At 43.9% G+C, this 60,948-nt stretch overlaps 1 protein-coding gene across 1 annotated transcript; it reads right to left on the reverse strand.

The window, feature by feature from the left end:
* Positions 1 to 48,656: 48,656 nt before the first annotated feature.
* POLR2M (RNA polymerase II subunit M) lies at positions 48,657 to 59,022 on the reverse strand. The gene is made up of 4 exons (XM_030318094.1): positions 58,781 to 59,022; positions 56,438 to 57,073; positions 53,828 to 54,032; positions 48,657 to 51,624 (listed from the first exon to the last, which is right to left on the reverse strand). Exons 1-4 carry the CDS (start codon positions 58,891 to 58,893, stop codon positions 51,478 to 51,480), a joined length of 1,101 nt encoding a protein of 366 aa, XP_030173954.1. The 5' UTR covers positions 58,894 to 59,022; the 3' UTR covers positions 48,657 to 51,477.
* Between the last annotated feature and the right edge of the window lie 1,926 nt (positions 59,023 to 60,948).

Genomic DNA, 60,948 nt, shown 5'->3' on the forward strand with positions numbered 1-60,948 from the left:
TGTTGGTTGTTGACCTGTTTTGTTTTGTTTTTTTGACCCAAGATCTCATTAAGAAGCATGTGTCCTATATCTCATTCTCATGCCCTTTGATTTTCCTCTCGTCTAGAATGGCCTCCCCATCTGGCAGGCATTTTAAACAGGATTCGATTAATGAGTAGGAATCTGGCCCAACTGGGTAAATAGGGTTAAGAGATGACAAGTGACAAGGTGGCTCTTCAGATACCCCTGGGGAGACTGTCGGCATGTGTAAAGGGCTCTGGATTGCGAATTATCACCCACTTTACAGAATAGTCTTTAGAACCTATAGGAAAAAAGGAACTTAGAAACCATCTGACCTAACTCCTTAATTTTACAGAAGGGTTGCCTTAAATGTTTTTGGGAACAAGACGGGAAGCCAGTGAACCAATCAATCATTTTACAGATGATTGCATGGAGGAAACATGACTTGCATATTATCGCTTGCTTTAAAAAAAGGAAGGCAGAGCCTATACCAAAATCTGTGTCTGCTTGCTCAGAGGTGGGACTCCCGATCCCTGCCTAGCTAGGCTCCTTTTGCCTTCTAGAGCCTGTGATGGACTCGGCCACCTTGCAGGGGATGAAGGAGGCAAGACTCTTGCTGGCTTCATTTACCCCATGATCGGATGGCTGACACTGACTCAACTCGCTCCCTTCAGGGCGAGCCCGGGGGTGGGTAACAGCTGGGAAGCCTGCTGCAGCTGGCTGAAGTCTCCCGGAAGGACAGACGGAAGGGCCAGAAAAGCCGGCTAAGGCATCCCACATACCAGGCCGAGTACGAATGACCTGAAGTTTCCACTGGCAGACTAAACTCCAAATCTCAGATAATTGACTTGGGACAGAGATTTTCATGGATTTTTTTTTTCCTTACCCAGAAAGGCAGTCATGTCTGGGGAAAGAAAAGCCCCAGTCAGCTGCACCGTACAATCCCTTTCTGGCCTCAAAGGAAAGGACATTTCTCAGAAAAGTCCATCACTGGGGGCCAGGCGGCAGAAATATAATAAAGCAGCCTCCTGTGCTATCTCGAGTCCCTTCCTTTCTGTGGGGCTCCCCTCTTGTGAGGTGCCCACCCCAACCCTGGATCGCCAAGGCAGTGTCAAAGCTATGAAACTCTCTGTCATTTCTGCCATCAGGCTCCCACCTGCTCAATTTTCTGCTCTCTCTGAATTGTTTCAGAGAGGGGCATTTTGAACTAATTCAGATGAAATGACCAGTAGGGTGATGTGCACTCTTGATGTACAACTGGCAAGAAAGAAGTTTTCTTGAAAACCTTGAAAAGCAGTTGAGAGAGGATCTGGTTCATGGCCTTCCCAACTGTGTTCTGTGAAGCCCCAGGGCTCTGCAGAGGTCCTCTGGGGGCCCCCACCAGGCCGAGAGCACTCCCAGCAAGGCAGAAAGTTCTGCCCTGTATCCGCTGGATGACCTCAGCTTCTGTATATGGTATACACCAAGGTTCTACTCATGGTTTCTCTTCAAAGCATTTTGCTTTTCCAAAGAAAGTTTAGAAACCAGTGATCAGTGCTTGAAGGAACCTTGAAAACATTACACTAACTGAAAGAAGCCAGTTACAAGGAACCACATGTCACACAATTCCACTTCAATGAAATATCTGGAATGGGAAACTCAAAAGACACAGGAAGTAGATCAGTAGGTGCAAGGGGCCGGAAGGAGTGGGGAATTGAGAAGGACCGCTAATGGCTACGGGTTTCTTAGGGGTGATTCTAGTAGGTTCTAGAATTGGATAGGTGGTGGTGATGGTTCCACAACCTTGTGAAGATACTAAAAAAGCACTGCACTGTATACTTCACAAAGAGCGAATTTTATAGTATGTGAATTAAATATCAGTTAAAAAAATTTTTTTTAACGTTTATTTTTTAGAGACAGAGACAGAGCACAAGTAGGGGAGGGACAGAAAGAGAAGGAGACACAGAATCCAAAGCAGGCTTCAGGCTCTGAGCTGTCAGTACAAAGCCCAACTCGGGGCTCAAACTCACAAACCATAAGATCATGACCTGAGCCATAGTCGGACGCTTAACAACTGAGCTGTACAGGTGCCCTTTAAATCTCAGTTTTAAAAAGTCAGTGACATAATGCAATTCCTTCATTTTTCAGTTGAGAAAACTCAGGTCTAGAATGATGAAGAGACTTGCTGAAGACCTGCAGACATGTAAGGAGCAAAGTCCAAAGTGGCTCCCTAGTCAGATGCTAGACATCATGGTGGAGTTGCACGCAGGTCCAGGTTTCCCGTGTCTCTCAAGCCACATGAAAGAACTGACAGCCTCTGTTGCCTACACAGGAGCCTGGTCGTAAACAGAAAGAACAGTGGCTCTCTCCCCATGTCTCTCTCTCCTATAACTTTACCAGAGTAGTAAAAAGGCACTGCCGTGGTGAGCAGGAGTTAGACAGAAAGCCAGGATGAGAACACACTGGCCCCATGGGACTGTGTAGGCTCATGCCAGCTAGAGGAGCAAGTGGGGGTCTGTGTTCCACCGACAAGCCTCGGCCTGGATGCAAAATGGTGTCTACACTGACGCTCACCCTCCCTGGCCCCAGCGCCTGTGCACTGTGCAACCATGTGCAAACCACTTCCCCCCCAAACTACGCTCCTTCCCTACAAAATGTGCTTGATGATAATAATAATGTCTTCAGGTAACTAATAAGGTAACAGATGTAAAGTTCCAATACAGGCATTATTATTTTTATTACCATGTGAAGATGTCTTAAAGGGTCTCATTGCCCAAGGGCTATGTTCTACCTATCAGGTAGAGAATTGCATGTTAGAAATGACCTGTGGCTCAGGTCATGATCTCATGGTTTGTGAGTCTGAGCCCCACATCCGGCTCTGTGCTGACACCCACCCCCTCTCGTGATCTGTCTCTCTCTCTGAAAAATAAATAAACATATAAAAAATAAATGACCTAGATCTAAGTCTAAAAGAGAGAGGATTGAGGCAGAGAGAGCTCTCATAGAAGAGCATAGTTTGCTTTAGGATATAAAAGAGTTACATTTTCCAACACAGAATCTCTCTTTCTCATCTTTCTGCCTTCATTTTTTAGACCTGTGGCCAAAGGAATGAGGAGAAGGAAAAAGTCTGACAGGCCAGATTCTATAAGTGAATCTGAGGGTCTGTGGATGATGTGGTGTTGGGGTCAGAGCAGAGCCTTCAAGAAGGTGGTGACGCTTGATCTTGCTTTGGAAAGACACAAAGAAAATTGTAGAAGAAAAGCCCACAGGTGGCAAACTTGGTGGGTGGGCAACCAGGGGGTGCTGCCTGGTTGGGCAGGGAGAAAAGGGGCCAAGTTCTCGAGTTGGCTGATGATGATGGGAAGAACCAGCACAGAGACAAATTTTACATTCCTCAGGCCACCCCCAGGATCAGTGTTCCTAACTGTCCTCCCAGATATAACAGAGCCTGACAGAAATGCCAGAGCCTCTACTACATTCTGACCTGCAGTCCTCAGCAACTTGCCCTGAGGAGAAGGACAATGACTTCCGTCCACATCCACATGGTATTCACCCACAATTCTAGAAATCAGTTGAATGGAAGCATTTCTATTATACTGAGGGATCTAGTAAGAACCCACTAAGTTTAAGAAATTTTCCTTGAGGAAATGTGGGCTATAGCTTCGAACTTCACAACTTCAATCAAAGGAGGCACCAAGAAATCCACGCTCGGGAATGACCCCCATGTTCAACCTCCCAACAATCTGGTGTTCTTGTGAATGTGAACAGTGGGATGAGGAGAGGTCTAGGGGCATTTCCAGGCATCATGTCTATGTTTTTTGAATAAACAAAGGAACGAAATCAGGCTCAGACTCAACTGGCGCCTTAGTACCATAGATTATTAGACGTCTCAGTAGGAACCATACGTATCATGACATAGAATATGCCACTTGGGTCCTCATTAGCAGCAGACAGAAGACTTTTGTGAAATAAAATCCAGACCTCCTATTTGGGGAGTTGGATAATGTGGAGAAAATCTGCCCTGGCCACCCTGGCTATCTTTTAGGGAGCTTCAGTTTTTAGTTTTTATGGCAATTTACACTCATAATTATGAAAGCAAACCCCTAAGTTCCCACAGGGGTGGACAATCAAGAGAAAGGAATTATCCCGTAGCTTAGGAGAAAAGGGCTGCAGAGGGTTGCCCAGCCTGAAGAGGGTGAGTATCCTCTTTCCATGTCAGCCTGATGTCAAGTTCACTGACAGGGAGGGTGTACAAGCTGTAGTTCAAGGCCCCTAAGGATAGGAATTGTGTATGTCTCATTGTGGATGGACACCCAGTGCCTAGCGTGTGCTTGACCTATAAGAGGAGCTCAAAAAATCATATTTGGATTCATGAATAAACACATGGTTGTGGCTCAGTATTAATTTCAGGTGCGTACACACAACCATGTGAAACAGAATCACTATGCTGGATCATGTCTAGATAAATAAAATGTATTTGGTTCCTTGAAAGGGTTGAATACATAACTTACTTGGACATGTAAGTGATAGCCACACATATTCCTCTGCCTGGGGAGAATGTAAATCAATCTCCTTCATTTTCCAAATGTCAGTTCAACTGCTTGAACATAGAGCTAAAACATTTGGAGCCACAGAAATGTGGGACTTCAGGCATTCGTCTGAGAAATTGGCTGAGAACTGACAGAAATCTGTAACTTGCCAAAGATTCATTTGAGACCCTGTCTCTCAGACTGAGACAACCCAAGGACATGGAAAGAGGGCTTTGTTGGGACCCTCTGTAATAAGTTAGATCTGGGTGCCTAATAGAGTATCCCATGGCCACACATGGCCACTGAGCCCTTGAAATGTGGCTAGTCCAAATGGAGATATGCTATTAATGTAAAATGCACATCAGATATCAAAGATTTCATACTGATATTTACTGACATTTACTAACAAATGTTTTCAATTGATTATATGTTGAAATGATAAAATTTTGGAGATATATATATATATATAATGTTTTAAAAATTAATTTCACCTATTTGTTTTTACTTTTTTTAATGTGGCTACTAGAAAATTTAAAATTTTAAATGTGATTGATAATAGCCAAAAGGTGGAAGCAACCCAAAAGTTCAATGATCAATGAATATATAAGCAAAATGTGGTGTGTGTGTGTGTGTATGTGTGTGTGTGTGTGTACACACTATTCTGCCTTTAAAAAGACAGAAATTCTGGGGCGCCTGGGTGGCTCAGTCGGTTAAGCATCTGACTTCGGCTCAGGTCATGATCTCACGGTCCATGAGTTCGAGCCCCACGTCGGGCTCTGGGCTGATGGCTCAGAGCCTGGAGCCTGCTTCCGATTCTGTGTCTCCCTCTCTCTCTGCCCCTCCCCCGTTCATGCTCTGTCTCTCTCTGTCTCAAAAATAAATAAACGTTAAAAAAATTAAAAAAAAAAAAAGACAGAAATTCTGACACATGATATAACATGGATGAATCTTGAGGACTTAGGAAAGGTGACATAGGCCAGTCACATAAGGACTTGTATTTTACGATTTCGCTTATATAAAGTGCCCAGAGTGGTCAAGTTCATAGAGACAGAGCAGAATGGTGGTTCCCGCTTCTGGGGGAAAGAGGGAAGTGGGGAGTATTGTTTAATGAGTACATTGTTTCCATTTGGGAAGAGGAAAAAGTTCTAGAGAAAGATAGACCATGCTGATGGTCACACAACATTGTGAATGTACTTAATGCCACAGAAATGTACACTTACAAAAGATTAACGTGGAAAAGTCAATGTTGTATATATTTAACCACAATTTTAAAGAAAGGAAAATAGAGGCACCTGGATGGCTCAGTCAGTTAAGCGTCCGACCTCGGCTGAGGTCATGATCTTGTGGTTCCTGGGTTCACGCTCCACATCAGGCTCTGTGCTGAGACAGCTCAGAGCTGGGAGCCTGCTTTGGATTTTGTATCTCTCTCTCTGATCCTCCCCTACTCATACTCTGTCTCCCTCTGTCTCAAAAAATAAATAAATGTTAAAATTTTTTAAATTAAAAAGGAAAATAAAAATAAAACAATTAACTGAAAGGACTTCTAGTGAGTTCCATAATTAAAGAAAATCTTCATTTTATTAGATCTTTGGCCTCCAAGTCAATAAATATGTTACTTCACTACTTCACAAACGTCAGCCCAAGAATCTCTCTACAATTAAGGGAATCTGTCACTGATTATGCACTAGAGTTTTCTAGGTCACTCAAAAGGCAATTCTCAGGTTTGCCCTTTGAGGATCTGATGAGCAGGCATCCCTGGATGTGAGTGGAGACTTCTGGTTTGTGACTGGGAAAGAGGAGAATCTTGTTGACTGTGGGGTATGCTAAGAGAAAGGGGAAAGATGAGAATGAGGAAGGCTGTCATGTGGGGGCCCATTCTGTGCCAGGCCTTTTGGGACTCCAGGAAGTGAGAGAAGTTAGGGCAGAAGGAAAAAGCAGCTTTTGCGAAAAGGAACTGTGTCACAAAGGCAGGGCCACTTTGGGGCCCAGGTAACAAAAGTAGCACAGAGCAGAGGAATGGTGTCTTCTCCCGTGGCTTGGGTGTGCAAACCCCTCTGAGGTGGCTACGGGAGCAGAGTCAGCTCTGGGCAGAGGCTGGCGTTGCCGCCCCATCAGAGACTGAGTAAAGAACAGCAGAGGGAGGACCAGGACAGGAGGAAGATGGTGACTACAGACAGGCGGCTAGTTTGTGGCCCCGTGGGGATGTTCTCTTTGTAAAGTCACAGAACTATTTGGAGAGGCTTTGCAGGATGCTGGAGGACTCTTGTGAGCCTGCGTGGGAGCAAGAACAGGAACTCGAGAGTTATTGACATTAGTGTGACTTAATTTGTACTCAGACTGGTAAAGCCTGGGAGAGGGATTATATTACAGGGGCATCCAAGGGTGCCCCAGTTTTGCTCAAGAGGGAAAAATACTCCATAAATGCCAGATAATGGTTTGGTAAAATAAATTTAAGTTCCTTAAACAAACACAAATCCAAAGGCAGAATGACTTAATTCCGTTTGAAAGGACTACAAGGAGTAACAAGGAGGAAATTCATTATACAGAAGGGATTCTCCTAAGAAAGAGCTCCAAAGCCAGAAGCTGGGAGCATTTTTCCCAGGAAGAGAGCCATTGAGAAAGAAGACAGTGAACTCAAACATTCTCTGATAGAGCTCACATGACCCTGTGCTCCTGGCCACAGCCAATAGGACCAAAGATATTCATCCCATCTAGCGCTCGGGCAGCTGACCCAGGGCCAACCAAACCCATGAGCTGTGGCCCACTTGAAAAATTACCAGAAGCAACCATATTGTAAATAATGTAAGTAAAGAAAAAGCCATGTAGCTGGGCCATTAAAACAAAAGTATATATTGGGAGCTCCAAGATTGTGAAAGAAAGGGAACATCCTCTGTCCCTCTCCCCACATTCTCCTCTCTTGTCCAAGAGAAGGAGATACAAATCCAGACTCCTGGACACAGACTGGGCCACATTTCCCAGGGACCTCATCCCCATGTATCAGGCAGACATGTTCTTGACTCAGTCATCCTTCTCTCACTCCCAGGTGATGGTAACCAGGGGCTTTTTCCAACATGGGAAGAGATCTCATGTTTAATATTTTTCCTATTCTCCTTGGAGCATTCCTACCCTTGTGATCTCCAATCTATACCTCTAATAATGTATAGAAACTAATATATGCAAATTCTTCTGAATTATAAAAAGCAGTAAGTAAATACAAGGTTTGATGGCTACTGCTGTTTTTAGTCATTATCATCCCATTTATGGTTACCATTATGGTCCTTAACAGAAGTACCCTAAAAGTCCCCAAATGGAATGTGTGCTGGATGAGATATTTCCACATGAAAGAGAATAGCAAGATGATCAGAGGAAATTCTCTGTTCTTTCTAGAGAAGGATGAGAACCAAGACTTCTGCATCTCATCAATGCCCACTGATGCTATTATGTTGATCCTGCAAAATCTTGAAGGCCTTCTGAATCATTAAAGAAAGCTTAGATTGTGTCTAGTTTATTTGTTTAGTGTTAAGTGTATTTCCTTGTATTTGAATTCTTTGTAAATTCATAATCTGCCTGTGGTGACTGAGTTATTTAATTATGGAATGTTCACTCCATTACCCAACCAAGCCAGATCCACTTTGGTTTTGACCCAGACCACCTGAGCTTTCATGTCTGGCTCTGAAATCCTTCCTGTGCCCGCACTCCCCCGCACCACGCGATCTAGGGGTGGGTCCTCCTGACAGTCTTCCTCAACATATAAATTAGAGCAAAACCAGTTCCACAAATAATTTTGCTGTACATCGAAGTCCTTTAGGAAAATCAGGGCAAAAGCACAGTACATAGGGTCCTCCCAGCGGAGCTCACAGTCTGCCTATAGCAGAACCTCTCAGGGACCTACTACCTGTGCAGAGCTGGGACCCACCCTTTACTCAGGAGGAGTGCATGGGTCCAATCACCCCTCATAGCAGTCTATACATTTACATTCTTTTTTTTTCTTTGCTAGCTTCTCAATTTAAAATAATTTCAGACTTACGGAAAGATTGCAAACATAGTACAAAGAATTCCCATATACCCCTCATCAGATTCCCCAAATGTTAACATCTTACATAACCATACGGTCAGAATATGAACATTGCTGCAATACTTCCTGTACATACTATGGACCCTATTCATAGCTCATCGATTGTTCCACTAATTGTCCTTTTCTGATCCAGGGTCTAATCCTGGGTCCCGTGTTGTTTTTAGTGGTCATGTTTCCTTACTCTGGAGGAGTCCGTGCTCACCTCCCTAGTTTCTTGCTCTGTGGCCGCAAATAAAGTGGACATTCCACCTGCTTCAGGGCACGGGCAGTGGGAGGAGCCCAGGCAGGCCAAGTGCTGAAGGAAAAGAGACCTCATAGCCAGTGGGTGTTCAGGACGCTCTCCCCCTAGGAACCAAAGAGAAGGTTGATTTCACCTCCCCACCACACCACGCAGCCATGAAGCAGCATCAGGGGCTTCCTAGAGTGTATCAGACGTGGAGAAATTCTTCTGGGCTTTCATTCACCCTCATTTCAGAGTCTTTGCAGACTACCTTATTACTTCTTCTTTTTTTTTTTTTTTTGGCCTATTAGTTGGATTTTCCACAGAGAAATTTCTCATCTTTTAGCAATGCTATTTAACCAATAAAGACACCTTTTTCTCTATGTTTTCCCCAACCAAAACCAGAATGTAATTATATGTCAAAAGCTATTCTCTCTTTCTCTCACTCTCTCTCTGTCACACACACACATCTTCTGAATGCATATTATCTTTTAATTGTTGTTAAAAAGCAAGATGGCAGAGTGGTTAAATGCTACATTCTGGAGCAAGACTGAGTTCAAAACCCAGCTCTGTCCCTTACTAGCTTTGTGACCTTGTGCCTCAGGTCTCACCTATCAAATGGGAATAGTAATAGTATAGATCAGACATGCCCATTAGAGTAAATATTTGTAAAGCATTTACAGTAGTTTCTAGGATGGTTAACACTATATGGGTATTTGCTAAATACACGTTTAAAAATAAAGAGGCCATGGGGCGCCTGAGTGGCTCAGTCAATTGAGCGTCCGACTTTGGCTCAGGTCATGATCTCACAGTTGGTGGGTTCGAGCCCCACATCAGGCTCTGTGCTGACCGCTTGCTCGGAGCCTGGAGCCTGCTTCAGATTCTGTGTCTCCTTCTCTCTCTGCCCCTCCCCCGCTCACGCTTTGTCTCACTCTGTTTCTCAAAAATAAATAAATGTAAAAAAAACAAATACATAAAGAGGCCACTGAGACTGCTGTAACCAATTAGCATCCTTTGTATTAACATGCTATTGGACACAAATCTTTCTAAAATGTAAATTAGTCACATCCCTGACACCGTTAAAACTCTTTGGCTGCTGGCAGTTCCCAGATGGAATCTAGTCTACAAATGTGTGCTAAGTACATATGTGCATGTACATTTTTTCCTTTGTTATCAGGCAAACATTTAAAATGAGAGATTTCACAGGAAGCAAATTTTTCCAAAATTCTCCAAAATTCAGACTTCTCCACGTGGAGCTTATGTTCCCTCAGAACAACAACTCGAATGGAGCTAAACAGAAGCAGATTCCCTTAGGCAGGGACTGGATGGTGTGGGTGAGCCATGGTTCCCACCCTTCCCTATAGTCTCCCTGACAATGAAAGGAAGGTGAACTGCCATATATGATCCCGTACATACTGTTGTTTTTCTTATAGTAGAGAAATAGTTCTCTTTACCTCTACCAGGAGTAGAACAGGTAGAGAGTTTATGAGGGCCACATTTGAAGAAAAACATGAGAATGTGTAGTACTTTGTAGGCATGAAACTTTTTCCTACACATTTTATAAGCAAATTGGGTCAGATTTGAAAAAGCGTGATCAAAGATAGATGCCTTTTCTTTTAAAAAAAAATATTATTTTTGAGAGAAAGACAGGGGGAGACAGAGAGAGACAGAGAGAAGGAAGAGAGAGAATCCCAAGCAGGCGTCTGCACTGTCTGTGCTGAGCCCAGTGCAGGGATTGAACCCATGAACTGTGAGATCGTGACCTGAGCCAAAATCAAGAGTCGGATGCAACACACTGAGCCACCCAGGTGGCCCAAAGATGCCATTTCTTACATTGGACCTCATCATTCGCTGTTGCCTGTCACTGTAGGTATTCCAAAGTGGAACGCCTGGTCCACAGAATAAAGCACCAATACTCAGACCCTTCATGACTTCATTCCCGTGGACCCCCTCAAATTTACTTCCCAACACACACATATCCTATATTCAGCAATTTTGAACTATTTGGGGTAATGTGGCTGCATGTCTTTTTCTTTGATGTCTTATGAATGGAACATCTAGCTACAAAATAGAAATTTTTGCCTGGTGTTCAATCTCAAACCACTGGTATTCATCAGCATTGTACATTCCAAAATACTCATTAAAATAAAAAAGAAGATAACATTTGGTTTAATCATGTAACCAAAGTCACCCTGATGATAAATCAAAGCTAGACGATCAAGAACAAAAAGGACCTACAAATCTTCAAGCATAATTCATCTTGACTACAAAACAGTAAAAACATTCATAAGGAGTGCAAATACAATCCCATGTGCCACACAGTGATTTAATAAACCGACATACACTATGAACTGGAAAATACATGTGACAGTATGTATTTTGAATAATATAAGTAACATGCCGACCTTTGCTCCTGGAGGATCAGACTATGTATATATTATCAGAATCATCTTAGTCCAAACAAAATTGATCCTGATTTAGGAAAGAACTTCACTTGGTTGAGAGTTTCAGAGAGAATGAAGACGGTGCTGAAAAGAATTTTGTATTTAATGGGTATCTGTGGGGACAAGATGGTTACTGATGGTGCTATCCACGTGTCAGGTCCTTCAGGCAGTGGAAGAGGCCCTGGGTCATGGAGCAGAGGGGAAGGAGGGACAGAGGAGAGGCTCTCATCCCAGCTCCTGGCAGCTTGGTGGCTTAGCAAGGTGACAGAGTATGAGATGAACGAAGCTTCAGTAGGTCTCTGAAAGACACGAGACCTGAAAAAAAGTTCTCTCTTCATATTCACATATCTGTTGACACACATATATAATTTTTAAGTTCTCTGGTTCCTCTGATGAGGAACCTGAGTCCCTGAGAATTTGACTTGGCTGAAGACAGCTGATAAGAGCTCACCTACTTGAGCTCCAGGGGTTCTGATAACCAAGCCACCACTACACTGCAGTAAAAGGGGGCATTTCAGATTTTCAGTATTTTACTAACTTTTCCCTCTCATCTTAAAAACTACTTCAGTGCTGGGGCACCTGGGTGGCTTAGTTGGTTGAGAGTCCGACCTCAGCTCAGGTCATGATCTCACAGTCTGTGAGTTCGAGCCCCACATCGGGCTCTGTGCTGACAGCTCGGAGCCTGGAGCCTGCTTCGGATTCTGTGTCTCCCTCTCTCTCTGCCCCTAACCCACTCGCAGTCTGTCTCTGTCTGTCTCAAGAAGTAAATAAACATTAAAAAAAAAAAAAAAAAACAAAAAAAAAAAACAACTACTTCAGTGCTAGAAGTCTATGATCCTTTTGACCTTGGATGACAGATGATACAGAAGTAATGTATACCTCACATTTGTAACTAATTACCACCATTTGTTGAGCACCTACTATGTACCAGTCACTGTACGTAGGTCATCTTGCTTAATTCTTACAATAATATTATGAGCTAAGGTCTATCAGCCCCATTTTACAGATTAAAAACAACAACAGAGGTTCAGAATGGTAAAATAACCTGTCCGTGTGACATAATTCCTAACTGGGAAAGCCTGGATTTTTCAGGTTTCTCTGACTCCCAAACCTGTGCTCTTGGTATTTCGCTAAATTGCCTCTTCACATAACAGTGTAATAATCGTGATCTTTCATAGACTTTTATAGGTCAGGCCCCTGACCAGATGCTTTACCCAGACAACCACAACACTGTCAGGTCCCTGTTACCACCCATTCGTGTATGTGGAACAGACCTTCTGAGGGAAGCTGACTTGCCAGGGTCCCAGGAGACTAAACCAGGCTTCACCCTAGAAGGGTTCAAGGCCTTTGATGGAAAATTCTAAATGTAGCCAGCAACTGTCAAAAGGAGTGGTTCTCAAACTCTACTGCATTTAGAATCAGCTGGTCGGCTTTTTAAAATTCCACGGCCCGTATTGTTTAGTGGGTACAGAGTTTTCTGTTTGTAGTGATAAAAAGAAATGCTGGAAGTTGATAATAATGATCGGTGCACAACACTGCAAATATACTTAGTGCACCGAAGAGTAAGTAGTATGCTTAAAAATGTCCAAAATGAGAAGTGCCTGGGTGGATCAGTGAGCTGCGTGTCCAACTTTGGCTCCGGTCATGAGCTCACAAGTTCATGAGTTCGAGCCCGACATTGGGCTCTGTGCTGACAGCACAGAGCCTGTTTCAGATCCTGTCCCCGTCTCTCTGCCCCTCCCCTGCTGTGCGTTCTCTCTCAAAAAGAAATAAAACATTAAAAAATGTTTAAAATGATAAATTTTATGTATATTTTACCATAATAAAAAAAAAAAATCCATCTCCCGGACCTTAACTGCTAGGATCACAGGGACTGGTACCCAGATATCAGGATTTTTTTTTTTTTTTAATTTTTTTGACATTTTTTCTTTTTTTTTTTTTTTCAACATTTATTTATTTCTGGGACAGAGAGAGACACAGCATGAACGGGGGAGGGGCAGAGAGAGAGGGAGACACAGAATCGGAAACAGGCTCCAGGCTCTGAGCCATCAGCCCAGAGCCTGACGCGGGGCTCGAACTCACGGACTGCAAGATCGTGCCCTGGCTGAAGTCGGACGCTTAACTGACTGCGCCACCCAGGCGCCCCTATATCAGGATTTTTTTAAGCTCCCCAGTCACTTCTGGTGTCCAGCTAATGTCCAGCACTGTGACTTAGAACCGTGCTCCTCAAACTTAAACGTGCCAACGAATCACCCGGGGAATTTGTAAAATGCAGCCTTAGATTCAGTTGGTCTGAGGTGGGGCTTGTAATCCTGCATTTCTAATAAGATCCCAGGTGATGCTGCTAGGACCACACTTTGAGTAGCAAGACGTCAACCTGTCTGCACATTAGAACCACCACCTGGAGACCATTCATTTCTCCCAGGAGTTATGTGGAACTCCACTTCCCTGGGACGCTAATAGTTTCATGGATTAAAAAAAAAAAAGATTCTATGGATAAATAAATTTGGTAGGGGCTGAGGCAGCAAAGTTAAGCTAGTGTCTTCTTGGATGCTTTAGTTTGCTCACGTGTGTTGAGAATCTTCAAGAGGGAGATGGGAGTGCCCAGCGTTTCCCAAACACATCTGACCCAGAGTGTTTATCAGAGCAGAACAGTGCCAAGGATGACAGTCACTCCTGTAGCATTGTGCACTGGGAGAGGCTGTCACCTCTGCTGAGAGCTACAGGGGATGCCCTGAAATCAGCTTCTGGTGCAGACAGATACACCTTGGGACAGGCACAGGGAGGCTAGGTCTTACATTGACAGCCCATGCGGGAGGCCAAGAAAGATGAGATGCCCCACATATTTTCACCTACCTTGAGGTCTGTGACTTCAAATGCACCTCTTCTGGGTGCCTGGGTGGCTCAGTTGGTTAAGCATCCTACTCTTGGTTTTGGCTCAGGTCATGATCTCACAGTTAGTGAGTTCAAGCCCTGCACCGGGCTCTGTACTGACAGGGCAGAGACTGCTTGGGATTCTGTCTTTCTTCCTCTCTCTCTGCCCCTCCCCTGCTTTTCCTCCCCCTCTCTCTTTCTCTCTCTCTCAAAATAAATAAATAAACATTAAAAACAAATTTTTAAATGAAAAGATAAATGCACCCCTACTACTGGAAGGGCCTCAACTTCTTCATGTGCACAAGAAGGAGGCTGGGTATCGCTGTCTGGCGTCCCTTGACAGTGTTAATACTGTGAGGTGTGGTGGTGTTCGGTGCTAGAATCAGTAAGTTGCAAAACCACAATTTGGGGAGGGGGGGCGGGCAGATCATGTAAGTACCTTTTGAAGCCTCACTAGGTTTGGAACAAACAGAAAGATAATTTTAAATTGGCCTACAATCCTCAAAGAGGTCTGAGATTATATGTATCAGGTGTCAATCTCGGGCTTTTCTCTGTGCCTCACCCCCAACCCCAAACCAAGTCCTGCTGGTCCTGTGGGGAATGCAGTTTCAGCATCTGGCCTCCCGGTTCTAACCACCATTGTCTCTGCCTGGAACAGCTTCTGGGCCTGGCCTTTTCCCAGCCCAAGCAATCCTCACCCTGCCTGAAGTCTCCTTTTCAAAAGGCAAGTCTCTCTCATGCTTAAACCCACAAGCAGGCCCCGTGTCCTCAGGGGAAAGTTGAGCTTGGCCTGAGCACCAGTGCCTGGATGCCAGGCCCTCATGCTTTCTGACCACCTGCATGACGCTGCTGGTCCTGCTCAGCCGGCCTCCTGCCCCCACGACCTCACCTGAGTATGAGTACTTCTACTCAGCCCCAAGGTCTCAGCTTATTACCTTCCTTCCTTCTAAATCCTTCCCACCTCTTCCTCCTCCATCTGCATCCCCGAGCCCTAGGTAGGAACCACATTGTCCCGCAGCCCCCAACACCCCACGATCAACACCCCTGAGCTTGGGGACAGGAACTAAACCTCATTCGCAATTGAATCCCAAGCCCTGGCCCCGTGCCTGGAACAGAAAGAGTACTCAACAAAAACTTACCAAATTATCCAAAGTCTGAGTCCTCAAGGCCCTGAGAAGGTATGATAAAGGGCCTTCTTACCTAAGGCTGCTTGGCCTCAAAGGGAGTTCACCTGTCTCTCAGCATCACCAGGGAGCTCCATAAGGAAAAGGAAGAGAAACAATGGTACCCAGGGCCTGGGCAAGCCAGTAGTGTGTTCTACTCACGGTCAGTGTAATCAGTGTGGCTGTGCCACTCTCCTGCTCAAACACTATCAGGGACAAAGCTGCCCAAATGATAGAGGCCACACTCCCTCCCCTAGATCAGATTCCCACCCGCAAACAATCTGGCCCCTACATATCTTTCCAACCTTTGCCCACTGTTCTCTTCAAATGCCCAAAGGTCCAGTTAAGAAACACCTTCATTTCCCCATACACACCTCAACAAACCCCCCACCTCTGTGCCTCCCCCCGAGTGCCTTCCTTCCCCCAACTCACACTCCCAATATCCAACCTTTATAACCTCCACATCCCAATATTTACCTCCACATGAGATCCTCTGGGATTCCTCCAGCCAGAAGGAACAACTCCCCTGCTTGCCTCTTCTATATTAGTGTCCTTTTCTATCACGCCTTACAGTTTTCTGTATATTTGTCCTGTCTCCTGCTAGACCCTTAGTGGGAAAATGCTTTCTCTGCTTCACAGCATGGAGACTTGCACGCAACAGGCTCTGAAATATATACTGAATTAACTAATTGATTAGGTAAGCAAGCCTCTGTCTGTGGGGCATTTACACCTTACGTGGCACCATCACGAACATCAACCAGTCAAGTCTCATGGATGTCTTTAGGGGCTGGTGGGGTAAATCCCATTCTCCCTCATTTGCAGGCCGAAAGTGAGTCTCTAGGAGGCTCAGTGTCTCACCCAAAGCACCACAACAGGCCAGGAGTAGGATTAGGATTGAAATCTGGTCTTCTAAACCCAAATCTGACCCTGCTCCATTGAACCGTGTTGCACAAATAATAACACTTCGGTCCATTCTGACCTTTTCACAAAAAAATATACAGCAAGTAGGTTTTCTGCAGCTCTGGATCCAAACTAGGAAGAGGGCAGGAGGGAATGGAGTGGCCCTCATCAGGGGATCTCTCGGCCCAAAGAGGCTCCCAGCATCATGAGCGGACTGAGCCTTTCTTTCCTGCCATTGGCACTGCCAGTCCTGTCCCTGGCCCCAGGGAAGCCTGCCAGCTTAGTAACTGGCCAGCCCTGGACAGGATTAGCCTTCTGCCTCCCTCTTCCCCCCAAAGCCTACCTAAGACAGGTTTTTGCACTGTCTGTTTTCCATTCTACTTACAAAGAAACGAGGCGGGTTCTGGTTTTGCTTAATTTTAATCCTCAAAATGGAGAAACACAGTTTGCTTTCGGTTCCTAACCAAAAAGGCTGTAGGAGTTTAAGTCAGCTGAAATCTACAAGTCACTTAGCGTGGCCCCAGGTGCCTGCTCTGCCCTGGGTGGGGTGCTGGGGACCACAGGCTCTGGCTCCCCTTACAGGACCTTTATGAATTCCACTCACTCAGCCCTGCCTGTCACCACTTCCTTTCTTCCAGGAGACCTACTTTCGTCTGAAGATGGTGGAGTGAGACAGCTGCTGATCTGCGAACCCACTGAGCCTCCAACAAGCCCAAGGGACTCCTCTCTGGTTTCACAGAACTTGGAGGTACATTCTTCCCAGGGCCAGGACTAGGGTCAGGTGAGTAAGGCATCCTCCTAGGTTGCAGCATTTAAGGGGGCACTGAAAACCCAGTCATCAAGATACGTGATATTTAAGTACAACATCAAAAATCAAGATTAAGGCAAGAAAATCCACGATGAATAAAATATCAAACTTTTAAACAAAGACAGGATCATTCTTACCAATTTTCCTTGTGTCTCAGGCTCCAGTATGGCTCCACATGGCACTGCTACTGATTTCTCTTTATTTAAAAGTTTGATATTTTGTGGGGCACCTGGGTGGGGCTCAGCCAGTTAATAGTTTGACTCTTGATTTTGGTTCAGGTCATGATCTCACTGTTCATGAGATATTGAGCCCTGAGTCAGGCTCCACACTGACAGTGCAGAGCCTGCTTGGGATTCTCCCTCTCTCTCTACCCCTTCCCCACTCGTGTGTGTGCACACGCACCATACACACTCTCTCAAAAATAAATGAACTTTGAAAGTTTGATATCTTCTACAGCATTAATCTCTTACACTGATTTTGATTTTTAAAAATATGATCTATGTTGATTACTTTGGCTTTGGTGCCACTTAAATTTTGTGCACAAGGCAAGTACAGCATTCGCCTCACCCGAATCCCAGCCCCAGTCTTCCTGTGCAAGCATAAAGCAGCTTGTTTTGTTAGAAACCATGCCACATCCCCGGGTCAAGGCTCTAATGGTTACAGCAAACCTGCGAAGCCACCTTTTCTTATAGTTTACCCAAGAATCCCTTCCAAAGCATTTATGATCATCGTCATTTGGCCTCAAGGTCAATGGTTTTAAATGTGAGCTACAGGTTAGAATCACCTGGGAAGGTTTTTTTGTTTTGTTTTGTTTTGTTAATTCCATGCTCACTGAAGCCAGAATCTCTGGGAATGGAAAGTATCGGGAAGGTAACCAAACATCTCCATTTGCCCAGAACAAAAGGGTTCCCTCAGTGCTGAAACTGAGACAGTCCCTGGCAACTGGGATGCTTGGTCACCCTAACTGTTGTTTGCTTCTCAGACGATACCAGTGTGCAGCCATAATTGAGAACCTCTGATAAATAAATACTTCTGGTGACAGGGAGCTCACTACCTAAAGACAGCAACTTTAAATTCTCAAACCTGGGGCACCATTTATTTCCCTCCCATCAAAAGGTAGGCTGTGATAGAAATGGCAGGAAACCACAGATGGGAGCCTCAGAAAGCAATGAGGAGCAGACGCAAACACAAAATCCAAGAGCCAACTAGCATGAGGTCAAGTTTTGCAGGGAAATTACGTATTACTAGGGACAATAACGCATGTAAGCGAGAGAGACATTCCCACATCTTAGCAGTTCTGGTCTAGCTCGTATCAAACCTGGGGTGGAGCAGGCAAGAATGTAGCAGAGTGGGAAGGAGAGTCAGCTGCTAGATTAAATGTCATAAGCAAAACCCTGGGTCGATATCCACATCCAAATATTACTTGGCCACAAACTCCAATCAGCCCTTTTTTCCTGACAAGAAAACTCCTATTCTTTGACCTCACTGCAGTTGTGGTCGCAATCAGAGGGTTAATTGAATACAATAAAAGATACATTCGAGGAGACAGCAGTAAATTAAATTAGGGGAAAACATTCCCACGGTTTTGATTTACTTCACAGGAAGAAACAAAATATTGGACATCTTCTATTATTTCACTTTTGCCTGGAGGGTAAAATGCTAGATAAACTTGCAGAAAATTCTGAAAAGGTTGCTATAATCCCTAACCATTTCTGGGATGATGTTCTCATCACTGAGAAATAAAAGGTTGTCTTTAAAATGCAAATGAACGTTTGGTAATCCTCTCAAGAACCTCACCATTTTGGTTCTGGGACTTCTGAAGAGAATTGCAAAGGGGAGCATTGATTTTTTTTTTTTTCCTAATTTTTTAATTGGAAAACTTTTTAAGCCAACCTGCCTCTCCTGTGGCACAGAGATGTTTGCTGTGCTGCTGACATCTACTGAGAGACTGTGAAATAGCATTTCTCAAAGGAAATTCAGCTGCTCTTGAGCAAAGCCACCTCTCTAACAGATAATACCATCTGTGGCGCATCATGGACCTCTGAGCAAGCGCTCGTCGATTTCCACGGAAGGTCAGCATCCTGGAACACTTACTTGGACAGTCTGTAAAGAGGGAATGAGGCTGCAGCCGTCGTGGGGGTGGTGGTTCCCATCTTGGGGCTCTCTGCAAAGGAAGAGGAGCCCACATTTCTAAGTGCGGAACGCGTGCAGGCGCTAGATAACCAATCTTCACACGTAGCCTTCGTAACAGTCCTTCCAAATTAGTGCTATTAGTCCCATGGTACGGACGTGAAAAGTAAAATTCAAAAACGTGTGTGGCTTGTCTCAAGCTACAAGGTCGGCAAGTGGCAGGACAGGAATGGACCGGGAGCAGCCTGACTCAGTCTGCGTGTCCCTGTCCGCACTTCCTGTCTCCAGAGACAGCAGCAGCGTAGAGCCATACCAGAGCCCTAAAAACCCCAACACTAGGAAAGAACATTTGTTCCACTTCATTCCCGGAGAGCCCTATGGATCTATGCAGGAAAATGAGACGTTAAGCGGGGAACTTAAACTCGGGTGAGGGGCATCTGGGTGGCTCCATCGTCAGTTAAGCATCCGATTCTTTTTTCAGCTTAGGGCATAATCTCTCGGTTTGTGAGTTTGAGCCCCACATCGGGCTCTACGCTGACAGTGGGGAGCCTTCTTGGGATTCTCTCTCTCCCTCTCTCTCTCTGCCCCTCTTGCTCTCTGTCTCTCTCAAAATAAATAAACTTAAAAAAATTACGAACTCAGGTGAGATAATTACAGCCTTTTCCTCCCAATTATGATTTTGTTGAGGACAAAGATGTGCCACTAAAAAACTGACTTCTTCGCTAATAATTTTGAGAAGATCTGAGTCAGATGGCAGTCATATTTGGAATATTAAGGGATTATAGAAGTCATGTTCCCCTTCACTCTCATTTCCTTCTCTCATGTGACATTTTTAGAAAGTTGCTTTTGACCGTGTGCCGTATTCACAGCCTTCAATGCAGATCCTGCTTCTGGGTACACTCACCTGTAAATAAACTTATCCCCCTGCAGTTGGGTCCCAAATAATCAAGCACATGTCTTCCTGGGCTTAGAGGCACCTGTTTGTAAACATTCAGAGCCATCAGCCTAAATGCAAATCACTTCTGATGTCTAGCATCCCGCTTACAGTTTTTCTGTGCCATGACTGCTAATATATCAGGGGTGTGGGACAGTGGGGAAAGACTGAAATATTTTAATTCTTTATTAATTATCATGGCATTGTGAGGGGGAGGGCAGTCTTTTGGTTGGTATCCCTGTGGGAGAGACAGGAGGCAAGGTGAGAATATTTGTTTCTAGAAATTAGGTTGATAAGTTTTGGGTTTTTGTTTTTTTTTTAGAAAGTTGACTATACGGCTTAGAAAGAGGGCTCAGTAGTAGTTTTTCAGTTAGTGGGTCTAACTAATTATTTGGGGGGGTAGGTAATGCACATACATGGTCTATATTTCAAAAGGTATCAAAAGACTCTACAGTGAAAAGCCAATCCCTCTCCTGCTTTGGTCCCTCATCCTCCAGCTTGTCTTCCCAGAGATGGAGATGTATAACTTTCCAGATACATTCTACACACACACACACACACACACACACACACACTCACGCACACGCATGCGTGCAGACACAGGCATACTTCATAATTTTTTAACTCTGCACACTGTTCTCACCTTGCTCATTTCTCTTAACAATCCATCTTGGAGATCCTTCCCTCAATAAGCAGAACTGAAACAAGTTGAGCAGGCCACCCTGGTGCTGAGAGCACTCTGTAACTTTATAAGTCTCTATTGGCGGTTGCCAAAGTGAATGTTCATCCTGGGGATTAAAAGATCTTTTTCTCTTTTGAGGCACCACTAACCTTTGGCTGGGAAATCTCGGGGATTTTTCTCATCCAAGACTTCTAAGTATATCTTCATTTATTAGATTGGATGATACATTTCTATTGTCTTGTGTGCATTTCTATTTAATTTTCTTCTTTAGTGAGCTTGAGAGCATCTGTGTATCAACAACTTAGTAATGAAGTTTAATACAAAGTAGAATGAATGGTATTGGAGTTTAAAAACAACAACAACCTGTGACATTTTTTGGGGGTGCGGCAGGCACTGTGGGAAGAGGCTTGAGAGGGGCAGCTTTGGGGGGCCATTCTGCAGAAGTCGACATATCATCATACCCCGTAAGTTCTTGACGTCTGGTTTTAGTGCCTCTCCACCTGTCTAGGGAATCTGCATTAGAAAGTTTTACTGACTTAATTAATTTAAAGGATAATATGTGAGATATGTGTAAAGGGAAATCAATATTCCCGATCAGGGAAGATGAGCCTCTCTTCCATCTCCAGGTGATTCATAACATGGAGACTGCTCTTAGCACTATTTGCTCTGTGACCTTGGCTGGGCTCCAGACAGTCCTGGGCTCCAGGTCTGCGATGCTGCTGGTTGCCAATCGACTGGCCTCAACTTGACCACGCTTCTTCATTCTAGCCCTTCCATGGAAATAGCACCATTCCACATTTTCATAAACCTTTTACGATTTACTTGCATCAACACGCTTTCATCCTGTAAGATGCTGATGGTGACAGTTGTTTTTGCCCATCTGCAAACAGGCCTGCCCCGTCTGGAGAGCCGCTTGTCCCCGATGGAGTTCTTACATCCATTCAGATCCAGAAAGTGTCGAAGGCTCCCTTCAAAATACAATTCACCCCTGTAATAACAGAGCCCTTCAATTCCTTTGGATCCATGAACACTGAGTGAAGGAGCTAAATTCTAACCTCTGACCTTTCAACCTGCAATGTCCCTAACATAACAGCACCTGAGACACTGGTTGGGGAGATTTGAAGCGAGCAGCAACCCCTCCCAGGGATCCTCTGGGTTAAAAGCACACACAGTGTTTCCACAAAACAAAGTCAGGTGCCCTCAGGAGTATGTCAAAATATGCTGCGTGATCCCCAAAATACTCTTCCAAAGATGCACCCAAGTAGAGTTTGTAACTGGCCTTGTGTTCCGTGAAGACCAGGGCAACTCAGATTAATATCAACATTTCATAGAGTCTAATAACAAAATACTCCACACACAAAAAATGTTGTCTATCAAAAGTACATGAAACAAAGACTCCCAAATATTAAGACCAGATGTCGGAAATAACTAAGGAAAGCATTTACTTTTGGCGTGCCCAGTGAGATATAGAAAAATGTATGCGATATCAAATGGATATAGCTTTTGCTGGAATTTTTCTCTCAAATATCGACCAGTAACAAAGCAATTTGTGCTTAAAGATTTAATCCCAAAAAGGAGGTTTCTTTCACTTCTTGTCAGGAACCCCTTTTAGCATTAAGCCCTAATAGCTCAATAAATAAACAAAGTCACCTTTCATTGTCCAATGTTCAAAATGTCAAGTGCTAGGGGAGGGCAAATAGTTCACCTTCTCTCAAGTACCCATCGATTTAAGTTATAATTACTCCCCTGGTGACAACCAAAGGGGTTATGGAGAATGTAAGCAGAGCAGTCCCCAGAGAGATGTGTCTGTCTCCCTCAAAGGAAGATTCCATTAAGAGAGAGTAACCCAGGCTTTAACGGCTGGGATTTTCTTTGGACAGTCTAGCGACTTCCCCACAAAACCCCTAGGAAGGCAAAGGGGAGAAGAGGGCGTGGGGTGGAGAGATCCTTACAAATGTGAAATCAATACTGGGCAAAGCAGCTTGGCCCACAGAGGAGCTCTGGGCCCACTGACAGCAAGGTCAAGGCCGTACCACGAAGCCAGCCCAGCCCAGAGAGATCGCAGGCCCAAGGCACTCCAGTGAAGAGGCTTGCAGCCCTGGGTTTCAAATTTCCTGGCCATTGTCAATGTGCCTAGTGAACTCCATATTATCTACACTTCAGAGACTTTCAATTTCCTTTCTTAATAATAAAAAATCTGTCTGAAGTGGTTATAAAATGTATATTTATTTACCGCTGGGACAAGGGCTGAGGGCAGCGTTAGCAGGCTGTGGGTTAGGGAGGAAAAGGAGGATGAGAAGAGCCTCTGGTTTCCTTTTGCTTAAACGTCGCCAAGCCCCCTGGGCCCGTCATCCCTCGCTCTGGCTGATCTCAGGAACCAAGCCGTCAAGCATGGAGTACTAGCTCACCTTAACGCCCCAGGCCAGTTAAACATTCGCTGAGCCTGACGGGCGTCCAAGCAACAGGAAACAATCCGTCCCTTGGAGGAAAACTCGGGGAGGCTCACTGAGCAGAGGGGTCTGTCCAGTCAACTGGCTCTCTGCTGGAGCAGGGGTCAGCAAAATACAGCCCAAGGGCCAAACTGGGCCCACCACCTGTTTTCATAAGCAAAACTCGTATTGGAACACGGCCACATATGGTTCTGGCTGCTTTCTCAAGAAGACAGCAGAGTTAAATAGTTGAGAATTGAGTTGTACGCATATGGTCTGTGATGCTTAAACTATCTACCGTTCGAGCCTGAACAGAAAACTTGGCCAGCCCCTGGTCAGAAAGGGTGCAAATGGCAGGTAGGAGGTTGTTTCCATAATCTGGGAAGGAGATAGTAGCGTTTTCATGCTAAATGCTGCCATTTTAAACTTCCAGATAGAGTCTTTACTTGCTTGAAGAAAGAGCAGTCTATATATAGGAAGTCTACAAAGAAGTTTCTTTAAGGGGCTCTATTATATCTGTGATCCAAGCCCAGATGACAGAGCCCTGACTGAAATGGACACCTCGATGAGGCACCTGCACATCTTGAAGGGAGTGAGCAGATGGGCAAACTGAGGCTGAAGGGCTTCAGGATACATGAGGAGAGATATCCTGTCAGCAGTTGGAAATGCATTCGGGGGCACAGGAAAGGGTCATGGCGGAAAAGGTCGACTCACACGGCATCTGCAGAGCGGTGCTAATGAAACCATGAGAAGAGACAAATCCATAGTGAGGGGAATGGCAAAGGGAAGGGGCAGGGGCTGAAAGAAGTCCATTGTTGGTGACTGAGGGGAAGGAGAGGCATCCATGGAGGGGCAGCCCGAGAGGTAAGAGGAGAAGAGCCGGGTCAGGTTATGGGGCACCCCTTTCTTTTGGGAGCTGACAGACATACTTATCAGCTGGCACAGGAACTCCCTCAGCCAGCAGGGCCCCAGCCTCCCCACCCTGAGATCTTTCTGCAAAAATGTATCCCTTAGAGAAGAGTGGAAATGTCCACACGAGAACCAACAAGTAGCCCACATGTAATTTCAGGGCGCTAAGCTAGCTTTCCCTGAGGATGCCTGAAATCCTTCCATCGAAGCTTCTTTACCTTAAGGCTTGGGTTCCAGTTGAAACAGGCTGCACCTCTCAGGAAGCACACTAGCAGTCGATTACTCCTGGGGGTGAATGAGGGCTCGGTAAGCAGGTTTGGGTACACTGTCCAAAGATAAGTGATAAATTACAGGGCTCATGAAAGCACAACTCAAAGAGACAGGACAAGCTACAAAGCAGACAAATGGTGCCCATTTCATCATTTTGCCAAAAGGGCATCATGCCACGGTTTTCCAGCATTTCTTATTTATTAATTAACTGGTCAACATGGCAACTATAAACTCAAGCAAACTAGTCGTTATACTTCAAAGTGGCCAGATCAACAGCCTACATGGGGTAAAGCTTTTACCATGTCTACTCAATGGGGAATGGACTCTGGGCGGGAGGCAAGATGGTAGGCACACACTCAATGCCTTCAACACGCAATACTCAGTGCTAGGTGTCGTAGGTAGATAAAGAACTGGACAAGCACTTGCAGAGCTGCCCCTTCAGGTGGACAGGTGACACTTTTGACAGCTTGCAGGAGAATTGGGGCGACAAAGTCCTATAGATCATGGTGGAGGCAGCGCCATGTAAGCCACGTCTTGGAAGCTGCAACAGCTTTGGGAGAGGTTGGATGAAGGGCCTCCAGCTAGTACTGAAGAGGTGGGGATCGGCCTGGGATGACTGAGGGGGAGAAGAAAGGTGACTGCAGGGAACTGGCTGGCTCTCAGCTGGGGAAGGCCCTGAATGTCTTTGGATGTTCTCTGGGTTTGGCTGAAATAGAAGTTGGACCCCAGAAATGGCTAGAGGTGCCCGCACTCTTAGTAGGAGGTGCATGGAATAGGAAAGAGAGAACATGAAACAAAATTCAGACCCCAGAGCTGCAGCAGACAAACTCTGGGATGCTGCTTAGCCTGGGTAAGCCTCAATTTCCTCCTCTATAAAATCAGGATAATTACAGGACCAATTTCAAAGGTTGATAAAAGGACCAAGTGAGATAGTGCACACTCAGTGCTTAACACAGTACTTTTCACCTACTGAAAGTTGCATGAATGTTATTCGCGTTGCTGAAACTACTGCTTATCAGTAGGAATATTCAGGAGAGGGACCCTCCCTAGGAATTGACCCCAAGGGCCCCTTACCCAAAGACTCTAGACCGAAATACCAAATCTGCCTGATAAAACCTGTTCTCTCTCTGCTCTTCATGCCAGCGGCTGGGCTTATTAGCCACAGGTAGAGGAACCAGACTGAGTTAGGTAGGTAGGTGAGCTCAAGGATCATATCCCGAGGGGAGTGTGGACCTACAATAGAGAGAGGTCTCAAAAGACCAGGGAGAAATGGCCCGGACTTTGGGCGGGTCATGGTAGGAGGGAAGCAGGTGGGGAGTGAGCATCATGGGGAAAGGCAGTGCACGTAGACTGTAGAACAGAAAGAAAACTATGTTGCAGATTGCAGGGCAATGATTTGTTTGCTGCTCCCTCCCTTGCCCAACAGGAAGCTCCTTGAGGGCGGGAATCATCTCTGTCTTGCCCCTGCAGTCACCCCCGGAGCTAGTGCCCAGCCACTGCTCCATGGTACTTCACGAGAGCACTTTGGTCAACCTCATCGCCACCTCATGCCCCTTCAAGTTCTGGCTGCTTAGGACAGCATGGCTTCCTTCACTTTCATACATTCTAGTCTCAAGCAGCTTCACCTGATGGTATGAAGTCAAGTGCAAGGCATTTCAGACTCTGCCCCAAGGCATTTGGATGTGGAAATGCAGGGATCGGTGTTGAGACGTTGTCAGACACAGCCACATGTGCTCTATCATTGTTAATCACACTAATGATGAGAACCAGTATTTACTGCACTCCAAATAGGGCCAGGCACTGTACTAAGTGCCTTGTATACATCATAATATTTGATCTTCACAAAGCCCATTTTACAGATAAGGAGACTAAGATACAGAAAGACTGAGTAGTTGCCCCATGTCCCTCAGGCAGCCAATGTCAAATTGGGGCCCACTGATCTGGGAGCCTATGCTCTCTATGGGTGGGACTCTGGGCCCTCAGAGAGCAGGTCACTGAGGGGTCCCTGCGGGAACAGACAGGTAGGCCCTGGCTGGGTGGCCTTTGGTACAGCTGTGATTTACCCAGCAAGTAGCATCCCCAGAGCCCCCTGCATACACTGCTCTCTTACAGTCCTGCTCCAGGCCTGCTCTGGAGGTTGGCACCACTCAGACAGTTTGGGGGGCTGTTGGGGCTCAAATGGAGGATGTCTCCATTCCACCAGCTTTCACCGGAGCGGTTTCAGCATTGGAGAAACTCTGGGCTAACATTGAAATATTAAATGCCCGAGGACAATTTGCAACATTAAAAAAAAATTGTTTTTGGCCTTCAGTGGCCAAGTTTAAAAGATGGAAGTTAAAATACGCTCTGTCCACAGCGGAGCTGGGAGCACCCAGGCCAGAGATGACAAAAATCAGCATTGTGCAAAAATCCACTCCTGTAGTATTCTAACCTCCGTTTTCCCCTCTTTGGCTGTCAGCAACTTACATAAGAGGCCTGAGGAACAAATCTGAGATCTATTGACTAGTTATCTATTTTATCTCTACTCCCTGGGAATAGGGGAATGTCACAACTGAAAGGTTAAGCCCAGAGGAAAAACAGCCACCATCGTGACAATAATTAAGAAAGTCTGCAGTTAAGACTATCTCCAAAATGTCCTGATTTAGGTACTATTGATGTCCATCAACAGAATTTTTTTTCCCCCTTAAGCTGAGAATATATTTTAGGTTTCAACTTTAACATCAAACCTACTATGGGGTCCTCTGCTGGACTACATTTGGCCTTGGCTTCTGCTTGTCAGATCCTCCCACGTGCTCCCCACCTCCCTGTACTTCACATATAATTCCTGGTGTTATAGGAAATGACATCAATATGGAGGTAAACATACATATGCTTTCAATATGTCATCCACCCATGTTACATTTGGGGAGCATTTAGGAGCAACAATAACAAAATTGGAACCTTGAATTCTGGAGAAATGTAAGCTATGGAAATGGTGCAGTTCGGAGCTCGCTAAGCCACATACACAAACCATCCATAAAATGACCTTCAGAGTAGAGCTCGGGGGGGTTGCAGGTCCAAGAAAGGGGGCCAAGGACACCGAATGGAGCACTTCCCACCCTTGCACAAAGTAAACAATACGGGAAGTACAGACACGTGAATGTCTGCCGTAGAGAACCCAGGGTTCCCCCTCACTACTGGAATTCTTGGAGAATGAGAGACTTCCCCCCACCCCCAGTGGACTTAATAGGAGGAAGAAAAGGATCTAACTGAGTAAAAATGTCTCCGCTTATATTTACTCAGTGGTCCCTTCAAAGACAGTAGAAGAGAGAGACCCTGATTTTATTTCAGTTTTTCAAAATGCCTGAAGAAATTGTACACATTCCTTTTCCTTTATTTTCGGCTGGAATTCTATCAATTCTGTGAATGAATGTGGACTATCACAAACTAATGTCTTTAATAACTAAGTTAGTTCATCCCAGGTAAATAAAGTTTGTTTCTGAAGAAAAACTTTGCAGTTGTGGGGTCTGTAAGAGGAAAATGAGTCACAAGGCTGTTACTGACCAGGATACCAGGAAGTCCTCAGTGAGCCAGCATCAGGATGGGCAGGGTCCGGCCTCTAATGTGGACCAAATAGGGACTTTTGATTCCTTTCACATTAACTTTTGTTTTAATGATTTTTCAAGTACATCTTACGTTCCCGAAACCTCGCTCAAAAGTTGTACATAGCATGACTTGTTGTTTTGCAATCTGGATGCTGGAGAGAACCAGAGAAGTAGATTTGAAAGTGGAGGATATTTAATTGAATTGCCTCTTGTTTTGACAGATGTTTTATACAGTACTTTGTCTGTTAAGAACAAGATGTTCCAATAAATACTGGATAAGTGGGAGAGAAAATTTACTACGAGGCCATAAATCAATTGGCAAGGGGTCATAAACCGCAAGATTGGTGCTCAAAGCATTTATTAGATTATCAGAATCTAAGATTGATCTGTAGCTTTATCTATCTTCCCCTATCCATCATTTTTATGGGACATGAAAAAGAGTTATAAAGGACAAATTGCATTTAAAAAATTAAAATACAGGTTTTAGACAAAGCAGTATGCCAGGATAGGGGACTAGATTAAAATAAGTGATAAATCAAGAAAGATATCCCAAATTGAAATATTTCTGTCATTCAGCAGGAGAGAAGTACCAGCCTAGTAGGAAATGAATGCTCAGATAAGAGAAATCATAGAAGTTTTAAAATACAGAGGGGTCTAGAGATTGCCTCATCTGAGCCACCATCATCTTACAAACAAAGAAACCGAGGTCTGAGAGGTTAAGTGACTTCTACAATAACATGGCCAGTTAATGGCATCAAAGACCCTATTTCTGCTAAAGATAATACAGAAGGCTTTGTGATTTTGTTTTTGGAAGAATGTATTTTTATTAACAAAGAGCTATGTAATTTTAACTTGAGACACTTACACAGCATAAACTCCTTGAGGACAGGAACTGATTTTCCTTTTTACTACGTATTTCCTAAATATTTGTCTGCAGACCTCCAAAAGTTCTGGAGCCGCTTCTGTATACCTACACTGTACGTTTCACACACTAGCTCTCACATGTTGGCAATGCATTGGTGGCCCCACGGAGGTAGGCACAGGCCTCAGCATCCACATGCTGCCGATGAGACATGAACCAAACACGTGAGGTCAGGAAACACAGTCTACTACTTGGGTTATCCAAGGCCTGTTTTCTTTGGGGCCATGCACGGAGTGCTCTTTCCCCAAGAGGCAGGTCCAGACTAGGGTGAGGCCAGCAGGGCACCTTAAAATATAAGGAGCACTCACTCTCAGTGTCATTCAAGTTCAGACTTGTACTTGCAGGATGCTGAGAGTGAGTGTCTCCTTAAATCACATGCTCTGGTGCCTGGCAAGCCAGGAAGAGGAGATTTGCCAAAGAAAGGGACAATAGGGAAGCCTAAGGAACTGGTTCCTGAGCGCCTCCAGTTCCCCATGACCACACCCAAAGTCACAAGTGCTGAGGAGAACAGACCATGAACAAGACAAGGTCTCAGTCCTGGAGCTGCTTGCATCACAGCAGAGCAACAGACAGGTGCCATCTCACAACATGCAAAACGAACTTAGTAACTTCAACTTGTTCGTTAGTCCCAAACAAAATGCTGTGGGGTCGCAGAGGAGGGAAAAGGAAAATGTGTTGGAAGAGGTGGTATTTAAGCAAGCATTGACAAGTAGGAACATGTCGTTCATAAGAGGAAGAGAAGGCAAGGCAGGGGCATCGGTTCTGCCCACCCACTGGATTGTACTACAGGGGGTGGCAATACCAAGGGGAGCCTGGGGGACACAGAGGAAAGGCAGGCTGCTTCCAGATGGAAGGTTCTACAAACCTCAAGTGTTCTGCAAAATGGTGCTCTGAATATAGAATTGCCAGATGAGAGGCAGGACATCATTAAATTTGAGTTTCACAGAATCAGCATAATTTTTTTAGTGTGTCACAAATACTACAGCAACATTAGGCTAAAAACAATATTTGTTGTTTATACGAGATGTAAATTTAACTGGGAGTCCAGTATTTTTATTTGCTTAATCTGGCAGCCCTATCTGAATACAGCCGGCAAAAAAGTGAACACAGTAGAAGGGATGGAGGGCAATTGAGGAAGGGGCCTGAGGGACTTTACAGAGAAATCTGGACTGTCACACTGCAGGGTAATCCTCTGTTCCAAAAGGAAAGTTGTAGAAAGAATCCCAGAACTGAAGGAGAATTCAGAGCAGTGGTTCTCAATCCAGGAGGCACACTAGAATCTTCCCTGGGGAGGTGTTACAAACAATCAGTGCCTGAGTCCATCCTCAGAGACTCAGAGTTGATAGGTTTCAATGTGGCCCAGGAATTAACATTTGTTAAAGCTCCCTGGGAGGTTACCTTGCGAACAATGGTGTGAACCACTGCTTTGGAAACCACTAGGGAGAGGGTCAGACAGAGCTCCTGGGTTTAAGATCCAACTCTGTCACTTCCTGGCTGTATGACCTAAACTAGGCCTGTTTAACCACCTGTAAGACAAGGATAATAATTGTTCCTACACCAAAAATTGTTGAATAGATTACAAAGACTTCTAGTTAAACACTGCAGATTGAGTACATGCATTTAAATCCATTCTATACTGAAGCCCTACTGAAATGACAGAAGAATAAAAGTTATACTAACCCATGCACTCAGCCACCTAGAGTGTGTAGAGAAAGCTGATGTGTAACTATCTGCAAGCGAGGAGAAACCAATAGAAAGCAAGCTAATTTACACCAATGAAATCCAGAAATGTTCAGAAATGGAGGCAGCAGGGATTCTCTACAAGTCGGTCTGAGAGACAGGTTAAAAACCAAAGGATTCACTGATGGTGTGATAGGGAAACCCTCCTCCAACCCTTGCATCTGGTGGCAGCCCCTCTAGAGAGAGAGGGACCTCAGAAGGGTAGACTCAAGGGAATTCAAGGGTGCAAGGGCCTGGGAGGCAATTAATTAAAGATAGAGGGGTGGAGTGAAGGATTGCAGGCTGAATGGTGAGTAACAGTACTCTTCCCCAAATGCCGACAACAGGGCACACCTTGTTAGCACACCCTGAAGGCAGGAGACTTTCTGAAGAACCTGGCAAGTGTTTGAGGAAGAAGGAGGATGCTGACATTTAGAAATCTCCCAAAGAAGGCTGGGCGCCCCTGTCACTCTAGGCCCATAAATAGACCCTCCCTCAACTTCTAATAACTCACTAGACAACAAGGATAGAAGAGATCAGAAGAAAGCCTCTAACATGAGAAACAGACCACCATCAAAAAGGGGAAGAAAAAGACACTTGAAAGAAACATAGAGAGCTCAAGCAGTGGAATAAAACAAAAGAGAAAACTATAATAAATATGAATAAGAATATAACAATAATCATCCTAGAGATCTAATATCTGACTAATAGAAGTTCCAGCATGAGAAGATATAAAGCAGAAGTGGGTAAATTGTCACATAACTGTAGGAAAATTCGCCAGAAATCAACAAACACTTTCCTAGATTGAACAAGTCCAGTCAGTAGCAACCCACCCTACATACAACTCCACAAGAAAGGGGGGTGGCTGACACCTAAGCACAGCATCATGGAACTTCATGATGGGGATGGGGGGAAAGACCCTAAATGTTGAGAGAAGAAGAGAGAGAAAGAGCAAGAATGGGAGAGAGAAGTCATGTACAAGGGACTTTGGATCAGAATGCCATCAAATTTCTCAGCATCTAGAAACTAAAAAGAAGCTACCAATGCCTCCAAATCCTAGGAGAAAATTATTTCCTCCTTAAAATTCTATACCCAGCTGAACTATGAATCAAGAGTAAGGGTAGGATAAAACCATCAGACATGAAAGAAATCCAAAATGTATGTCCTGTGCTGACTTTGCTGCTTCCACATTTGATGGAAGATGTGTGCCATCGAAACTTGACAGAAAACCACCAAAGACAGGAGATCCAGAAAACAGATCATTTTCCAATAAGGAAGTAAAGGGAATTCCAGGATGAGAGTGACGAGGAGACTCAGGGTCACAGCATGGGGCAGACCAAGAGACCAGGCAGTCCAGAGCTGAGCAGGACAGGGCCTCTAGCAGGGAAGTCTCCAAAGAAAAAAAGAACAGATGTTTATTTGATTTGACAATACAGAGAAGTGCTTTATGCTTCTGTCGGAGAATCTGAGACTTCCTCTTCTAGGCACACAGAAAGTCAGGCAAACAAATCAAGTGATTATGAATTTCAGAGCAAATTCAAGCCATATAAAAAAGAACATGTAATCTTGCAGTATAGTGAAAATATTGTTTAGAGTCATTATAAATGTAAACCCTGAATATTTAATGAAGAACTGGGAGGATGAGAGGAGCAGAAATGTGAGAGGGTCGGCAGGGGACAGGAGCTAACCCACACTTCACTCTTCAATCACTAGATAATGTTTATTTCAAAAATTAAACAATAACACCATAAGCATGTTATTTAGAAATCTGGGGATAAATAACTGAGAAACATCTAAAGTAATTGCTTTAGGGATAGGATGGGGTTGGGAAGGGGATTGCTATTTCTTATTATAAAGCTTCTAGTTCTGTTTGACTTTTTTATATTATATACATGTATTTCTTTAGCGTGGCTCCTGATACAGAGCTTTGAATGGAATAAGAGCTTCATGAATGTGGGCTACTGTTATCACATCCTAGATTTAAAAGTGGACAGATGGAGACATTGTGGCCTGCCTAAAGCTTTTTCCTACCAAAATTACCAGAAGCAGAACTAGGACTTCTGTATTTAAAGCATTTTAAAAGGGCATCCTCTGTGCCAGACTCAACGATGAGTGAGTCCTCGTCCATGAGGATCAGTCTGGTCGGGGTTGGGGGGAACGAGTGTGAACATAAATATATCACCAAGTACACTCTGCTCAGCAGCACATAACAGTATTATTAAACTAGCCTCTAACCAAGATGGCCCTCTGCATGTCACACTCTTAATACCAGAGTGGGGCATTAAATAACAAGAGCTCTCCACTGCAGATACTAACTTTTAAGGCGTGAGAGTTTAGGCTCCCTGGAGGTGACATATATGCAATTCATTACATTTCTCTTCTTTATTTTCAATTTTTAGGGGAAAGCCTGTATTCCTACTAGAAAATACACCGCAGCAACCAACAGGACCATCCAGGTAACTTTGGTCACTGACTACATAGCTCTTTTCACTTCAGTCAAGTTTCTCGTAAAGTTCAACTCTCTTGAAGCTTTACCAGCGTGCTGTATTTCTGATGCCTTCCTGACTTACTGATGACCAAACAAGTCCAAACAATCCTAGAAGTTTGGTAAGAAGGGCTAGAATGTCCGTCTTCCCCTTTTACTACCACTGGTGTCCTTCCCTGGGGCCAGCCATGCTGAACAAGTTCATGCAACAGCAGGGCTGAGGGCTGTAAAAGAGTCTTTCCTGAAAATAAAATAATAAAAAAATCAAGTTCAGCTGGATTCTGATTTAATAGCATCTGGCAAGCTAACTATATTATTTTTGAACACACAGACATAAATTTGATATGAATAATAAAACTGAAGTATAACATGGACAAAGGAAATATAAAATTCACCTAATCTTCAAAAGAAATTCTATACTTGAATAATTAACTATGCTCTATTTATAAAACTAGAATAATTGAAAACAGAATTTTCAGTTGATTCATATAGCCTCTGAAATATTTATTATTGCAAGTCGAAAAGATCTGTCTGGGGTTTGTCACTGAAAATGTCTAAACTCAGTGTCCAGATGTTTATTTAAGTTGCTCCCACAGAGTTCTAATGTCAATAACAGGGGTTATCAGAGAGCATCGCTGTGTATCTTCCTTGACTAATATTCTCATTTCTTCTGCATCTTTGATGTTTTCTTTCATTAAAATTCCTGGCCCATATCCACAAAAATCTGCTGGGCTTGCATTAAAAATTAGTCTGCAGACTTGACATCTGATGATGCCCTACGTCTTGACAAAGATAATATTTATCAGCAGCTATCACTTAGGCATTACAATCAGCAGCTCAGAGTCCAATTCAGAGAATGAAAAAGAATACAGAATCCAGATTTTAGAATGCCTAACTTGCAGATCCTAACTTCCTGCCTGGTCTTTCTTCCCAGTGTTAGACAAGGCAAAGTTAGAACAAGCAATGGGATTTCTCACCACGAGCCCATGTGCATTCCCATCCCCTCCCTTCCTCCCTGTCACGTACCATGTCTTCTTTTGAAAACCTAAAGTAAGATGACTTTAAAATAAAGGAAACCAGGCTCTCTGTCAAGACTCACTTCCTGAAGTTTCTGCAGAATAAGACACCTGGGAGAACATTTTAAAGACAGGCAATGTCCTTTCCCTTTGTGGGAAAGTGGCAAAAGACAAAATGGGTCTATTTGGGGGCTGACCAGGTGAGGACTTTGTTTTTAATCAGCTGTACAAAAGGAGCATGAGCTAAAAGTTCCCCCTTCCCCAGACTAAGTAAACTTTACAAAACCTGTTAAAGCACCTAGAACCCAAAGAAAAGAGGCATGAGTAAACGAAGTTTGTGTGCACATTCCAAAAAAGTCTTGTGCATCTGAAGGCTGGTCCAGTCCTCTGGGCTAGAATCTGATGGCCAGTTCCAACCAGCACAAGGTAGCACTATTTACCCTCTTCTGTTTCCTGTATTAATTTAAAAGAGTTAAATCTGACTTGAACTCCAATACTGTTTGGAGAAAAAATTTGGCCCTAGTGTGGAAAACCACTAATGATATGAAACGGTGCCCTCTGGATGGAAGGAAGTTGCTCCTGGGAACCGCGGACAGATTAATTAGAAGGTATTGTCCGTGGAAAAATCTCCATCTACACTGTTTATTTGAGTAAATCATAATATTCATAAACTCATGTAATACAGCCCGAGAGGCAACTTCCTAGCACAAAGTAGGCGCTCAATAAATGTTTATTGGCTTTTCAGTGAACATCTAGTCTAATATTTCTATATTAATAGGTATTACATAAAATTGGATCTCCAGGCAAATACACTTGGGAAATGCTGAGTTAAACAAAGTTAAACAGGCTTTTTACTCTTGGATCTATCAAAACCTTTAATATGCTAAGGTGATTTTGAATTCCCATGGGACAGTGAGTGAAGGGGGTCAGAGATTACGGTGCATTTCCCAAACTCCATTGTTCTCAGGATTTCTGTTTTAAGAGACACATTATGGGAGATATTGACCAGGCTCAATGCCTTCATTTTAGAAACTGGATGATTTAAATCCCCAGAAGTTAAGTGACTTGGCCAAGCACTCAATCTGTTAATAGCAAAGCAGAACTCTCCACTCCCCCTCTCTCATCTCCCCACTGCCCTCGTCCCTGCCACCCAATGTATCTTGATATAAGAGCCCAGGACTCGTCCTCAGAGTACTTTTATTGCTCTCTTGCTAATGCATTTATTTTTGCTTCAAGCAGAGCCCAAAGTGAATACTCTTTTAAGCCCAACAGTTGAGATAATGCAGCATTACCTGGTGAGGGCTATAATAGCGAGATGGGGTCTCTTTTGAGTGGAAGAGTAAAGGAGACAGTTAACAGATTTTTAGGGGTGGGTGGAATTCATGCTTCCCAAGTTTGTAATTATCATTATTCCCCCACTAAACTGTTTTTTTTTTTTTTTAAGGGCACCTGGGTATTTCAGTTGGTTAAGTGCCCAACTCCTGATTTTGGCTCGGGTCATGGTCTCAGGGTCCATGGGATCAAGCCCCAAGTCTGCCTCTGCACTGACAGCATGGAGCCTGCTTGGGATTCTCTCTCTCTCTCTCTCTCTCTCTCTCTCTCTCTCTCTCTCTCTTTCTGCTCCTCCCCCACTCACACTGTCTCAAAAATAAATAACTAGGGGCGCCTGGGTGGCGCAGTCGGTTAAGCGTCCGACTTCAGCCAGGTCACGATCTCGCGGTCCGTGAGTTTGAGCCCCGCGTCGGGCTCTGGGCTGATGGCTCAGAGCCTGGAGCCTGCTTCCGATTCTGTGTCTCCCTCTCTCTCTGCCCCTCCCCTGTTCATGCTCTGTCTCTCTCTGTCCCAAGAATAAATAAACGTTGAAAAAAAATTAAAAAAAAATAAAATAAATAAATAAATAAATAAACATTAAAAAAATGTTTAATGTTTATTTAGAGAGAGTGTGCACATGTGCACACTCTCAAGTGGGGAGGGGCAGAGAGAGAGGGAGAGAGGAGGTGCCACATTCTCAGTGCAGACCCTTACGCAGGGCTGGGTCTCACAAATGGCTAGATCATGACCTGAGCCAAAGTCAGATGCTTAACCGACTGAACCATCCAGGCACCCCTCCCCCACTAAGCCGTTAATTTCAAGAGGTCAAGGAATCTCAGTGCCTGGCATGTAATGGGTGTTAGAGAACGTCAGTTGAATAAACGAATGCATGCATAAACAGCCTATTGAACAAACCAACTAGCCATCTGTTGTCTTAAAGAACTTCTCAGCTCATTGAAGGAAAAAATGACTAGGCACGCCTCTGACCACCAGCATCAGAAGACATAAAAAGAAAACCGTGTCCGTTTCCCAAGAAGATCCAGTCTGGGACAAAGGGGCCAACAGGAGGAGGCCAGCCGGGATGATCACCAAGCAGCCTTGAGGGAGGGCGTTTACTCTGGTGGTTTCACAAAAAACCACCAAAACTGTGTGATCAGTAACCAGTAAGATCAAAGTTAGAAAACTGGTTTTGTTTCTTATCTATACTTTTAATTTTTTTAATCAATTAATTTATTTTGAGAGAGACAGAGTATGAACCAGGGAGGAGCAGAGAGAGAGCAGGAGAGAGAGAATCCCAAGCACGCTCCATGCTGTGAGCATAGAGCCTGACATGGAGCTCGATCCCACGAATCTCAAGATCATGACCTGAGCCGAAATCAACAGTTGGATGCTTAACTGAGAAATCCAGACACCCCTTACTATGCTTTCAAACTACAGAATTTATTTGGGTGAGGGGGGCACAGAACAGGCATATGTACTAACGTATCTAAAGTTAACAGTAACAGTAATCTGTGGTGAGTTACCTTGTTGAAAAGCTAACTTTGCCTGAAAATCTAGAAATGGGTAACAACTGTACCTGGACCATTTTTAAGTGTGTAATTCAGGTCAAGCCCTCTAGTGGTGAAAGCCCACAGTATTGTTTTTGTTTTTAAGTGTATTTATTTATTTTGAGAGATAGAGAGAGAGAGCAGGGGAGGGGCAGAGAGAGAATCTCGAGCAGGCAGTGCAGAGCCCGATGCAGGGCTCCAACCACCAATGTTGAGATCATGACCTGAGACGAAATCAAGTCAGCCGCGTAACCCACTGAGCCACCCAGCTGCCCCTGCCCACGGTATTGTTCTTAAAGTCCCCTCTGGGTCGAGAGGGGTACATATGAACATTTCTGGATGGCCACTGCTCCTTCCTAGTCCCAGATAGTGTCAACGTGAATTTTATCTCAGAGTTTTGAATAGAGGGGAAAACTCATTTAACATTAATAACTTGCACAATGCCCCTGAATGCAAATTCTTCTATACAGAAATGCACAGGTCAAACCTGAAGAGTCCTTCTGTTTGGGTGCCCGATGTGCCACGCCAAAGTTCTTCTAATGTGGTTAAGAGCATCAAGCAAATTATGTATCACCTATGCTCTTCTCAATTAAGTGACCATTCTGAAGGGTAAGAATGTGTTCTTTCTTTCTTGTTGAGAATATGGAGGGAGACATAACACACAGAGACACACGGCCCTGAACTCAGCTCAGGTATGCGTTCCTGGGCTCCAGAGAGGGGGCAGTTCCAAGGGAGGGAGTGTGGAGAGCCTCCTGATGAAAAAACCCATCTGGGACTGGAGAAATCTGGACTCAATTCTTGTTTCCATCTCTAGCTCACCACGTAATTAAGAGGGCAGATCGGCTAATCTCTCTGTCCTTCACTTCGTCCTCTGTAAAGCGATAGTGTCTGGCCTCTCCCCGATCTCAGGAATGCCATGTCAGCAGATGCTGGGACGTGAGGCCTGCAGAACCAATTAACTGTAGGCAGCAGGGACCTGTGCCCAGCCCCAGCTGCCCCTCCCGCCCCAGCCTGTCTTACAAATTAATGTGTTTGGTCACACAGAGTCTGCCTGAGAGTGTGAATGAATTTCAGACAACTCAAAGCTCTTCCTTTCAGATGATAAAGCAAGTCACATTTCCTTTGTGGAGCACAAGTTTGGTTTCACTGCATAAAAATACCATCAGTGTCGTGAAAAGAAGACCTGATTAGACACACGCAGAGAGGGGACCTATTACAGACACAGGGGTGTAAGCCTGAGAGTCAGGAAATCTGGGTTCTGATCCTGGCTCTGGCAGCTGTGTGACCTTGGATGCGCCCCCTATGAAAATAGCTACTGTTTACTGTGTGCTCACAAAATGTGGGGCAACATACAAGCATGAACCCAAGTACAGGCGTGCCTGCATGTATACAGTAAGTGCTCCATAAATGTTAGCTCCTGGTATTATCATCTAATTTTGTCTCCTAGGAAACTTGTAAGATAGGTCTCACTGTTATTCCCATTTTGTAGGTGGGAAAACTGGGGGACAGAGAAGGGGCTACTATAATGTGCTGTCCAGATCCTCTTCAAGAACACAGAACATATTCCCCAGGCTGGTGGGAGTGCTGCCACACAAGGGCCCTCAGCTGTCAGCCCTCTCTGGGGACTATCTCCACCGAAGAAAAGTGGCTCACCCAAGATCATGCTTCCTTCCAGGGCAGTCCATATGCAAAGACTGATCATACAGGGTGAGAAGGCCTGTCCTCCTATGTTAGTTTCCTGTGGCTGCCATAACAAATTACCACAAACTGGGCGGCTTAACCCAACAGGAGTCTATTCTCTCTCATAGTTCTGGAGACCGGAAGCCGAATATCAAGGTGTCAGCAGGAAGGCCCCTTCTGGAGGCCTTGAGGGAGTCTGTTCCATGCCTCTTTCCGGGTGCTAGTGGCTGTGGGTGATGCCTGGCATTCCTTGGCTTATGGATGCATCACTCCAGTCTGTGCCTCTGCCCTTACGTGGCCTTCTCCCTTTGAGTCTGGGTGTCGAATCTTCCCCTCCTTTCCCTGATGAGGGCCCTGGTCCCTGGTTGATGGATTCGGGGCTCACCCTAACTGCAGGATGATCTTATCTCAAGATCCTTAACTTTATTACATTCGCAAATAAGGTCACAGGTACCGAGGGGGAGGACTTGGACATTTTTTTGTGGTCACTATTCAGCCCCAGTACCTCCCATGTGGACACGGCTCTGCAGGGCCATCCAAACTCCCGAGCTCTCTGTGAGGTCACCTGAGGACTTTGTGAACCTCAGCGCCTCCCCACTTCTCCCCCAGTCCTGCTCCCTTCTCCTCTCTCCACAGGTGTTTCTCCCTGGGACTCTGCTAACAGATGTCCTGCACGCTAACCTCCAACTCAGTGTCCACGACATTCATATACATTTTAAAGTCTTGTTAAGCTTTGATCTAGGACTCTTGTTTTAATGCTTTTGACCTTGAATCCAATTCTGCATTATACTGGTCAGATATGAACGGACTTCTCAGTTTCCCAGACATTCTGAAATTCCCTGCTTCTTGGCTTTTGCGAGTGCTGTGTCCAGCCATCTCCCAACCCACTGGTCTGTGCTGCCCCCATGGTTCATAGCCTGGTTCAAACACCCTCTGTCGTGGAGTCTTCCTGGCCCCCCGGCTGGAAGAGTAATCCTTCATGTCTCTTACTCTGTATACTGTGGATGAGAATTATTTATGCAAAGTGACAGCTCTATAAGTCCTGTGGGGGCAGGATTTTTGTCCATTTTTGAACCTGATACATGTCAGGCCAGCCCTGTGCAGCCTCTGTCATGCTTCCCAAGGTCACTGGTCCTTTCTCTTCCTGCTCTGGGCTCTCTCTGAGCATCTGCTCTAAGGGCTTCAATCAGCTTCTCCATATGGAGGGGCCTCATCCTTGGTCTCCAGTCTTGACCTACTTCCCAAGGGGTAGGATTGCCTTTCCAACAGTCCCCTAGGCATCTGCGAGGACCGCCACAGATACAAGTCCAAAACCGACTGCGTGTTGTTGTCCCCTAAACCTGTTCTCTTCCTATAACCTGACTCCTCCCACCCTGGTCCCCAAAGTTAGGAACCATGATGTGACAGAACAACCCGCCATTACTGAAGGAATGTCTCATTCCACTCTTTGAATGCTGCTGTCTCTGTGACCTATGACATTTGGATCACTCCTGAGGACCGAAGGGCAAAGCCGTGCCCCAAGGAAGGGCTCAAGATGGGCAACCTGACTCTTCTGTTCTCTTCTATGAAGCAGCGATGCAGGGGGAGCAGGGGTTGGGCAGGCATTGAATGGAAAACAGGCTGGAAGCAGAAAGGATAACAGCTAACAGTTGTTGTGGACGTAGAACTATCTCATCTTCACAAGCCTAGGACGTGATGCTGTTCTTATTATCCACACTTTTCAGGTAAGAAGGCATAGAGCAGTTAAGTAACAGTCACATTATCCTGGGAACACGTGGCAGATCTGAGCTTCTGGCTTTGGCGGGTGCAGAGGTACTGGGCGTCTGGGGAGAGGCAGTGGCTGCAGAAGGCAGAACCAAAGAGCTGGGAGGGAAAGAGCTAGAGAAGGCCTAGTACCTGGGCTGTTTCCATGCTCTTTGCCCTCTGTTTCACCCCTGTTGCCTCTCATCACTAAGGAAAATATCTGTGAAAGACACAGCTCATCACAGCACTGCTGTCAGGACCAAAGGGATGGGTGCCCCCATGGGCCCAGCAGAAGGCCTCAGTGACACGATCCTTGCCAGCCCCGCAGGGAAGGCCAGGTACTTGCCGTCTGGAATGCAAGCCAAAAGAATGGGAAAGTCACCATGGGAGACTGAAAACGGCACTTGACTTGGATAAAGACAGATGCAGGTCTTAATAGTGTGTGACTTTGAGAAAGCCACTACTCCATGGACCCTCAGTTTCCTTTTCTGGAAAATGATGGAATAATACCTACCTCACAGGGTATGTATGAGAAGGGAGACCACAGATGTGAGCTCATGTCCTCAATAAAACACATTGGTGTGTGTTGGGCATCGTGGTTTCCCAGGGAGGACAGCGGCTCTCGGGCGGGTGCAGAGCAGGGCTCAGGGAGCCATCTTCTCCATCTCCTCAGCTTCTCATGCACTTGTTTATTCTGTTATTGATGGGGCACCTGGGTGGCTCAGGTGGATGAGCGTCCAACTTCAGCTCAGGTCATGATCTCATGGGTTGTGAGTTCGAGCCCTGCATTGAGCTTGCTACTGTCAGTGCAGAGCCTGCTTTGGACCCCCTGTCCCCATCTCTCTCGGCCCCTTCCCTGCATATGCATGCTCTCCCTCTCTCTCAAAAATAAATAAACATTTAAAAAAAAGTATTCTGTTATTGAGTGCCCATTATGTCTAGCATTGTTCTAAGCCACTGAGGATATAGCAATAAACAAAACAAATAAAAATCTTTGCCTTCATATTCTAGTGGGGCAAGTCAGATAATAAGCAAACAGGAAAATGTACAATTCTGTAGAGGAAAACAAAGCAGCTAAGAGGGATTATTTTATATTGATTGGCGTTCCTGACAAAATGACATTTGGATAAACACTTGTAGGAAATGAAGAAATGAGCCTTGCTCACGCATGGGGAAAAGAACATTCAGGCAAGGAAAATAGTCACGCACAGGCCCTTAGGTGGGTGCACTCTTGACCCATGACAGCAACAGCAAGGAGGCAGTCAGGTAACCTATAGTGGGATCAGGGGGGTTTCGTAGGCCAGCATAAAAATTTAGCTTATTTTGAGTTGGGAGCCCCTGAAAGGCTTGAGGCAGAAAAATGACCTGATCTGATGAGATTTTCACAAAGTCAGGATAGAGACTGACAGAGAGCTGGCTGCTCTCTTGAGACACCACTGTGGATGTGGGCCAGGGCAGAAGCAGGGAGACCAGATAGGAGGCCCCCGCAACAATCCAGATAATGGAGCATGATAGCTCATTTGACCCCCAAATCCCATTTTCCATAGGATTTCTGTTTTAAGATCCATGGTTTGGGAGATGCTAACCAAATCCAACTCCCTCCTTTTGGAAACCAGAAAACTCAAATCCCAAGAAGTTAAGTGACTTGGCCAAGAATTCAACTTGTGAATACCAGAGCAAGAACTCTGCCACCACCACCACTGCCAGTAGATCCTGATTCCTTGCCCAAGAGACCAGGACTCTCCTCCAGGCGCTTCTGTTGTGGCTGAATATGAATCTGGAGTTCGGAGCTGGAGATATCATTTGGGAGTCGCCATGTATCAACAGTATTTAAAACTGCAAGGCTGGATGAGGTCACCAAAGGAATGAGCATAGGTGGAGAAGAGGTTCAGGGAAAGAACTGTGGGCATTTCAGTGGTTGGTGATGGGAAGACAAGAAGGAACCTGCAAAGACTAACAGGAAGTGGTCTTCGAGTACCTCCAAGAGAGTGGTATTCCAGAAACCAAGAAAAAACGGGGTTTCAAGAAAGAGGGAGTGATCAACTATGCCAAATGCTCTGAGGGGTCAAGAAAAAGAAGGACTGAGAATTAACTACTAAATTCAGCAACATCGAGGCAATTGGTGACCTTGACCTTTTTGTTGGAAGCAAACATTTGAGACTGGAGTGGAATCAAGCAAGCAGGAGGACAGGCGTTGAGATAGATAGACAAGTCTCCCAAGTTATGTTTTCTTGCTGCCCCTTGGCCGTTCAAGGTCCATCAGACTTTCTTCCTATCCTTGTTCTTCTCCTCCTCCATTTCCCATTCCCTGTCTTCCTTCTCCCACTCTCCCAAAATTTGCCCATTTCATCTCCCATTCCCTTAAGCCCTGCTTTCCTCGAGGAAAAAAATCATCTAATGAACTAATATGCCCTAAGAGATTAATTGATAAGAGTTCATTGATATTGTATTGCCTCCAGGATGTGTATTTTTATAAAGAACTCCAGTAAATAAAAGGCTTTTTTCCCCCCAGAGGAAATCATATCAGCCACAGATTGGAGGAAGGAAAAGACACTGAATCAGGGACACCATATTGTCCCCCTATCCATCGTTATCCAATGCTTACTTTTGACCTCCATAATTTGCAAATATATAATTTTCTATTTTGAAATCAACTTTAATACTGTAGAAACGATATAGAACATTGAGGTCATTGCCAAGAGCAGTGCTGCTCAAAATATGCATCAAGACCCGCTGTGAGTCTTTGCCAGTTGTGAGACATGTTATGTAATGCAATACTATAAATGAAGCTCGAAATTACAAATGGTATCCTTTTGTTTGTATCTGAGGGACCCCTGCACTAATAAGACTCAGTGTGTTCTCTCATAGAGGGCAAAGGCAAAGTGGAGTTACAGCTTGTGGGCTGAGAACTGCACATAACCCACAGCCCTCCAGACCTCATTCCTGGGTAAGACTGAGAGGTGGAAACTTTGAAGAGTGATGCTGGTCCCACCCTTGGACAGTAAATTAAACGATGATTAAAAAACCAACACAAGACTCACTCTCAGAAATGATCATTGGTTACAAGACTATTAAAACCAGAGACTTTATAGAGTAGGGCAAGAAAGACATACTCCTCCTTTCCATATTTGACCACTTCCTTAAAGGTACTGATGGCAGAGATCAGCCAGTAACACACGAGGGAAGCAGACATGGCTTGCCAAAGGATGGCACAGGCGGGAGATCCAGGAAGCTCTGAGAAGGATGGAACGTTCATCCACGTCCTCCTTGTTCCCAGAGAGATTATGAACAAACAGGGCAAAAGTTAACTTGCCCCTGACTGTAGTCACAGTCATTAACATCTTAATTCAAGCCCAATTTTAGGGGGTGGGGGAAAGGGGTGAAGGAATCACAAGGTACAAACTTCCAGTCATAAAATAAGTAATATACATCATGGTGACTATAGTTAAAATACTGTATTACATATTTGAATGCTGCTAAGAGAGCAGATCTTAAAAGTTCTCATCAAAAAAAAAAATAATGTGTGGTGACAGATGTTAACTGTACACTTATTGTGGTGATCTTTCTCCAATGTATATAAAATATTGAATCATTATGTTACATACTTGAGACTAATGTCATGCTCTATGTCAATTACACCTCAACCAAAAAAAAAAAATTCTCAAAGAAGGTTTATTCCTCTCAAATCCATTTGCTTCACAGAAGCCATTAGGCTTCCTGGAATTTTTATTAATTATGCTAATTAGCCAGCAATAATACTAGAACCCTAAGACCCCTGTTAATTTCAGAGGGTGGTGAGAGGTTTTGGTACGTGGGTGGAAGTCACACTGCTAAAGACTGAAGGAAGAGGTTGGGAAAGTGGCGACAATCAAAACAAAGCAAGTCAGACAACAAAGAGGAAAAAGGTTAAATTTATAACCAGCAGGGGTGCCTGAGTGCCTCAGTCAGTTAAGTGTCCCACTTTGACTCAGGTCATGATCTCATGATTCCTGGGTTTGAGCCCCATGTAGGGCTCTGTGCTGACAGCTCAGAGCTTCGGATTCTGCCTCTCTCTCTCTCTCTCTCTCTCTCTCTCTCTCTCTGCCCCCTTGCCCCTCCCCCACTCATGCTGTGTCTGTCTCTCAAAAATAAATAAATGTTAAAAAATTTTAAATAAATAGACATAACCAATAGTACATTATCCCTTTTATGTTACTTTTTAAAATATACATTATCTTTTTTTTAAGTAGGATCCACGCCCAGTGTGGAGTCCAACGAGGGGCTTGAACTCACGACCCTGAGATCGAGACCTGAGCTGAGATGGAGTCAGATGCTTAACGGACTGAACCACCCAGGTACCTCTACATTATCCATTTTTATTTCAAGAAAATTGTAGTAACTGAACCCAGTTGCAATACATAAGGGTACCTAAGACTACCTGGCATTTCTATAGTTTCAAAATTAGAAAATAGAATTCTGGCACAATGCTTTTTCTGTCATTTTGCAAAAATGCGTTAAGGAATTAATTACAAGTAGACTCCTCATGAAGCAAAGGGCACTGGGCTAGGGCAGAAAGAGTTGGCTCGGTTAGAACCAGCTGTACACCATAGCCAAAGTCTCTATGCTGCTCTGTGCCTTAGTTTCCCTAAATTGTGTTTAAGCTTTCTTCCTTCCCTAAGAACAAAAGATACTACTCTGAGATAAGATTTGTTTTCAAGTGCCAGTGACAGTTTCCTAATGTGCTTCATTTTGACCCTATAAAATGTAGCTGAAGGGGAAAAAATCCTTATTAAAAATCGAATCAATAGAAGATATTCTTTCATTTTTACAACATAATCACTAGAAGAGCTATTTAATTCAATACAAATATATGTGGGACTGGTTAAGAGAAGTGATGTATATACTAGCAATATTTTCAGACAGAATCTATAAGCGCCAATCTGGGTCTCCGTCTTGTAAGGAGCATTTCTGTGCGCCCTGAGTAAGGGCTTGATTTACAACCCTCATTCTTTTGCCTTAATAATGAGAAAATTTTCCATACGAAGCTGGGTCTTTCCTTAGCTCCATGTCCTAATTTCCCCTTGTCAAAATAGCTTTCTTGGGGAGTCTCTATTGTTCTCAGTTAATTTTAACACGAAATTAAAAGTTTCATATGGTGGTGATTTTAAAACATCTTACTTCGTATGCCAAAAGGTACCTCCCAAACTACTTCAACCGTAATTGTTACCATCGTTACAATAAGGTTTTCATATAGAATCTCTTTTAGGCCCCAAAGTGTTCTATAAAGACCACACTTTGAAATTTTGTTCTCTCAAAACATACCCCATACATTAGATAAGGGGTCGCTGACCTCATCTTACAGACTTAATCGTCATGAGAGCACATAACTTCCCACTGGATTCAAAGGAAATAGTGGCATTTAAATCCTAAATCTAATAATCTAATGCTATTCCAGTGGCTTACCCTCTTTTTCGCCTTTTTTTTTTATTCCAAGTTTTCTAAAATCATCTGGGAAGTAATAGATCATATTTAATTGTTCAGGCTTTTATGCTGCACTTTCAGAATCGCTTCTGATTTGTGGTCTGGCTCCAGTTCAGTTATTACCCAACACTAGGTTTGTTTCATCAGCCCAGTATCAAAGCTTCCTCACTTTAGCCAGAAATTAAAATAATAGCTTTCAGTTTCTCCTCCCTGTCAAGGAGCTAGTCAATAATGCAATTTGCCATATTTTGTAGATGACTCTATATGCTCCCCATTAAAGCTGGATATATAATCCTTTTATTTATTTAGCACAGCCACTCTCAACTTTTCCTGTACAAAGACAGAACCTTTTTTTCCTGACAACTTTACTTTGTTTTACCATTACGAACTGTCATGAAGCCCGCAAAGGGTGAACTACCAGATTTTACCTGCTCGTCTGAATAAAGCCTGTGACACCTGAGGTCACATTGCCTTGCATCTCTTCTAGAAAGTTTTATGCAGCCAAATGTCGAGGGAGTGGGGGAGGAGTAAAGATCCCAGTGGTGGCCAAAATGGGGCAATATGGTTCTAAGATGAGTAAAAACAAAACCTTCCAAATACAAAAATGATCAGAACAAAAGCTCTTTTGTGGCCTAAGTCACAGAACCCTGACAAACACCCGAGAGTAACCCGATCTCTTGCCCGGCATTAAAGCCCATGTGTAACTTCAGTTTGTGGCTTTGTGCGCAAGGCCACGCAGTCACGTGCCCGGAAGCCTTGAGCGTGGGGTTCTTTGTTTGGCTGCCTCTGAGTGACCTTGAACGAATCACCTCAACATCCCAGACACAGGAAATACAGATAAACCCACAGCTGCCAACGTCCACCTTGAAGGGTCCCCAGAGAATGTGATGTGGATTAGACACAGGGCCTATGAAATTATTATCTTATAGGTGACTATTATATAATGAGATTATTCCTCAAACATCTTCCGCCATTCGGGTTATCAGCACTCCCTTCTCTTAACGTAATCACCTGAAAATTGAAGGTGAAGAGTTTAGACTGCAAATTCACTCTATTTTCCTATTTTGAACCTAATCTTAACATTTAAAAAGTCTTCCTTAAAACTTATTTTCAAAAATTAACTTCTGTTCACCTGCAATTCAGATGATAACATGGCCACTATGTCCATACCCTTTTGATTGGAGTTGGTGAGGCAACAGTGATTATGAGCTAAGAGCATATACAGCTTGAGTTCAAACCTTATCTCCAACTCGGTGACCTTGGACAAGTTATTTCAAGTTCTTGTGCCTCAGTTTCCTTTTCCGTAAACGGGAGAAATAGTAGTTTTGAAAAATAAAAATCGAATCATGTCACATTACGAGATAAAATCCCTCACTTGCTAACTCATCTCAACCAAACTACACAATGCTTTAGGTATTCACAGTAAAATGGTGTTCTCAATTTTCTCTTTAACTTGTGTAGCCCAAAACTAGTCATCCTCGTTGAAACAGTTATTACTTCATAAATGGCAAGGTTCCAGATCTCCTGTCTCCTAAGTTTGTTAGGAATAAAAAATTAATTAATGATGGAATATCAAACATTTTTTTCAGCGAATGGAAATCTGCACTACCAAGGGTTTTGGTCCGTTTTGTTTCTTGCGGAACATAGTAAGCTGATTCTAAAATTTAATGTGAAAATGCAAAGCCAAAAATATCCAAACCACTCTTAAAGAATGGGATGGCATGGGGTGCCTGGGTGGCTCAGTCAGTTAAGCGTCCAGCTCTTGATTTTGGCTCAGGTCACAATCTCACCATTTGTGAGATGGAGCCCTAGGTCAGGCTCCTCACTGAGCATGGAGCCTGCTTGGGATTCTCTCTCTCCCTGTCTACCTCTGCCCCTCTCCTGCTTGCACTCTCCCTCTTTCAAAATAAATAAATATTAAAAAAAAAAAAATAGGATGGCAAGCTTTACTCCAGCCTTACCATAAAGCTACCATAAATACCATGGAGTGATATTATCACAAACAGATTAACAGAACCAGAGAGGGGAGTCAGTAACACGCACATGGGCAAGCCATACGCTGCACAGTGCCAGGATAAGAAGCTCCCCAGGATCCTCCCTCACACAGTCACAAATAATTTCCGGGTAGAGTCCATGACACAATGGAAAGGCAAAATTATAGGGCATTTTTTTAACTAAAACAATTTTAAAAGGATATGTTCATGACTTCAGGTTAGGAAAAGATTCCTCAGACACTAAACATAAAAGATTGAGAATTTTGCAATTAAAATGAAGACTTTCTGTTCATCACAAACACCATGAAGAGAATTGAAAAGTAATCCAGAGAAGGAGAGGATATTTACAACAAATGTAACTAAATAATGATTAGTATCACGAATACATCCTCCAGATCAATGAGGAAGGAGATGAACAACAGTTTTGAATGACCACTTTTCCAAATGAAGAAATCCAATGACCAGGAAACATGAAGATGCTAGATGCCATCCCCGATTAGGGAAATGCAAAGTAAAACCAAAATGAAGGCCTACCATAAAAACATCACATTGACTAAAATCCCCGTTTGGCAGATAGTTAGTGAACTGGAGTTCTCACAGGCGCTGGACAGGGGATGGTGGGAATACTAAATGTGAAAGATAACACACGCCTTATATCCCGGCAAGTGAACTAGATAAATACCCAACAGAAACGTGTTTATGTGCACAAAGATACTCGTGGCAGCATCACCCATCCTCGCCCAAAACGGAAACTATCACAGAAGTGCCCGTCACACTCAATGGAAGTGGTGTTGATGAAATGGCACATCGCACAGCAATGACATGGATAAACCACACCTATACACGGCATGAATTTTATAAACAATGTTGAGTCAAAAACACCAAACACACATACAGTAGGATTCCATCTGTATCAGGCCAGAGTAGGCAAAACAACATAACCATATTATTGCATACATCGATGGGTAAAAACCATTTTTTAAAAGGGGGAAAGTATTACTATAAAGTCAGGATAGTTGAAACCTCTGGGGTATATATAGGGTGTCAATAGGGAACACTTGGGGAGATTCCAGAGTCCTAGCAGTAGCTTTCCTGCATCTGGTTTGTGATTACTTAACTGTTTGCTTTACCCATTAAACTACATGCCTGTTTTAGGTACTTTTCTGTAGGTTATAGTTTATAGAATTTAAAAGAATGAGGGAGAAATTGTATACCAAATATTAATGCTGATTAAATCCATAATTATTAAAATAGTGCAGGAAAAACTGGAAGGCCCGTAAGCAGGCCCATAGCACAAAAGACACATGGGAATTTCATATTTTATGACAGCATTTCAAATCAATGGGGAAATGATGGTTTATGATGCTGAACCAACTGGTCAACTATTTGCAAAAATTAAAATTAAATCTTACTTCATATATCCCCACATAAACTTCAGATGGATTAAAAATTTCCTTTTGAATTAATGTAAATGTAAAAGTGAAATTTTAAAAAAGTACTAGAAAATAAGGACAAATACATTCCATCCTTGGGGTAGGGAAGGCACTCCCAAGGGTAACTGCAAAGGTAGACTCCTAAAGAAAACTTCTACACTGAAACACCACAAACTGTATTAAAAAGAAAGTAACACCTAAAACAATAACATATGACAAAAGATGGACATCTTAATTCATCAAGAATTTATAAACCAATAAAAACAGCACTCTCTCAAAGGAATTACAGTTATGAATAAGCAATGCTCAAAACAATGAATATAAATGGTCAACAAACATGAAAAAAACACTCACCCTTCATTAAGTAATCAAAGAAATACAAATTTTAAAAATAATCCTTTCCCGTAATTATTCAATTTGCAAACACTTGCAACAGCAATTTTCAGTTCTGGGAGTTTGATATTGCTAGCAGGTACATAAAGGGACACAACCTTTATGGTGAGTGATGTACATCAAGACTCTCAAACGTACCTACACTTCCAGCTAACAATTTCACTTCTAGAAAGGTATCTTCCGGAAATAAATCATTTTTGTACAAATGTGATTATCTTTTAAGATGTTGATCACATTGCTGTTTACAGTTTACATTGTAACTGACAGTCAAGTTCTTAAACAATAAGTTGGTGTCGCAAGTTATGGTACACCCATAAAATTGAATTGTAGCTATCTAAAATGCAAAATATCTAACATGGAAAATGTTCACAATACATAGAGCAGACTATGAAACAACGTACAGTATGATTGCATTATTGAAAATATAAACATATAGCTATGCATTGAAAAGTATGTAAAAGCAAAATATACCCAAACCTTAACAGAGGCTCTCTCTAGGTGATACGAATACAGGGGACTGTGTGTACATGCACGTGAGCCCTTCCGTATTACCTGGCTTTCCAAAAGTGTATTATTTTATTCTCTAAAGAATAATTTTATGTTGCAAAATCCATTTACTGTTAGTTTTTGAAAGCAGAAATAATGAATTTGTTACCTTAGGGTATTTCTATATTTGCCGGGGGGGGTGGAGGGGTAGAAGGGGACGGAAAGCAGTAGCGGTGCCCGTATGTCCGTGATAGAGAACTGAGCCCTTCCTATCACACACCTCAATGTGTCTTCATGAAAAGTTCATATATGAAAGTCTCTTTTAAAGCAAGTTAAATTTAATTAAGCACCAGTAAAACATCACCATTAACATTATGAAGATGCTCTTATTTTATTCTTCCTTTCAACACTGTTTAAAGGCTCCAACAGAGTAAACAAAGAAATCTCCACATAATCCTTCAAAATTACATAAACATGTATACATATGGGATTGAGATTTCTGTAGTCTACATATGCTTCTTTGGGGCAGGGCTGGGGAGAGGGAAGCTATGTGTTGAAAATTCAATTGTCGCTTTAAAAAAAAAAATGGTGTTCTTACCAAACTGAACTGGTCACCTCTTAGGGCAAGCCTAAGAACAGCTATTCCCTTCCCCTACACAGTCACCCTAGACTTTTCCTGTATCTTGTGTTACTCCAGGCAAATCTGACCATCCAGAAAGATCCTCCACCCTCCAGCATCAACTAAAAGTACTCCTTATTCCTAATGAGAAGAAAGAGAACATTCTTCCTAAAGGGAAGACAGAAGAAGGAAACAAACATTTAAGAATTTTCTATGAGTGCCTTCCTAGGTATTTCACATCCAATACCTCAACCCCATGCAAACATGCATAAAATTCTCTAGACTGCTCCCTTCCTTACTCAAAAAAGGAGGGAACTTTATCTTCCTAATTCATTTTAGGTGATGCCTGGGGCAACCAAATATTTCACTGAAAGACATGTAATAAATGCTATTCCACAGAGGTAAGAATAAGGAAAAGAGCAGTTACCCGCTTTCATTTGGCTTAGAGGAAAATAAAACCGTGCTTACTATGTACTAAAATATCAGACCAACACACAGCATACTGCAGAACTTTAATACAATATGGTTAAACACAATATTCAAATATTGAACTTCTTAAGCACATCAAAGTCCTCTCCTGAAAGACAAACTGGGCTCTTTTAATAGCTACCTTTGTGTAACTTTATAAAATTCCTTCCCTCAACAATGCCTGACACTGATCTTGATACTTGTTAGAAAGTCTGATGTGACCATGACATCTCAGCAGACAGAGATTCAGGCATTATCCCAATGCCCGTCTTCAGAACTCCTCACCAGAGGACTGATCATCATCTTCATCCCTTACTTCTCGGTACTTCCTCGAAGTCTCCCCTTCCGGATCATAGCTCTGCATCTTTATATTAAGCCTTTCAGCTAATTTCTGTGCCGCGAGCTTGGCTTGCATCTCCTTGAAAACAAAAATCGAAGCAAATGGTTATACATTCACATCTTCTTCTCTGCAATTTTTGCAATAGAAGTCCTCTAAAGAGAAAAGGAAATCAAGGGGCACACCGCCCCACTCAGTGCTCTCTGTAGCAATGTGACAAGTCTGAGGTTGTGCCCAGCACAGATACAAGTGGGCAATGCTGGGGAGAGCTACTAGCCTGCTACAGCTGCGGTCGCATTTCCAATAATAGACAACAGTGCACGGAAATACTCCCCCTCTACTTGGGAAACTGAGTAACCTGCTTAGTTACAAGAGTTACAAACATGGGGGCGCCTGGGTGGCTCAGTCGGTTAGGTGGCCAACTCTTGGATTTCAGCTCAGGTCATGATCTCATGGTTTGTGGGTTTGAGCCCTCCTAAGGCTCTGCACTCACAGCACAGCGCCTGTTCTGATCCTGTCTCCCTCTCGCTGCCCCTCCCCCACTCCCTTGTGTTCTCTCAAAAAAAAATAACCATTAAAACAAATTTTTAAAAGACAAATATGGATAGATTTTTAAATATGTGGACACATGCACGTGTATACACAAACTCACAGAAGTCTGAACTATCAAACGTCAAAAAATCACTAACGCTGTTGTGCTGATCCTCCAAAAAAGAATCTTCTTTCCCAGATGAAGTCATGGCTTTTAGGCTTGAGAGTTAGCATTCCAATGTCACAATGAAAATCAAGCAACCAATACTAAAAAGCTGACTATCCCTCTCCAAATATTCCCAAGAAAACAGCTAAGCAACTGAAAGTCCAAGCACGTTTTGGACACTGGCAGTGTGCTCATGTACACCCATGGACATTACCGCTGACTGACTGATGGCAGGTGACAATGCCCATTTCTCATCTGGCTCTTCACTTTTCTCACACTTCTGACCCTATGCCTGGGAACTTCTTCAGGTCATTCCCTGAGGCCACGAAGATTCTGGGTGCAAGCTACTACTACTCTGACGAGGAACCCAGTGTCAAACGGAGGAGTTGAATTCAATTTAAAAATATCTTAGGATAGGCACTGAACATCACATAAACAATTTAAAAAACAATTCCCCATTGCTGCAGTCATAGCTAGGCAATAAGACTTTAATACAAGAGGAAGAAAAATGGCTTTTAAAATGGAGTAGCCTTGAAAATGCCAACAACCCATGCCAATGGAACTTCTGTGAAAAGCCAAGACTGAATAACAGCCTAGTTTTGTACTAACTGAGGGTATGGCACCTGATTAGAATTTAGCTAACAATACTAGGAACTTAAGCTGCTGTTCTCCTGGAGGTTCAAATTACTCCTATCTAAGTATATTGGACTCTTTCTTTTCTCCCTACTGCCCTCACACTTGTTTTCTCCCATCCCATCAGTCTGTACATAAACTGTTCATATATATGTTTAAAGTTCTCTGCAGAACTCCCAGATCTTTGAGGAAAGTGCTATACAAAATTAAGTCACTAAAGCAGGCGACTAAGGACTCTTCTGTCTTCACAAGGGCCTGCTGATTATGCTTTCTCTCTTTTAAATGTTTGAGAGGACAGAGTGTGTGTGAGTGGGGAAGGGGGAGAGAGGGAGACACAGAATCAGAAGCAGGCTCGAGGCTCTGAGTTGTCAGCACAGAGCCCCACAGGGGGCTCAACCCCACAAACGGTGAGATCATGACCTGAGCCCAAGCTGGACGCTTAACTGACTGAGCCACCCAGGTGCCCCTGCAGATCATGCTTTTATGCTTAGTGTCCAAACGTCTGTTGGTAACACCACAGTAGTCCCCCAGGGTTATGCTCTTCCCTGTTTGGCAGGAGATGGAAACCTGAAAACATTTCCCTGATTCTACCACTGAGACTAGATTCTACACTGAGAATCTCTCACATGGGGTTTACGAGATACAAGACAGAGAAGACTTCTGCTAGCCTAACAGCATAGGCTTGAAGAGATGGGGAATTCTGCCTGAGTCTCCCCACATTTCCTCCCCACTCTGCTGCTGCTGCAGGTAGCTGGGATCATCTCCAGCTGGGCCCTGCAGACTTCCGAGACTCTGAAAACTGGAGGCATACACCTGAGAGCCAACGGCATTAGCCAGCCATTTCTCAAGCACCTACTCCCTTCTATTAAGTTCTGTCCTCTCTGAACTTGCTGGAGTGAACTCTGATTAGCAGCATCCAACACACACTCAAGAAACACGTAAAACTCTTAATACCTCATAATTCTGTTTCTGCTGTTTCTGAAGTGCCACAGATTCTTCCAGGGAGAGCAGCTGTGTGGGCATATGGTGAAGTGGCAGGAGCCGAGCTGCTGTGATGTCATCAAGATGCTTCTTATCCCTGAGCCGCCTTTCTTCCAAGGAAATGGGAGACCTTGTTCTCTGCCAATGACTAGATGAATCATTTTGTTGTGAAGGTAATCTGAAGGAGGGAAAATTTATGTTCTGTCATCAGACTGTTTCCTTTTTATAGACACGTGTTTACAACATTCACACACAGAAGCGGCCTTTAACCTAGCAATTCATTCTTCTGCAAAGATAATAGGAGTTTACCAATATTTCTATTTGTAGATACAAATCCTTCCCATTTTTAAACATATTTACTTCAAAAGCAGGAGTATTTAAATCGGCCCTTCTTTGGAGAGTGATATATGACAACCCACTGTTTTTAACAGATAATAGGTAGACTGACAAGCTCTTTATATTTTCCTTCTCTCTTCAAAACTTACACTTGAGCTGAACCACCAGTTTTGTTTTGTTTATTTATTTTGAGAGAGAGACGGCATGAACGGGCGAGGGATAGAGAGGATCCCAAGCAGGCGCCACATTGTCAGCACAGAGACCAACGGCGGGGCTCATATTCAAAAGCCATGAGACCATGACCTGAGCCAAAACCAAGAGTCGGATGCTTAACCAACTGGGCCACCCAGGCACCACTGAACCACCAGTTCTAATGGGAGACAGGAAGGTGTCAGAAAAGCTTTAAAACAGTGAATTCTGAGGAGTCACGGAATAATTACTGCTCACTGTGGGAATGAGGGGCAATATGGTGAGACATAAGGGAAGTTCAGGGGCTAGGGCATGCAGGAACAGCGGTAAGATAAGGCTGGGGAGTCGGCTGGGCCCAGTCTTCAGCAAAGAGTTCTGTTCTATGTACCGGATTCAGATCTGCATTTTACTAACTTCATTTTGGCAGCGGTGGCGTGGATGGGCTGGAAGACATAAGACTAGAATCCAGAACAGGTCAGTTATAGCCCAAGAGAGTGATGAGAGCCTTCCCTTTTGATAGGAAAGGATGAAAATAAGAATGACTAGAGATGAAGGTCAACAAAATACATCAGGCGGGTCTTTCTGGCTAGCAAATATGAAGAAAAAGGAACACACCTTGGGGAAAAAAAACCAAAGTGGTGGCACCATGAACTTAGGGAATATAGGAGAAAGTCAGTACAGGAAGAAGTGTTCTATCCTGCACATGATAAAGCTGAGGTGCCATAGAACACCCACATGGTTTCAAATATAATGGGCCATGCGGATCTCAAGTTCCGGAAGTCCTAAGGTAGAGGGATAGGAGGGGTAGCTGCCAGCATCCAGGTGGTATTCTGGAGCCAGAAGAGCAGAAGAGGAGCCAAAGGCTGTTCATACATGGAATCCCTCAATCCACAGCTGACCAGGCCAGCCTTTCCTGATCTGCTTTAACTGTACAGGAGGCCCTCTGGCTCTCCCCACTCCCACCTACAGCTATATGACCATAACCCAGAATCAGGATCACTGTATTCTCTGACCAACTAGATGATGCTTCTGGTTTTCTGTCTTCCCAGAAGTGAAGAAACCTACTTCACTGCACACAAGATGAAAGATTACCGACAGAGGGCACAAAGATTACTCTTTATTCTTAACTAAATTTTAATGTAATATAATCCTGGTTTTCTATATAGAAGAAAAAATGTTTTCAAGTTAAAAAAAAAAATGGCAGGGTTAAACTTTAGTCTCTTTATAGTAATTCTTTAATAAAAGTTTTAGGTACTTCTAACTAGAGGTTTTCAGTTTTTTCAAGAAAGACAGCAGTGATTCCACTTTGTATCTGATGTTACATCCTGGTAAATACAGGCAGGCACAGTACCAGTAACCACTCCCTGATTTGAATGTTACATCTGCATACGAGTGAATAACATTCTTTTCTCTTCAAGGAGCTTTTCTTTTTCTGGAGACTCAGAAACAAAACTATGGCAAGGTTAGTTTGCCAGTCCTGCCTGAATCTGTTTTTCAGTTTCTTTAACCCTTCTCGGCTCCTTTCCCCTTGAAGTTATTATATAGTTCAATGTTCTTTGAAATGTGTAAGGCTTGGGTTTTCATCTAGATCCTGAGCTCTTTGAGGAGCAGGAGCTTTACTTGTGTGTCACCCCAGCACCAGCTGCTTACATATCATGAGCACGCAGATATTTTTCACCGAGATGTCTGTAAGCTTCTAAAGCTGCTTTTCCCTTAACTTACCGTCTAATCTAAGGGGGGAGCTGCATACCAAAAAACTGTTGTGAAAAATAAAGTCATAATAAATTCTCTAACTCTGGGCTTCATATCAAATATTGGCTAAACACCCTGAAATTCAATACTCCACCTGCTATCTGAAACCTTTTCAATTCTGGCTAAAAACCTAAAGGATTTTCCAACATGAATCCTCCACCCCAGCGAGGCTGTTTCCACAATATGCTCTTACCTAACTATAAGCAGATCCCACACAAAGTCCAGCAAACTAAAAGCATTCTCCCAGTTTTTTGAGTTTAACAAAGAGTATGTTCCCGTGACAGGCCTGTTTCTGATGATACTTACACATTAGTTTTAAATTTATGTGGTGGGGGCACTGGGTTCTTGGCTCGAATTTCTAGCACTTCCATGTAATGAGGCTTCTTCTGTGCCCCACGACAAAGCCCTGCCAAGTTCTCAGCACTCCTGTCCTGTTCTGAATGCTGTTCACCTGGGTCCGCAATTGTGATCCTTTGTAACCTATCAATAAACAGGTTGTCCGAGCTGCTGGAATGATCTTCTGCCTGACTTGAAACACGACGCTGAGGGAGACGCTCACCAGCTTCAGAAGAGGAAGGCACACTCGCTCTGCTACTGGGAACCGGGCACTTGCTCACTGTGTCCTCAACCTCGGGAGCCTCTTCATCGCCTTTGTGAGTAGGATGTGGTTGTGAGGTTGTTTCAGACGACTTGAAGTTACTTAGAGAGGAACAGCCACAAACTGGAGACGAAGTATCAAGTATCTGGTCAGAATTCTGGGCCTTATCTGTGTCCACATCAACAACTGCAATTGCTTTTTGCCTTAGCTTACAGTCTAAACTAACAGGATGAAACAGTTCAGTTTTTCCTCTAACTTCTTCACGTTCTGCAATGGCAGCTTTCAGTTTGGCAAAAGAGTCTAAGATCTTTTTACCTCTGTCGGGCAATTTGCAAATGAATTTTCTGTTAAATGGAAAAAAAATGTATATGTTACAGCCATGTTTTTAAACTTGAGATAGAAAGACAAAGCATTATCCTCAAAGGGAGAAAAATCTATTCTTAAGTAAAAAATCTGATTTCCAACGGTCTCAAAAGAGGAATGAAGTAAGAGTCGTGATCTAAATACCCTAAAAAATAAGGGATGTAGGAAGAATAAGGAATATGCCTCATCTGTCTAAATTTCAGCGGAAGTATTTTAAGCATATGATAATACTCCGTAAGACACTCCAAAAATCAGCAGTTTTTAAAGTGTGATCTCCAAGATCTTACTGGGGAGGGAAGGTGGATGGGTCTGCAAGGTCAAAATGATTTTGATAATAATACTAAACCATTATTTGCCATATCCATGCTCATTTTTTCATATGGGTACAGTGGAGTTTTCCAGAGGTCACATGATATGTGATGGTATCATTGCTCTGATGGCTAATCATTGTGTATTCTGGTGTTTTAAAGATCTCTCACCTGTAATTCCTAATACACCAGTAAATATCAGTAGATACACATAAAACAAGAGCTCCTTGGGAGGCTCAGTGAGTCTTAACAGTCTAAACGGGTCCCAGAGACCAAAAAAGTTAATTATCGGCTCTAGATCAAAATCCCATTCTCAAAAAGTCCAAGCGTTTGTCTCTACTAGAAAGCTTCCAAATGGTGATTTGACCCTTTTGCTAAGTGACAGAAGCTGCTTTTCAGATTCTCTTTTCTTTATCCATATAATAGATGGAGGGAAGAGTATACCTCACGTTCCCTATTCTATGTCTCACACTACATTCCTTCCCACAATTTCAACATTAATATTCCTCTCCAGTTGCAATTCCTATGTATTCCCCGCCTTCTCGCTCCTGATCCTCATGACTTCTCCAGCTTTTAAGTAGATAAAATTCTCCCCTCAACTCAGTACCCTCTAAATAAAATCAACCACAGAGCTATTCCCCTCCCCAGGTTTTCTGTTCTTATCAGTGGTTCTCTATACAGTCTGGAAACTTCAGCACTCTCTGTCACCTACATATTCAAATTATTCCATGCCTGATGTAGTTTTCCCAATCCCATAACTACCTTAAAAATACAGCCCTCTTGCTGGGAACTTCGCTGGAAATAACCAACTGTCTTCTCTTATTTCCTCAAAACCATCCTGCACCAAGCTGCTAAAATAAGCTTCCTAAAAAATCGCTTTCATTTTATCGTTCCCCTGCTACCGTCAAGTCGGCCAACTGAATGAGACAAACTTTTTCTGCCTAATATATCTGCACTTTATATCCTATCACTCTTACCCTTTCCTACGGTTCCTGTAAAAATAGGATCGAAAGATGAAATTGACAAGATGTTTTGGGCACGATGCGGGACGCAGTGGAGCGGGATTACCAAAGGATTTAGGACACAGACCCTCCCTTCAGGGAAGTAGTCAAACAATTAAAATCAACGCGAAGCTAAGGAACAGCTGAAACGGTAAGCAGCCTTTCAGCATAAAGCAATCTCCGCAGGCGTTACGTGCCAGACCAGGACGCAGCCGGCTTTGCGGCTGGAGGCCGTCCGCTCGCCAGCGGGACCGGAAAGGTCTGACTGTGGCAAGGTCACCTTCCAGGGTAGGGAACCCGATGTGAGAGAAGGCGAGGGAACGCGTCCCAAGACCGAACCAAAGGAGGCTGGCAGTGACTCGGCGGGACCCAAGCTTACTCGTTGCGCAAAAGTCTCTCCTGGCGCTTCAACATCTCCTGCAGCTCCGCCAAACTCCGCCGCCCCAAGTCCTCGGGAGCTTGGGGCTCGAAGCCGCGGGCCAGCGAGGACATTCTGCGGGGGCTGAGGCTGGCGAGGCGGCGGGCACTCGGATTCCTCAGCAGCCCCCGCGGCTAGCGCCGGATCCGCGACCGGCGGGGACTCCGGGGCACGAGCGGGAGTCGCCATTTTCCCGGAAGAACAGGTCTTCTTCGAGCCGAATCGAGCTTTATTGAAACACCGGAAACAAACACAGGCAAGGAGAAGGGGGCGCTGGGAGGAGCGGGAAAGGGCGGAAGTTACGGGGGGGGGGGGGGCGGTGGTGGCGTCAACCCTCGTCTGGGCCCGCGTTTGCGACTTGTGTGTTTTCTCGGTTCATCAGCTCTTCGGGTTTATTCAGAAAGTGTTTGCTAGTGCAACTGTAAGCCCGACAGGTATCCACGATCCCTGCTGTTATGGAGTCTACCGAGGGGTGGAGGGAGGCAGAGATTAATCCGGTAATAATAAAACAATATAATAGTAAGATCGGTATGGGCGCTAGGGCAGGTGTTTCGAAGAAGTGGAATGTACATAGAAAACTGAGTGATGAGTTGGTTAGCCACTGATGAAGTTGGGGGAACGCGCCAGACAGGTTTTGGTCTATGGTGCTGCGTGCGTCCTAGCCCAAGGCTTAGTGAAGTCCTCAGATTAAAGTTGGAGGGATTTTTGAGGACTCTCAGTGGTCCTATGGCATTTGGAGCTGGACTTTTCTTCATTTGCTGCATGCCTCAGGTATTGCAAGACATTTGGTTGAGCCCACTAGTTTTATGGCACTTCTGAGAGAGACAATCCAAAACACCTTTACTTTCCCCTCTGCCCCCCACCCTCGCTCTGCCAGTACAACACATATTTCCAAAGGTCTGCAAGAGAAGATGATGGGAGGTGCTGTACAAGCCAGCTGAAAACCTCTTTCACAATTCCCTATTGTGCTTGTAGAAAAACAGGCACAAAAACAAGTATTCCCAGGGCACAAAACTAGTAAGTGACAGCATCAGATTTCACTCAAATGCCCAGCTCCTCTTTCTACCACACCAATTTGAAAATCTCCTTTCACTTTATGCCTTTTTCTAAATGTTTAAAACTGTTGAAAGGTTTTTTTTCAGGCTGTTACGAGTACAGCAGTGTAATAAGCATCCCAAACAGGTCTTACCTTCTCTCTGGGGTTAAGCTATCAGAGCTGTGTCCCATAGGAAACACTAGGAAGCATACAAGAGTCACAACAGGTATCAATTGGGAGGTTTGGACACCCCCATAACCTCCAACACCACCTCCCCATTCTTTGATGTGGAAAATTTAAATTTTCTCAAACCTATGTGAAGTGCTATAGTAAACAGAGCAATTCCCTCATCAGAAGATCTAGATAAAATCTGAAACTACTCCAGGGAGTACAGCTGAAGCTATTTCTGTATCCTCCCAATCTCATCCATTCCACTCAGATTAAAGTATCAAAATTCTCAGCATAAGCCCCGCTTTCAAGGATTTCAGCAACCTCCTCCAGCCCAGCTAAATAAGAAATACTTGAGGCCAGGTAGTTGTCCCCTGGTAAACTCCCCCAAAGACTCCCTCATACTGTCCCTAGGCCACAGCTGGAGGCCTTTATTCAACCCTCACGAGTGAACCCATTCTGGTCCTGGACAACAGGTGTCTGGAGGCCAGGGTGCCTTTCTGTCAGGACTCAGAATTTTGCCCCCTACTGTTTTACTTTTGTGGAAAGCTGTCCCTCCTCCTTTAGCCCATTATAAATCTAAGTTCAAGCTTCTCCTCCTCAAGCCTTCCTAGATTATCCCAGCCCCAATTGCTTTTTCTTTTGAGCATAACTATACCTCTTTGAGTGGAAACCTCAGTATAGGAAGCATATTGTTCCTCTCCAATTATGTTACCACAGTGATTTCTTTTTCCTTTCTAACAAAGTTGTAAGTCAGGGAGTTCTGTCAGTGCGTTGAGTTTGTACTTTTCTGTCTCTCCTAATGAATATGGCAGGTATTGATTGATGGAATCTCCCTCTCTCATTTTTTCTCACTGCCTTTCCCTCATGTTCCTCTTAATGAAATGTCCCTTTTATATGTACAGAATCTTAAGCTTTTTGTAGA

This window comes from Lynx canadensis, chromosome B3 (assembly GCF_007474595.2).
Source record: "Lynx canadensis isolate LIC74 chromosome B3, mLynCan4.pri.v2, whole genome shotgun sequence".
Taxonomy (NCBI): Eukaryota; Metazoa; Chordata; class Mammalia; order Carnivora; family Felidae; genus Lynx; species Lynx canadensis.

Excerpts from the sequence above, each read along its gene's own strand:
- POLR2M (XM_030318094.1), bottom strand. The coding sequence starts at position 58,893 with ATGTCCTCGCTGGCCCGCGGCTTCGAGCCCCAAGCTCCCGAGGACTTG. Across the intron at positions 54,033-56,437 it reads CATAAATTTAAAACTAATGT|ATTACCTTCACAACAAAATG; the intron begins GTAAGTATCATC and ends TCCCTCCTTCAG. Across the intron at positions 51,625-53,827 it reads AGCAGAAACAGAATTATGAG|GAGATGCAAGCCAAGCTCGC; the intron begins GTATTAAGAGTT and ends TTTGTTTTCAAG.